Source organism: Argopecten irradians, unplaced genomic scaffold (genome assembly GCF_041381155.1).
Source record: "Argopecten irradians isolate NY unplaced genomic scaffold, Ai_NY scaffold_0329, whole genome shotgun sequence".
Lineage (NCBI taxonomy): Eukaryota > Metazoa > Mollusca > Bivalvia > Pectinida > Pectinidae > Argopecten > Argopecten irradians.
In genome coordinates this window covers 1-62295 of record NW_027187796.1, presented here as the reverse complement: position 1 = coordinate 62295, position 62295 = coordinate 1, and the positions used below count along the sequence as shown (strand labels likewise).

At 35.1% G+C, this 62295-nt stretch overlaps 2 protein-coding genes across 2 annotated transcripts; both read right to left on the bottom strand.

The window, feature by feature from the left end:
• Window positions 1-26765: 26765 nt before the first annotated feature.
• On the bottom strand, window positions 26766-36306 carry LOC138312466 (uncharacterized). Its single transcript, XM_069253329.1, has 8 exons — window positions 36179-36306; window positions 35407-35557; window positions 34976-35118; window positions 28635-28770; window positions 28119-28220; window positions 27519-27649; window positions 26939-27024; window positions 26766-26805 (listed from the first exon to the last, which is right to left on the bottom strand). The coding sequence occupies exons 4-8, from the start codon at window positions 28714-28716 to the stop codon at window positions 26766-26768; spliced, it is 441 nt and encodes a 146-aa protein (XP_069109430.1). The 5' UTR covers window positions 28717-28770; window positions 34976-35118; window positions 35407-35557; window positions 36179-36306.
• A 7080-nt stretch (window positions 36307-43386) lies between these two features.
• On the bottom strand, window positions 43387-45683 carry LOC138312467 (probable basic-leucine zipper transcription factor E). The gene has a single exon (XM_069253330.1). The coding sequence runs from the start codon at window positions 44782-44784 to the stop codon at window positions 43387-43389; it is 1398 nt and encodes a 465-aa protein (XP_069109431.1). The 5' UTR covers window positions 44785-45683.
• Window positions 45684-62295: the final 16612 nt, after the last annotated feature.

The window sequence follows — 62295 nt, the reverse complement described above, 5'->3', positions numbered from 1 at the left end:
GATGGGGCAAATCGTATGGTTCCACCTCAGTGACAATGATCTTGTTAGATATCCATGCTCCATTGGATTCAATAGAGCTTTGTCATTACACGAGAATAACGCGTTGCCTGTGTCCCGCACACAGTCGCTAACGACTCTAGAGTAACTTTTGATGACGAAGCGGACACGTTTTAAGTGAATTTCCTTCCGGTTTAAAGTGACCTCGGCGATAGAGATATCTGGTATTATTTACATTTTGCTTTAAAATACATTTTCTTACACCTGTCAACGTGCAGACATGGTACACATGTTCACGTTAGGTTAGATATAACTTCACAGCAATTTTTGTTTTGTTCACAAGGTAAAGCGAAGCTTACAGACACGGCACTAAATGTTAACACATGTAGCAGCATTAATTATCAGTAAAATATACACATATAGTCCATCCCCAAAAACTGTCCTCAGGTATTTTACAACTTACACAATCAAAACACCTATTGAAATCTTCACGGCGGCGACCTACTACGGCAGTACTAGCACTGACAGGCATGCATTGCGCTTTCACATTGTGGCCAGGCTTGTCACAAGCTGAATCGTCTGAGAACGTCTCTCATTGGTCGATAGGTCGGTTTTGGCACCTGCCGCTTCTTACATCCGTAGGTTCTGTTATTGACTAAATGGATGGTCCTCTGAGACCCCGTGACCCTCTGAGGGGATGGATTTCGTCGATAGCACATCTATTTTGAATACCAAAGTGTAGTATTAAATTTTCTCGTCCTATTGTTTCGAAGCCTCTTGCTTCCATCGATTGTTCTCAAACATTCTCGGTCATGCTCTCTATAATAGCGAGTCTGTAACAGTATAAGAGTATGTAGTCTATCGGTGGAGTACATTGACTATAGTGTTACAAACAATACACTGTATTCTTGGCATTAACGATCAGATACAATCAGTTGTTAGATTGCTGTGCAGTGTTTGAAATCGTTAATGTCAATACAAGTGTAGTATGTAAGTAATAACTACCAGATCTCAGCGCATTTCTTTACAATCTGAGAGGTACTACTGGTTAATCATTTTTTGATTATCTAAATGCTTTACCATAAGCATATAACAACCGGTCATCCTAATACAAGTGTTTGGGAAATAAACAACTCGGGTTAGTCCGGTAACTACCGGCCATACTTATACAAGGGTCTGGGTTATAGATAACTCGACTTAGTCAGGTAACTACACGGTGCTAACGTGATATTGTACATTCCGCATTTTTACATATCCGCGAAGATATACCCATATGGTAGCTTATATACAAAGTGAAATGGCTCCTTGAATATGTTTAAATCCATACTTTTGGTATTCCAATTTCAACCCATAGAGCATTAATTATATATTGTCACATCGCGCCAAACTCAAATTTGAAGCAAATCAAATTAATGTCTTCTATTTTTTATTACGCACATTTTCTTGCGCTCTGTTTGCATTGACTCTTAGCGCTAAATTTTCGTTGAATAGGGGATATTTATTAAGGACAATTAACCCATCCGTCTTACCGCTGTTTAATATTTCTGCGCGATTTAGTTCTAGGAAAAATTTACTATTTTGTTGCCTCTTACACTTGCGAACCTGAAAATTTGGAAACTGTCGCATTAAGCACTATTACGTTCGGAACTACTCTAATTTTACTCTCGCCTGGTAGGTAAACTTATCCGATCGCAATAACATGTTCTACATCTATGTGAGAAGATATGAATAATGTTATTCCTCAAACAATGGGACTCACACCAATCCACAATAAATTATGATAGATTCGCACCAAATGACAGTTTTTTTCTCTAGGCCGACTCTATGGTCGACTTTTAATACTTGTATTTCCATAAAAATGTAAGTAAAAACGGACTCTCTTTTTTAAAAAATAGGATTAGGTAATAATTATAAGGGTCGTTAATAACTTCACGGAGAGATAAATATTCCGATCTATCAATCTAATTAACGCTGTTCGATTTGTCCGATTATTTAAAGAAAGTAAACATTCACATTAATTCCAATATATGAAAAATAGTCGGCTACCGTCAAAGTATTGTTAGACCTGAATTGAGTTCAACTCAATTCATACAAACGATAATGTAAATAAGCGAAACTATCAGATAATTATACGAGTTCTTACAACATATGTTGGGGCTTTCTAGTTTCTTAATTTTTTTCTTTTATTATATTAATTATTATCTTGTTCACATGTTTTGAGTCTAAATTACGAAATTTTAAAATCGTTATTACGATTGTTGTCACCATCGTTTAGACTAACTCGCTGCTCTGTTACGAATTTTGAATAACATATCATCATTTTGTTCCATCTATATAACGAATAAATCATACTCGAAGTTTTTAAATGAGTTCTTGTGTAGTGTTTTTATATATAATTAAGTCGTCTTACATCTGTAAAGAAAATCATGGTTAACCGCCAATCACAATGTTAATATCAAAACAACTAAAAGCAATTTCAGTCACTCTAAGAAAAAACTCATTTTTATTTATTCATTTTATTGTATTTTTGTAGATAAGGACTAAAGGTTCCATTGAAATGTCATTATACCGGAGAAAAAAAAATCCCAACATGTACAGATTCATATATAGTGAAATATTGAAACAGCTTTAAATCAGTAACAAGCGATGGGAGAGCAATAGTGTCATATATCCCTGATCTGTAGACAACCACAAAAGGACACTTGATGTATAATCCCCCTTCCAGCTTCCCCGTCCACGAGTATACCACTGAACTGTTTATTTCGTAATGGTGGTCCTAGTGGTAAAACATCCTACATATTATTACTGAATTCACCTTAACTCCTTTGGGCTGCGACTTACACACTCCACTTAAAACCCAAGTTAACTCAGGTACTGAAAGCAAGTCAATTTGTTTCTCCTGGGTTCTTCGACTTACCGCTTCATCTTGCCATCTGCATAAAAGGTCGATCAATTCTTGTATTGACCCTGTGTTGTTACTAAAATAACGTTAACAAATAAAGAAAGAAGAATTAAATGTGTTCAGATTCCTTAATAACAAGACATGGAGGATCACCTAATTCGATCGTAGGTAAATTATAATACTTAAGCAATTATCACTATGATTCATCGTTTGATAAAATAAAAAAAAAACACTATGGTAGCTGTTTCCGTTCCTTGTCTCATAAACTAAAATGAACAAACCCAGCTGTGAATGGCGGGTCATGATGCTATGTTACGAGGGGAAACATGTGTAGGTGGTAGTAGAAGTTATAGTTGTCCTTTGTAGAGTCTAACACTACGCGTTTGCTGTCACTCTATCTCTATGCCTTTGAGAAAAGTTCCGTATTATTGTTGGCAAGTTACGACAATGGAATGGTCTGCATCGGAACGAAGTTGAATTGAAATGTATGGAGACTATTCTCTGGTAATTGTTTTTTCAGAATGGTTGTGCATCTGAGGGAAGCGGTCAGTGGTGAAGTTGAATGTATGGGAACTAAATTACTATATTTATTTAGTTTAGTATTGATCTTTTAAAGGATTTTCGAGTCGAATATGCCATGACGGGTCGGTTGTTACATAGGACATCTTTTCTATCATTATTTAATTTAGCATTGACATGATAAGCAAAGGTTTTGTGGGGTTTGCAAAAAATCCGCATCTCAATTCCATTTTTCCAAATTATCGCAGTTAGGTTAAAGGTCTAGGTACATAATACTACTTTTATATCTATTTTTGTATTTTTTTAAAGGCATAAAATGGACTCCATAAAATTTCATTTTTTTTTCCATATAAATATCTTTGGGTACAAACCCCGTGTGTCCACCTTTTCATTTTTATTTGTTTGTTTTTTTTGTTTTTTTTTTTTTCCTGGTTATTTTTTTTAGTTGTATGGAATAAAAATGTCCATTTCTTTATTTTATATCCATTTATAATAGATAATTTACTAATTATTTTAATACAATGATTTTTTTTTCGAGCAAAAAAAAAACACCTCAATTTTATTTGTCAGGTATAAATAAACTTGGAGGATATTGGTTTTGTTCGAATCTATTTCGGCATGGTTATCGCAATTTTGCTCCACACTTTTGAACTATTTTAACAACACGCTATTGGTATATAATCTTATAACAGATGCCGTTTTCAAAAAAAAAAATTTAGCAATTCATTGGCTAATGAAAATGTACCCAGGAGAAATATTTGCCTAAAATGACTGTAAATTCAAAAATGATCATAGACATATAATAAAACAAATCAAACTGCTTAGGGAAGTAATTTTTTGTAAAGACTAACATATGTACTCTGAAAACTAGTGCGTTTTTAGGTCCTATTTCTAATAGCCTTTTGTTCGTCGCTGTACGCTGTACGTGCGTTCGTCCGTTGTGGTGTTACTCCGTTTAAACCAGTTTACATTTTCGACTTCTGAAGCAAGTTCAATAAATTTTGCACAAACATTATAAGCCATAGGGCCAATCAAAATTGTGAACTTATATAGCCAACCTCACCACCCAGAAGGCTCAGAGGAGCGGGGGTCAAAGAGAGACAAAAAATGGCTAAAATTTCAAAAATGCTTCTTCTCCACTCACAGATGTTAGGTAGAATCAAATACTGCTTCAATCTGATTGAATCCATAAAGACCCATAAATAGATACCAATTTTCACACATATCTAATATATCTAAATGAAATTCAACCAATCAAAAAAACCTCTAATTTTTGCTCCATATTCAATTAATATTTTTTGAAAGTAAAACGTGATAAACCCTGTTATTCGGCACACCTCATAAAAAACCTTATATATGCCAATTTCCACATAATTCTGACTCATCAATTTAAGCAGATTAAGAATTTCAGAGTGCCAACCTAGAGTCTTATTTGCCCTGCGTTTTAGTAAAATACCATGGCAACCAATATTTTCGAAGGATACTGTGGGCCTTTTTAAAATAACAAAAGGAAAAAATAGTAATGTCTATTTTTAAAGGGACAACAAGTTGTAACTTCCAATATGCAAAGTTTTCAAAGGAAAATTGAGCTGAAATATGGCAATTTTCAATGGGATTTTGAACATTCGCTTGAATACAGCTTTAAACCTATGAAGATAAAAGGGTATCCCGTTGTGTTTAAACTATCGGAAGTATTTGTCAACATTGCCAGTCATTTTCTTCAAGTACTACAGACTTGGAGGTTCAATTCCTGTTAAGATACTGTCATTTTCAGAACAGTCGGTAATTAATGCCAAAAAAGATTCTACAAGAAACCAAAGATCCTACGCAAAAAGTTTCGATACTATTGTACAAATGCCGGTGTAGGAAAGATGCGCTCGTCTGCCCAATACCAAAGTAGAGGACATTTTTTAGCCTATATTGCGTTTTGGATTAGAAACCTCTTACAAGTAAAATGGTCTGGGGGCCCTGAAAGTCAATGTTAAGATACCACTGTGTATGTATAACACAACTTTCTAGGAGCGGTAGTGTTGGTTACTGGGCCAACCAGCCTGTTTTGGTCTCAGGGACGACCATAAGTCCTTCACACTTCAAAGACAACGGATCCCTATCAACGCAAAAAGTACATACAAACTGTTAAAGTATTTTCTGCTTTATAAAAAGTCGTCTCCCATCGATTACATCACATGGTGAACCGCATAACCGTATAAAAACGGGAAATATGTCCTACAGAATAAAGCTACTATAGACGAAGACAACAATATGAAACTTTAAAAAAAAAACCATTGATATTAGTTTTTTTTATATAGCTTAAAAAGTAGATGTTATTAATTTTTGCAAAATTGAAAAAAAAAACATATTATAATCGGTTATAAAATGTATATTTTTCATTCATTACTTCACAAATCAAGTCTTCGCGATCATTTTTATGTCCCGTGAAATCGTGAAGATAGCATTCTCTCAATAATAAATAGCATTACAAATGTAACCTGACATTCTTCCCCGTTCTACTTACTATGAGAATTTTCGCGACAATATTCAGTCTGTGTTTCAGATGAATTTCGCGACTATAGTCAGTTTTTGTACGATGAATTTCGCGACTATAGTCAGTCTGTACACGATGAAATTCGCGACTATAGTCATTCTGTACACGATGAATTTCGCGACTAATAGTCAGTCTGTGTACGATTAATTTCGCGACTATATCCAGTCAGTCTGTGTACGATGTTTTTCGCGACTATAGTCAGTCTGTGTACGATGAATTTCGTGACTATATTCAGTCTGTGTACGATGAATTTCGTGACTATAGTTAGTCTATGTACGATCAATTTCGCGACTATCGTCAGTTTGTGTATGATGAATTTCGCGACTATAGTCAGTGTGTGTACGATGAATTTCGCGACTATAGTCAGTCTGTGAACGATAAATTTCGCGACTATAGTCAGTCTGTGTACGATAATTTCGTGGCCATAGTCAGTCAGTGTACGATGAATTTCGAAACAGTTGTCAGTATATGTATGATGAATTTCGCGACTAGAGTCAGTCGGTGAAATCGCGACTATCGAAGGTTTGTGTTTGATGAATTTCGCGACTGTAGTCAGTCTGTGTGTGATGAATTTCGCGGCTATCGTCAGTTTGTGTACGATGAATTTCGCGACTATATTTATTCTATGTACGATAATTTCGTGGCTATAGTCAGTCTATGTACGATGAATTTCGCGACTGTAGTCAGTATTTGTATGTTGAATTTCGCGACTATAGTCAGTCGGTGTTCGATGAATTCGCGACTATCGTCAGTTTGTGTACGATGTATTTCGCGACTATAGTCAGTCTGTGTACGATGAATTTCGCGACTATCGTCAATTTGTGTACGATGAATTTCGCGACTATATTCAGTCTGTGAACGATAAATAATTTTCGCGACTATAGTTAGTCTGTGTAAGCGATGAATTTCGTATAGTTAGTCTGTAGTTTCAGTCTGTAGTATCTGATGAATTTCGGGACTATAGTCAGTCTGTACGATGAATTTACGCGAATTTCGCGGCTATAGTTAGTCTGTGTACGATGAATTTTCGTGATAGTTAGTCTGTAGTCAGTCTGTGTACGATGAATGATTTCGGGACTATAGTCAGTCTGTGTACGATGAATTTCGTGAATCAGTGTCTATCTCTCATAAATCGAAAACAAATTTATTTAAGTTTAATTATGAAGGATGAAGTTCATGCGACATAAAAAGCCTAATACAATTGGTATTTTCAATGAAGCTGTCAAAGTATAATCCTTTAGTTTAAACATATTTTATTGACATAAAATGACAAAAAGGATAAGTCATTAAGTTTTTCCAACTTATAAGTGACTTCTCCTGAAATACAGAAAATATAAACATACATAAATGAATAGTCACGTGATTACATGGAAAAAATATAGTTTACATAAAACACATAAAGAGGTAGGGAGAAAGATAGAGATTGATCCCTTTCATTGGGTTAAGAAATTGATGTGTACTATTAGTAGTCGTGTGGTACTATTATAATATATAAAACAAGCGATGAAAAATGGAAAAAAATCTTGACAACTTGTAATGATATAGGAAATAAGTAAGAGAGCGAAAGAGAGAGGGGGAGAGAGAGTCTGACAGAGAGATAGATAGAAAGAGAGAAAAGAGAGAGAGAGAGAGAGAGAGAGAGAGTCGATCAATCTTACCAGGAATTGCTGTATAGCTTTTGCAATTTTCATGTTATTAATAATTGATGCGAGTATATCCTTTCATCGCTGGCATTAATGAAGAATATCATTAAAACTTAAAAACAATTGTTGTTGGGTTTTTGATGGCTACAACTTAACTACGTATAAATTATCGACGGTTTTAATATTCCTTGAATTAACTCACAACAATTACGAAAACGAAAGAACGACGCGTCGAAATTGTGTTTGAAAATATTTAATGTGGCGGTCACACAATTAGTTGACGGCCTTCTCTCATGACTTACAATGTGATGCCTGAAGTGGTCGCCATGTAACTAGTTGGCGACCGCCAGGTATTACAAGTAGCAGTCGGTATATAGAAAATGTTTACTGATGGTACTATAAGATTTCTGTGCACAACACCTACCACGCTTTCCCGGGACTTTCCTAGTAGTACGACTTGGATAGACTTATATAATGCAGTGCTGGACCGCAAACAAAACCGATAGTTTTAAGTTATTTATGCATGCGCAGTAACTGAGCTAAAATCTTGACATTTCAATTTTTCTTCATTAACCTATTACAAACTGTAAGATTGAATGAGTTCAGCTGTGAAAATCATTCAAATGGTCAGACAAACGTATATGTTGCCTTATAAGCAACACACACTTGATGCACTGTAAAATTCTTGTTTGCATGTCTTATGTATGTTTAGATGGAAACATACATGCAGAAATTACTTTACATTTACTTATACACTGTAGAAATGTTTAAAGAAATTGTAAACCACAAGTTGGCTTTACAGCCAACATCATTTTCAGCTCACATTTACACTGGTGAAATTAAGACCTATACATTGAAATAATTGTAATTCTCAAAACATTTGGTGGTGAACAATAGATTAACAGCTCTTCTTGATTCGTGAGTATGAAAATTACGGCACATAAAACTTTAAAAGTCTAACAGAACATGTTATTGGCGTGTAAAGATATTCTATAGATCCTCGTTTTGTATCTAAAAGACGTTTATGTAAATGATGTATTAAAATTCCTCAGTTTCATGATAGCCAATATTTGTATGCCGAGTGTATATATGAACTATATTTGAATGGTAGGAGTGGTTGTGACCTATATTTGTATGTAAGGTATAGGTATGACCAAGATCTATATTTACCGACAGGTGTCGTCGTGACCTACTTTTGGTGGATGTTGTGACCTAGTTCTGTATAGCGGTTGATGTTCTGGTTTACATGTCCTTGTTTCACTACTTAATTAAAGATAGACAAGAGTTTCGGTAATTAACCCACTGTAGAAATTATCCAGTATAGAGTGACTGTGCGTTTGCCAGTAGTGCAATCCCACATTTTTTCTCGAGAGATTTAACAAGAAACTCGTAGGTGGCGCATGCATTAACATGTTATTGGTTGGCAATAAAACATCAACGGGAGTCTCTGTTTACATTATAACAAGCAGTTGTTGTTAACTCGTTCGGATGGCAAAGAAACATAAGATTGTAAATTGATGACGTCTGTCATAACAGAAACGAAATGCAAAATATTTTATATAGAGTTACGAGCAGTCGTCATTACTAAAACGTGGACCTTATTTCCAACTATATCAACATTATATATTGCGTCGAGAGCATTAATGAAATACGTTCGTTTGAATAAAATCGTTTTTTCTGCACGTTCATTGTATTTATTATTATTTACGGGCTGATATGTTAAATAAATCATTTTATATCACATTACCCTTACTAAGTACAATAATATTATTATTTATAAGCAAAATGTTATTTACCTAACGAAACAACTCGTTATTTTACTCAAGCGTAAAGATGACCTCCTTGTGCTGTTCAAATATGCTAACTGTATTTAAAATTTTTATGAATTTCTATATGAAGGTTTCATCCAAATTAAACAATATTATAAAGTTCCGATAGATTAAAGCAGTTATTGAATACAATAGCGATAGATTTATAATAAAGAGGTTTCACGTAAAGTTTAATGTGATATTTAGAGAGAAATCAAGGTGGTTTCTCTAAATCAGAATACAGGTTGCATACAGGATTTATCCAGATATAAATACTAAATGGACTTAAAAAAATTGAAAGATTTGAAGTACTACATGACACGATAAGAAAGAATAAAAACGAATAATTTCATATGCTATAGTTATTTAGCCGACAATTACGATATTTTGTAATGATATAATCTATTTGTTTTTCGCAATTAATTACCATATATAAGAAACAATAATTGATAAAAATGTTAGTTAATCAACTTAATCGGAATTAGATAAATACATACAAGATGTATCATGTTTTGTTGTGGATTTCACTTCCGCTTATTATAAGTATATGCAGATAGAACTGATGAGCGATTTGATGTTTTTATATATGGCCCAATTTTGATGGATACCTGCCAACTAAATAAAATCCCTAGTGTCGTAAGTAGAATTGCATTGTCTTAATGTTTTAAAGTTGGTGGTGCAAAAATATATTGTTTTCACTGTTTACTTCAACGAGCACCCGTCACGTCCCTCCAAACCATGGATATTCCATTAACCCAGATCTTATAATCACAATATCAAAGGAAGACGAAGTGCACGCTTTTTAAGTTTAATATATGAAGATTGTTTAAAAATCATGATGATAGATCAGAGAACCACTGGCATATTACCTACAGGATGTATATTTAACTATTTATACCAAAGTGTATGGATAATTATCAGTAACTACATTGACAGTCAAATGCACTGGCTTAGTAATACCTATCTCAGGAGTTCAAGATGTCAACGAAAATATTGTGGTTACACACCATTGTGAGGAAAATGAACTGAAAGAATATAATAATATACATATAAGAATATCCTTAAAGGCCCTTTCGGTAGGAGCAAAATATAAAAGGTTACTAAAAAAACAATAAAAACTTCAGAAAATGGCAATACCGATGTACCTAAAATAAGGTTACGACACCAAAACATCTGGCAAGAGAGTACCTGCTACATATAATAAACCAGTGGAGAGTCAAATTCGCTGATATTTGCCGTTCTGCTGGCACAGTGATATACAACTATGTGCGCGGTATTTAAGGACGAACTGGCGGGAAACATAATACGACCCGCCGTTTAAGAAAAATAAACATTTTATATGTTTTAATTAAATCGTATCAGAAGGAGATGATAAATTGTAGAAATTAACGGTAAGTTAATAATTTATAAGACTCTAACAAAATTATCGAACTAGTTATTACTTATAATCAATTTTAAAGATATACAAGCCGATATCGGAAAAGGTATTGGGGCCTTATAAAATAGTTTAACGACAGATCGAATCATTGAAGATCCCAGTTCAATTAAAATAGTTCGAAATGGATTATGAGTTGTATAAAATTATCTTTGTAAACTATCCCGGTTAATCTAGTAGGACTATTCAATTAACTGTTTATTGTTTATAGTTCTGGATGTCCATTGACCCAACCAAAAGCAGCCAGTACCTACTGGAAGTTCCGCCAAATCATCGGCTGTTCCATCAAATGATAGAGTTCTCTATACAGACGTAATTTAGTTTTATTTTCATACCTCGAATTTGAATCCATTTATTTCTTCTTACACTGTATGCAACTGTTTACTTGCAACTCATGACCAAATTTGACGGCAACCCCGGATCACAGCTGTACGTCATTTAATAGTATCATCTTTTATGATTATCTAGTTCAGATCCATTAAGTTTCGAAAGAATATTAATTTTTATTACTTTCTCACGAACTTGATAGTATGTACACATTTCGTGTAGATCTTATAGCGATGAAATATCCGGTTTGGTTTGAACCACATATACCTTTATTCTCACGCTGCTACAATTGCGTTATTCATCCTCATACAACACTATCACACGAAACAACATACACTTAAGATTCTGTGGTCAATACAACTTCAAACAAAAATATCTTCACATTGTCTTCGTAACGGAGAGTAAATAAGAATCTGTATTTTTATCATATTACATGTATCGGTCTGTATGAACCAATTAATGATCAATGTGTTCGTGTAAAATATTTGAAAACCAGAAATTTAAGATGAAAAAACATCGCCCTACGACCACTTGCCTTGTATGTTCACCAAATGACTTGACAGGTAATTCTGTTTAGTAAGCAGAGGACAGATCACACTTGGTAAACAGTCATGTGATGTCATCACTAAATGTGCAGTACATTTTCAATGGCGTAATCAGTTTCTGCGACGATTGCTGGATGAAAATGCTTTCTGAATAAAATGAATATTGTGCCATCATTTAAGTATCGCAATCTGCGTGTTGATAAACAAAAATTCCACACTTGGGTTAAGCATTAAAGTTGTATGGTCTGTGACTTGTTGTATTTTTGGCATAGAAAAATATTTAGAATGTTTTCTACATATCTTTTTTTATCTGCCTCTCTAAGTATTAAACTTTCGATATTGACCGACTTTTGTAAAGTCCGTTTTTCGCAAAGTTTTATAGGCAATCAAATTAGAATATTGATTTTACCGTGTAATGCCGTTTTAAAATAGATAGGAGTATCCAAACTGTTCCGATCTGTACAGGTATTGCCGATATTGACGACGTGATATACGGATCATGTGATGCAACTTCGGTTTTCCGATATTATCCAGAAAAGCTTGAAACAATGGCTTGACACTGTGGGCGATTCTTTTTAAAATGTGGTGATATTTCATGCGACATATACCGCTATGTCAATAGTATATTGGCGCTCTCCATGGATCTGAACCATCATATACATGTGTATAATCATCCATTATTCACATATTGTATGTTTTTATGACAGTCTGTGATGTTTGAAATTACAAGAAAGAGACAACTTTAATAGAATCTTCTACTCCCGCCGTTTAGGGGTGAACAGGAGAATTTCTACCCGATGGGTAAGAATCTTATCCCGAAAGATTGAGACGATCTCCTGTCTCACCCCTAAGAGGATGAATGACTTACCCGCTTTTGTCTCACGTTGTAAGCTCTGTAATTTACAATGGGAAGATGACGAAAATACAAACCTGGTACAGATTGTATTAATAAGTAGGAGTTACTGTTTATAAATCTGGGATCAATAACATCAATGTAAGGACAAGTGTTTTCAGATTTTTCTATAGAGAACAACGACAACTTAATAAGTTTAACATAGACCACAGTGTTAAACTTTGTTAAAGTTTTGTACTGTATTATTAAAACAAAGTAATATTAGTTAGCTCTTGTGTTCTATAAGTAAAATCTAGGTTCTTATATGACACTATGACACTAAAGTCCTGAAATTCTAATATTTTTACCTATTCAATATCAAAATTGAAATTTTGAACTTAAATCTCAATATGAATTTCCGAATTCATATCATGGTTATATAGGAATAATTACCTGACAGAAAACATTTTACTTTTGAAATCCATAATTAGCCAGCCAATCAGCGACCGGGTTAAAATTCTATCCTCAATCTTGTATACACAGGGGCCATTTCGAAGGTCTTGTTTTATTTAGTTGGTTGTTCCCTATAGAAGACACAAAATTAACCATTATACTATAAGCACTTTTTTCATCTTGCTCACTTCGGCCTCAAATTGCGATGCCCTTTCAATGATCAATTACCGATCATTTATGAGGTGGCAAAGATGTGGGATCCCTAGATGTGGTATTATGGCAAGCCAACATGACATTTATTCAAAGGGCAATGTCGATCCTTAATTTCACTACATATATATAAGATATCTTGATTGAGATATAAGATATCTCATGTGGTATATATGAGATATCTCATATTAATATGTAAGGTATCTTATTTATTATATCAGATATCTTATATAATATATATATAGAATATCTTATTATACTATATGAGATATCTCATATATATTTTTAATTAATCATTTATAAGATATCTCATTTCAACAAAAGCCTAGAAATGAAGTCTCCCTACCCGGAAGTCATAGAGAGCTGTACAGTATATTACTACTCGTTCAGTCAGACTCTTGTTGGCTCGCATGCTACGTCAGTATCAAGCGTTTGGTTGAACGAGACAAAATTAAGTATGCATGTATAGATAGGTCACTATTATAGCTAATATATTTATTGTCGCCATGTTCGAATTGACAACTAGAGTGATGGGGGATTAACTGCTTCTGTGTTTTCAATACATCGTTGAATGCAACCAAACAGCGGTTGATTCTACCTTTCAGTGCCATCTCTGTCATTGCGTACGATTCTTAGATGTGTTCCGAAGTGCTCCGAATATGAGATGTCTTAAATAGAAAATTATATACTTTATAAGATATCTTATTTAATTATATAAGATATCTAATAAAATATATGAGATATCGTATATACTTTTATGAGATATCGTAAATACTTTATGAGATATCTTATATACTTTATGAGATATCTTATATGTTATTTAAGATATCTTATGTAATTTATAAGATAGCTTATATATATACAAGATATCTTATAAAAATATAAGATTCTCATATATATAAGATATCTCATATATATATATATGAGATATCTTATATAATTATATAAAATATCGTTTATAATTCGATTAGATACGGGATATACCTTGCTCCTTCAATAAATGTTAAATTGGCTTGCCATATGGGATCCCTAGATGTAGGATCCCTAGATGTGGTATCCCTAGTTGTTGGATCCCTAGATGTGGGATTCCTAGATGTTGGATCCTAAAATGTGGGGATCCCTAGATGTGGGATCCCTAGATGTGGGATCCCTGGATGTGGTATCCCTAGATATTGGATCCCTAGATGTGGGATCCCTGGATGTGGTATCCCTAGATGTTGGATCCTAAATTGTAGGAATAATTACCTGTCAGAAAACAGATGTGGTATCCCTAGATGTGGTATCCCTAGATATTGGATCCCTAGATGTGGGATTCCTAGATGTTGGATCCTAAGATGTGGGATCTCTAGATGTGGGATCCCTAGATGTGAACCTTTTGTGCACTGAATTTTCTTTCGGTTCTTCAAAACTTATATATGAAAGTCGGTCGTACATTTAGAATTTAAATGAAGTAGCATCTACAGTGGACGTTACTGAGATTACTATCATAATATACAATGATATGGTTTAAACTGCATTTCACAGAGTGGCTCCCAAACATTTCGACATCGAAAAATATCATTGTTTCTGGGGCGAACCCATTTGCAACAAACGAGTAAATTCAGTAAATTGTTTATTACAAAGAATATAAACCATGTCTTCTATACAAGATTCTTTGCTTGAAATAGTCAAGTCCTCAATTTTTTTCGGACAGAATGTCTTTAAATTCATCTTTTTAATTCTTATTGTAAGTAAAATCCTTTATTATTCTGTAATGTATAATCGGCCTTGACCCCCTATATCGGTCGGTGTTCATTTGTCAAGCATTGCCACCTTATGTGACATTATCTCCGGTGTGGGCACAGCGTACTGTATATTGTACCTGCTTAATGGTATTGCTGTACCATTTTTACTTCGTGGTTAAATACCTTTAATGTATATATATCGGCGTAGTTGTATTATTTTATAAACAACCCAAACAAACAGTAACCTTGTGTGCCATTTTTGTTTTCAAGTAATTAAATAGTTTCGTAAGGTGCAAATTATTTTGCTATATTAAAAAAAGGAAATTCAAAGACATTATTTTTTTCATTCTGTGTAATCCTTTCGTCCTCTCGAACTACCAGTACAACAAAATAATTTATGAGAATAATCGAATATATTTTAAAACTCTTTTGCTGTCAACTAACTGCCACGGCTTTTTAGTATAAACGTTTGATGTATATAAGTGCAGTAAGAAAACACTATTGCTGATTTATTGAACGTTTTACTGTGAGAGTGGTGATATACGGTTGTGTACTAAGAACGTCAGTCAGAGCTGATTCATTGATGGTATATATCCCGAAACTTGGAGGGTGCTTTACTTTTCCAATGATGTAAGATAATCATCAATACTCTTGGTTGTAAATAAATATCATGCTCATTGTGCACTGTAAAACTGAATAAATCAAATGGAAATCCCGATACCTTTTACAGCCTGTCATAAACACGGGAGTGAAAGGAGACATAAGTCATCCAGCACTAAACCTGTATGATCTACCTCATAGATCTCCGATCATAACTCGTCTGATTTAGGTTAGTTTACTGTCGTAATTATTATTCTTTTTTTTAACAAAATAAATGTAATGACCCTAAGTCATTATCTCAAACTAAAACCCATTTACTTCTAGGGAACTCCACACATTAAAACCCACTTGGATGAAAATGGTTAATGTTTCCAACGACTTCGAGAACACAAAGCTCAAATTATAGTGTAAGGTATCGCATTCAATATTTATATTAAAATTAGGGATTTCACCAGATACAAGCATGAGCTTTGCTGCACATGAGCTATAATATTTATTATATCTGAAACCCAAACGTATTTTTAATCTGTATAAGTAATATAAAGAAAATTTTGGAGTGATGGTTATATATTTTCATTATAGTATCATTATGATACAGTTCATAAATGCTGTATTTAGTAGATAACGAATTACAATTTTTTGGCAGTGTACCACCTTCAATCACTCATTTGTCAAACTGTTTACCTTGCTCTAGTTATATGACTGATTTAGTAGAAATACAGTATTTTTGGTATACTGTACATAACAAACGCATTATGCATTGTCAAAGAATATCAATGTTAAGCATAAAATTATTATTTTAAAATTTAAAAAAGAGTGCTTCCTCCTTTTGCACTTCTAAGTGACGAAACGATACATTGTTCACCCTCAGAACATTGCTCACCGATTTTAGATATAATTTCTTTTAGAAAACAAAGGCCAAGTTTTGCATCATAGCCAATGTGAGCTTTGCCATTCCATAACAAAACAAAGACTTGAACGCCAACACTATCGAAAGAGTTATATAGATCTCTGAAATAAAATGCAGAATACCGAACGTTATATTATTTGAATATATTATGTCACACATTCATGATATCGGGTTTACAGGAGTATTATCAACTCACCGATAAAACTGTGCACGACCATTAAGATAACGCTTTCACGGCAGTACGCTAAAATAATACCACTCTAAAATAACTTCTTTGACAGTAACTAGTGTGTATAGAGAAGAGATAGCTTGATATTTTTGCGTTGAGATCAGCATTTCATTACGCTGCTAGCGAGATTGATTTATTTTATCGATGACGTATTGCCTATAACTGTACTAGAATTCTTATACGATAAACCTTTAAATGAAAGGCAGATGTCGGTGTTTTCTGTATCATAACAGACTTTCGTTGTAAGAATAACAAGCCAATATTTGTAAATAGCCTTTACCTGATCAATTAATAAGCTGAGTCGACATCTAATAAGCTGAGACTGTCAACTGGCGGTGAACGACTGCCTGGTTATCACCATGTAAGTTACTATAACATGAAATCTGTCTGATCTGAGTCTGGGATGTATCACAGCCATGTACAACTAACAGACATCGGACGTGCCTTGAAGTTACTGTCAAATAACGGCTTACGGAATCGATCTACGAAAACGCTAGACCAAATTTCCGTTTCTGAATTTTTAGGAACGTCTATCATGATACTTTGTTCTTTCTTATTTATATTCGTTCCACACCTATCGTATTTCGACAATGAGCGAGGTTGAAAATCTATCTACTAATAATCATGTTCTATTCATAAACTATAAGAAGCCTGAAAGTTTGAACTGTGGACTAGGTAATATATCGGTATGAAATACTGTTTTCATCACAATATTATGCGAAAAATAAAAAAAAACATAATTCCAAGTCAATTAAATCAAGCCACACTTTATAGATATATGTACTATAACTGGGCGAACTTTTGACATGGTAATTTTTCTACAGTAAGGTAGTCAAATTCATCAGGTATTATTAATTAAGCTGTGAAAATCATAGTTGGACAGACAGACAGACATGATAAATGTCTTATTGACATTGATTACAACACAGAATATCTGCGATGTAAAATGTAAAATTGTAGATCACATCTTGGCTTCTCGGTCTGGCCATATGTACCCATTTCTCTGCACTGTAGATATAAATATTATGATTTTGGCAGTACTGCCAAAAATCATTGTAAGCTCTTATTGGTATTTGTAAAATTTACTCTATACATGTAAGTATTGTAATTCTCAAAATGGTGGTAATTGTTGGTGATAAATAGAATATTAAACGCTCTTTTTGATTAGTGAGTATGACCATTACGGCAGATATAACTTTACCAAAAAATACAGATTTTGTCCCAGGGATGACAAAAAAAAGAACCATAGATCCAGATGATTCTGCCTTTCTCTCCCTCATTGATCACACTAATCGTACAATTTTAAGTTACAGGGACACTCGCGAACCAAATTTAGGCCACAGCGACATCCGTTATACTAATCTAGGTCACAGTGACAACCTCCTTACTTATGAAGGTCACAACAACGCCCGTGCAAAAAAAGGTTCCATTAGAACTCGAGTGGTATGAATGGAGGGAATGAAACAGCCTGATGTCGTCAAGCTAAAAGGAGTCTAATGAGATCATCGTTAACTTTTATTTAGGTTGGTACATGATTTGTATAAATTAGATAATTTGTTTCACAATTAATGTAAAGTAGATATAGTATAATATTTTTATTAATTTATTTTTTGGTTGCAAACAACCGGAACCCTCAATTTTCTGGTTGCTGTATATTTATATGAGACTTCCCAGTTACGTTTGTGACGGCGTAGGGAAGAGGACATATATAATACATATACAAAACTAATCTTGGTTTAATATTTAAATGCTTCATTCTTATATTTTGTTTCAATGGTTACTATATGGTTGATAGGATATGAAATAACTTGCAGGAATTGTGATATCAAGTGTTCATTTTATCAAATTTTATATAATGAATGAATGCCACATTCGTTCTTTGTTTGAATTACGATCATTTCTTATACTTAAGTTTGATAAAAGACAAAAAAACTCTTTATTTCAGTAAAATTAGCAGCGAGCGGCTATTAACTGTACGTTGCTATGGGTTTTTTTCAACAAATATCCTGACATACCTGTAAATACTCTTGTTTTACAACTGTTCTTTTTAATTCATAGATTTCCTACTTTTCCTAAACAAAATATAACACTTCTTAACAACAATAATAACTTAAGAAAATATATATTGATAACCTAAGATGAGGTTACAACACCAAAAAAATGCAAGCTTCCCGTTGTAATGTGCCTTAACAGTAACGATCCATTTCGCTGTTTTGCAGTATGACGAAGTAATTGTCAACTAACGCGCGGTAATGAGGACGACGGCGGGAACATAATTCGACCTGCGTTATGAGAATGAACATATGTATTTTATAAATAAGATGTTGCTACAATACGAACGATAGTGTAAAAATTTAGTAAATGTAATAAAATCATATACATTAGATGTATTTACATGGAACTGATCTTTTTCGAATTATCATATTAGATGTATTATATAGTTCCTTGATTTTGTGTTTGCATACCTTTTTCTATTATTGATATAGTTTATGTCACTATTAACAAACATGTTTTTTTTGTGTTGTTTTTTCTTTGTGTTTTTTTAATTATTAATTAATATTATTGATAATATCATCTAATTTATTGAGGATGGAATTATCTTATTCTCAGTAAATGCCATGTAATTTGTACCTGTATTTTGCTACTTAAATGTATTATGTTGTATTATTATATAATCTTCATTATGGAGGCAAATAAAGAAATAATAATGATGTATTTTTATCAAATAGTTAAGAAGGCGATGCTTAATGTAGTATTAACGGTAAGCTGATAACTTTTGCGGCTCTGCAAAATTATCAATCTCGTTTTCCATTCCCATTTTTAAAATCAAAAGTCGTTTTGGAGAGGTGGAAAGGCCTTTAATGAAGTCATAAAGAAAAATGATAAATAAATACTTACCCACGTATCCCCACCCCAAACACTAATTGCAATACACATCATCCCCACTTAAACGCCCAGATTGTAGTTTATACATAGTTAATTGGTTGGGGTTACTAAAAATCTGTCTATGTTTGCTTTGGTATATTATATTTACGTCCTATTAACAGTCAGAGTTCTTTAAGGAAGGCCCGTGTATATGGTGTCTTCATCCCCCCTTATGCCTGTAACACGAATACATATATGTACTTCTACCACACATGTTGTCCTCGAACGAGATTAGGTTTGTGGATTATAATGCCCCGTCATTAAGTCTGTACATTAACATAAATGGAACTAATAGAGGTGTGTGAGTGTAGTCATGAAGACGAACTTTGTTTCAATACCATCAATATCATTACAATTGTATCCTAAAGAATGAAATAAAGTATTTATATATCATTATTAGTCGAATGGTTTCAGCGAACTAAACGATGAAATGGAATATACACCAAAATGTGTTCATTTACAATAAGCTTGTAGGCTATAAATACACTACAATCTGTATAAGTTGTAATCTATTCACATTCACGTAACAATGGTAAACCACTTTTCATAATGAGTTCAGTTCAACAAGAATACACATATCATCTCACAGATGCATAATTCGAGTGAATTAAATTAAACTTGTCATAAACCAGTTTCTTTTTCATCTCTTCACCTTATCAAATATAATAATTTGGAAATTGATATATTAGATATTGTGAAGCCTTTCGTACAGAAACGTCAACTATCATTGTTAATAATGGCTTGATCTGGCGCATGTACTTGACTATATGTATTTATGAACGCCCTTCATATGGGCACGTGTGATTAGCTATTATTGATTTCTGTCTTGAAAAGTTGTTGCAATTTGGCGTTAATATTTTACAGGTATTGATTAAAATCATTATTTTTTGTTTGGTGAATAGCGGTTAACACCAATATATACACACGATAAAGAAATAAAAACTGAATATGAATAAAAAAAGCTGTTTATAGATTATATAAGTCTTACACTAAGATAGCTTAGCACATGTACAGAGACAAACTCATGACCAAAGGGAGTGTACTCGTCTGAATCCATCAAAGGACAACAACACTGGGAACTACTGTTTTATCAATATTATAACATAAATTGGTAATTATTGTTCTTTTCAATGTCATTTATCATGATTTGTCATATTACTTGTCATTTGTCATAAATTCAAACTTTAAGAACCTGAAATAAGCTGTCTGTAAATTATTCTTTCTACTACCAAGAACAGGAATCATAAATATTTAAGGTAATAACAGTTGCGGCCCTTGGATATTTAAACAGAACGTGATTTAGAACCGTTTTAATTTCAATTTCATTTTCAAATAATCTTATTGATAAAAGTCAATGTGATTAAACAGCAAGCATTTTCTACATAGGTCTTCTCCCTACAAAACATAAGAGTGGAACAAGTTATAAATTTTCATGAACAGTAACTATAAAAATAGCTAATTTCAAATGAAGGCAGATATATATAGCATAATTATAATTTAATAAATCATTTTTAAGTATTAGACAACAAAAATATAACTATTCTTTTTAAAATTTATATCATGAACGTAGTAGCTAAATTAAAATGTTTTTTTTTGGTAAATCTAATATGCAAATGTTCACATTAATATATAGACCGTGATGAGGAAAGAGACTCAGTTGCACAAAACAGTTTACTTGGAAATTATGTTTTATTAATATTTACATGTCAAAGGTATTGGTATGTTATAAACTGAAATTCACATTGGGGTTTTACTTCATGGGGAGAATGTAAACGATTAAAGATAAACGCCTAAATAATACGTTGGAATGATCATAGTCATACAATATGCATTAGAAACTTCGCAGTATATTAAAGAAATATAAAAATATTTAGAATACAGAAAGTATCCATCGGAAATCTCGAAATGATTACGATTGTATCCATTTGAATGTTTTTAATTAACATATTTGCTTGCCAGTTACAATTCCTCCTACAAATCAATCTCTTGGCAAGCATTCTCTATCGTTCTGTAAAAAGGGAGTCATTTTTGCTTTACTGTTAGTAGATGATATGCCAGATTGATGGCGATTGTAGTATTTGTGGGGTCTTTTTCCAATAATAGAAAGTGCTATGCTTTTAAAAGTTCTAGTTCAATTTCATAACTTGCTCTGGAAACCAATTGTAAGAACGTCTGCTCATTATTTCTCTTTTCTCTCCGCTGCATACATTTTAAAGAAATCCATTGTACATCGTCGTCCTTGCTGAAATGATAAAATGCCAAACATTATTTTTGACACTAACTGTACTACCGGACATAACTAAGCCATACCGAAGCTACACTTGTAATCATATCAGGTTAGTAATCGGACTAACGAAGAATAACACCAAATCTGCATACAGAGTAATATGTGGACATTTTGACATAAAACTGAAAATACAAATGAGTTTTTTATGATGATTTTTCGATTGAACAATGTTACAATTAAATCGACAGTAGCAATGTCTACAACTTATTACAAACGGTTGTACAAAAAAGCAGTATATTGACACCTTGCAGGCTAAGGCCCGGTCATACTGGCACTACAAACGTACCCGAGCGTATTTAAGAAGTGATTGAGTAGAGGTGCGTCTAGGTACATTGTGATACATTATGATAAGTTGTAATACGCTAAATTAGGCTTAATGATGTGGGCATTAGGGATACTTACAATAAGCGGTATACATGACCATTATTTATAAAACATTCCATGTTTTCTATTTTGCGTCTATTTTATTCATATGTTATTTAACACATTGTAATTCTTACCTCTTCTGATCTCATAAATTAATAAATCGTTGTACAATGAAACAAACTATAACGTTAACAGTATAATCCTACCCGTTACCCAGTTAAATCACACAGAATACACGGCAGTCACACAATGATCGTGGGTATTCGATTAAGCGGTTAGCCTTCCAGAGATCATGATATGTTTATTGACACCCTAAAGAGTATTGTACTTCTAGCATGCAAATAACGATAGTGTGACTTTATTTTAAATTCAGTATTCAAAACACGAAAATAGAAAATATAAATTTTTTTATGAATAATGGTCGCTCCCCTTCCAATACGTACACATCGGTATGCGTATCCCTAATACTAGGTAGAAATACGCTAATGTAGGTTCGAATTCGCTGTCATAGCTTTAATACGCTTATTTTAGGAGTTAGGTAATTAGTGGTAGAAGTAAATTGATCATGAGGTACCCTTTAACACGCAGTGACACACTACATTGTACATTGATCTAGGTTGTCATACGTTGTGATACGCTAGTGCATGTTCCGGTACCTTTTTTGAGACTAGAACGGGTATGTCTACATGGATTCACTTGCAATACGCTCGACATTTATTTTCGCCAGCTTGAGAAGCCAACTTTCAAAAATGTTACATTTATTTTTTTTCTGATACGGAAAACGGAAAGAAATAAAATCGTTTTGAATAGGGAAAATAACTTTGATTTTCAGTGTGGTTTGTTTTAAATCGACATATCGATAAATTCATTAAAGGCTATTTGTGAAAATGATGAAATGGTAAGTTTATTTTGTAAAATTAAAAATTGAAAATAAAATAAGAAAAAATTATTGATTAATATAATAAAAAATTCGGTCTTTTTTAAAGGGTGTGGTATGAGGCTTATTGGGAACTTAAAATTGGTTCTTAAATCCAATGAAGTGCGTTTTTATAATCTTAAGAACAAAAACCCTGCAGTAAGAACAATTTCTAAATTGATTTTTACATAGCACAATATACCCCAACCTAGATTTACGACGAATAACACCCATCAATTTACAAAATGTATAACGTAGCGTAACCTAGCGTACACCAAGTTACCGTAACCTATCTCAGTCTAGGAGCTAGCGCGGCAAAGCGTATCTAATTAGCGTATCACATCCTACATCTATGTGTATTTACGGATGTAGCATGTAGCTAACACAACGTGACTCATCGTATTATAATGTACCTTAGCGTATTTTAACGTATCGTTGATGTGGGTTGAGGCCGACGACGATGCTACGTTATCGATACGTTACGGCACCCTTATCAATACGTTCAGGTACTCAAAGGTACATTATCAAAGGTACATTATTTCACGTTAGGTACAAGACGCTAAGCTTATATCAAATGATTAGCGTACCACAATTTTTTGCATGTTAAAATTTTAAAATCACGCTAGGTAAAATCGTGGGTTAAATTAGGGCAGAGGTGTGTTAGTCTATACGCTCAGATAAGTAAAAGTCCGTTAATGTATGTTTTGTAGGCTATGCTACGCTGGGGTACGTTAGCATCCCAGTACGTTATGGTAAGCTATTCGCGCAAGTATGACCAAGCCTTTAGGTATGTCCAACTACGTATATCGTGTCAGTCATGTATCTAAATGTATAAACATTTGCTTTGAATGGTACTGAGACACAATACCTCCACCAGAAAATTTACGTCTTCTTCTGAAAGGTCAAAATCTGTAGTTTCAATATGTCCTGTATTTATACCAACAGTTCGTTCAAGGTCAGCCGCCTGTAAAACATCGTAAATGGAAAGGCTTTTAAGATGATATTATGGTAAATTGATGATGAAGTATGAACAATTGTATTTGCTAAGACAATATGCAAAGATAAATATTTCTAAAGCTATTGAGATCGATGGCCAAATTGTACCGAAAGAATTTAAATTTTCTTCTGCAGCCATTAGATGTTTATGTAACGTTTCGAATTCTGGCATTGGACCTAAATAATGACCCAATGGTTACATGCAGCAGTGGTAATATATTAGTACATATATAGTAACATGTCACTACTTATTGGTTGTGTAACCAACATTTTCACATCAATTCATACTTATAAACGGACGAAGTAACAAGAAAATTACTCAAATTAAAGACTCATGCTGCCTATTTCATTCTTCTCTCCTGTATAATTATGCTTCAAATTAATTTGAAATGCAATTTTTATGATGCCTTCAAAAATTACTATTCAGATGGCCAGTTTTAGAAATTAGTATCATACAATCACTCTTTGACCACATTCGAGAACATCTAAAATTGTTCACATACATGTATTAATTATATTTTGATCTCAACTAATCCTTATTTCCTCAGGAAATCAAAGCCTAAATCGTTTGTTGAAGAAATAGGCAGAAGAAGAATATTCAAGTTTTAAATAATGTCGTTAATGATTTGTCAGTACCTGCATGTATAACTGTTTCATATTAAGCATTATGGCGTTGAATACTGAGGAGAGGTATGACACGAATCCATTCACCTCCTGACGCCTGTGTCCCAGGAATATCTGATTGGCCGACAGACCTTTCTGTTCTATGTATCGTACAATTTCTGCAAATGTCACCTAGTGAGGAAACAAATACTAATACAATAAGCAACCATAAAACAACTACAAAATCACTCGTATTCAGGCAAGATTTCTTCATTTGAATTTCATGTATACCACGTGAAATCCTCATGTAGAAATATTGTCTATGTATTAAGAAAATTACAAAGATCAAGTGTTCAAAGACCTGAGCGTCTTCTGTTTTTTCGATAACATCACAAAGTTGGGAGTTCAACTAACATACCATTTAAGAATTTGCGAAGAACATACAAAACCTTAAGAAAATTTTTTTGCACATTTATTTTGCCATGCTAGTAAATTGTACTTCTATGGCTCGTAAATTATATATGCTAATGTCAAAACAAGTTCTTCTTAGTCCCATAAGTGATGTCAGTGACACTGGCTAATTAAAATTCAACTACATGATTACGGTGTTTGGTCATTTTGGACTGACTCAGTGATTATAAGGCTACTCAATATTGGAAATAGAAGAATGAATAGATTCAACAGACCCGACAGTTCAAATTATATGTAAACAAATAATGTTGAAATAACCAAAAAATGAGAATATTCAAGACGACAACCGTTTTTTGACGATGACATTTTTAACTGTTACAACGTCTTAATCTACCAGATTGGGATTTATCAAATTTTGGAGAGAGTTCACGTGAGAACTTTTGTAGTACGATTTGACAATATTGTGTGTAGATTCTGGGGCATTACACTATGACTCTGTAAGAGTCGTGAAACCGACGATAAATATAAAACCTACGTTTTTGTCCATCGCCGTTTTCGTCCAGACTTGTAAATACTGCCTTCGAGGTGGATTGAACAGTTTCCCAAACAAGATCTGTTTGTCCTCGTCAGAAAATTGATCCTTTCCAAGAAAAATTGTTTCATATCTTAGAAAATTGCACTTTCATGAAAACAAATCGCAACGTTATCTTTGATGTGTTTTAATGGAAATGAATAAATTTCTATAAATATGCTTACAACAATGCTTTCATGAATAACATTTTAGTAAGTAATTGTATACTTAGTGACTATGTTTAAGAAAGTACACAACAAAGGTATTTCTAGATGTGCCATTTCCCCTTTCATATACGGAAACCAACCAATCGGAATTAACGTATACATTATTTATATAAACTCAAATTAATCTTTATTGTTTATACTTAAAAATTGTACTAAATGCTTCATTGATACATGCATGCAATGCATTATCTTGATATTGACAGGAGATATAATGATCATGAAAATATGTTTTATCATCCTTACTTGCATATATTTTTTTCAAATTCCGTTTCGGAGATTTGTCCATCCATATTTGCATCATACTTTTCTAAAATCTAAAATAGTGAATTGGTTATATAATATCCAAACATACAATCATAAGGCGAGTGATGAGAACGGTTTTTAATAGTATAGACTCATACTGATAAATAAAACAATGTACAACTCAACCACGGGAATGTCTTAATCTCACGTTTTTATCAATGTTTGTTTCATGATTTACATTTTACAATAGATTTTGTTTCCTCTAAAATGTGTGTCTTAATTCAAATGAAATCCATCCTCTTACCGGAAAGAAACGTTTGGCCGCGGCTGCTACACGCTTCCGTTCCCTTGTCTTAGCCTGCTTTTCCGCTCTCCGTTTCCTAAAAACGTAATATACTCAGTAGAATTAAACCTTAATTTAAAAACCAGCCAAAATACTACTGAGATATTCCGCATACTGATATAATTACTACGAGTCCATATCATTAATTATATTATATAATCAAGGTAGGTGATGAAAACGGTATTCAATAGTGCAGACTCATATTGACACTTTCTCATGGAAATCATCATATTCCCGTCTTCAAAAGCGACAATATATTAAAAAAAACCACTATTAACTGCAGACAGTAAAAGTCATACTATTGAAACTATTTCGAGATGTCTTAATCAAAACAGTGAATACATTGGGTACTGTAAACATATTTAACTTGCCTGCTTAATGCGGAGTCTGGTTTTACATGTAAAGGTGCACGTTTCTCTAGGTAGAATCTATAGGTATCGGTTTCGGTCTCGGAGTACTGAAATATTTTAATGTTAATTTCAGGGTTAATAATTCCAAGTAATCCTTGTATCTCAGAGAATTCGATTATACAAATATAACGAAGAGTTACGGTTCAATAAAACCTGTGCCATTGTAACTAGATAAATCATACGTTTTTCCCCAGACTTGTTAGGAAAGTAATGATACAGATCGAGTTTCTTTGTTGATAAATGAATCTTGTGGTCACTATTATGATTTACCACTGATCAAAGTACGTCAACTTTCCGCTACCATAATTATCAAACCACAAACGCGCTCGCTTTACAGGAGACGCTCTCTGGACCCCAGCTGTAGATTGCACTCTCATCAAGATACAATCAAATTGGAATATCAACAGGACAATTTCTCTACTCTCTCACCCCTGAAATTTCGTAATGAAATGGTCCAGTCTTTGATTTTGAAGAGTCCAAATGCGTCGGCAGGGGTGAATGCCTAAATAAATTAGGATACACAGCCGTCTTTCGTACTCACCACCTGAATCCCTAAGGTTTTGTCAGAACGCCTTCCAAACCTATTCTCATTACTCAGTGTTATAGGGAGTTGATCAAGGTCTTTCATGCGCCGAATAAAAGCGTCTTCCGGTTTCATAGACAACCACCAACCTCAGAAAGTAAAAGTGATAAAATTATCTCATTCTATTGTCTTAATTAAGACCTTTATAACAATAATAATTAAACGGCAGACTTATGCGGGCGAGAATTTTACTAAGATTAGCCAAAGTGTTATAAAGGGCACACATAGCAGATATTAAAGCTGTATTTTTGACAAAATCACCAATTTCCAACCAACACCATTCTAGATTACAGTAGACGTACCTTTTTAGGGGTCATTTTTAAGCGTGAATATTTGTAGCCAGCGTCACATTGTATAATAGGTTGTTTCCGGTATTGTTCCTTCGCATTGAGCGAACTTATGTCTGTGCTAATAAAGCATAAATTTTTACATTTTTCGCATTTGCACTAAAATTTGACTGCGTTAAAATATTCACCATATTTTACAGTAGGCTGCTTACCATAAGTAAGGTTTTGTTTGTATAAGTGTTCTATTCTCTTTATTGGTCACCAAACTTACCATCGAAACAGTGTATGGGATAGTTACAAAGTGTTCCTCCGTCAATGTAAATATCCTGGGATAAATGAAAGGCCGGTCTGTGTGTCACTATCTGGAACAAGCCTGTTATAAAAATAGTCCGAGTGAAATAGTCCGAATAACATAGTCATTAATGTCATATAATGAAATAAAATTCCTCATTTTCTCATTTTAATTTCATGGGTTTTAACTTAATTTCGGAAATACATATCTGTGTGTTTTAGTTCTCTTTTCTCACATTTAGTATATATAACAATAATAATTTGCAAACTTAATTACTGAAATCAAACGTCAATTCAAAAATGCTTCTATTATTGTCCTCAAACACAACTTTGATTATAATACTTCAGAACTAATTGGATGATAGTTCTTTTTTAAACTGTTTCTGTTATTTCATCTAACAATAAAACTTAAAAAGTCTTTCATTACTTTCTACTTATCACCAGGAAATTTATCTAATGAAACAATATCTACTTGGCATGCAAAGTGATTCTGTACCTGGAATTGCCATTGACATGCGCACTGCAAGTCTAACAGGCATATCCGGTGTGGTTTTCGGGTGACAGTATTCTTCGACCATGTTGTTGACATTGGTAACCACAATTTAGAGTTCTTTTCCGCTGATTTTGTAAAGCTGTTTCAAATCATGAACATGTAAAACTTTATACAGCGTCGTTGTTAGAACCACTAACAAACATTTTCTAGGTTTTTATCATTAATGTTATTTAAGGACGTTCCGAACAGGGATCGAATGCGCTGTTCGTTCGGACCTCCTCGGGTCAATGACTGCATATGAAAACTCCTTTGCACTACTAATATGAAGAAAAGCATCTTTGTAATCCGTCTAACGATATCTTACCTTTTAAAGTTAAAATCAGGATAATATAGTCGATAAACGGTGTATTTGTCGATATTGTTCTTAGTTCGGTTTGCCGAAAGCTTGATACCGGGTGAAAATCAAAGTTTGTACGGTAGGTGTAGGACCTAGTTTCGACAAACTAGAAAAACTTATATTGTCAGATCTTTGAATTTGGCTAGGCTAGTATAACAATGAGACTTTTGAGAAACAAATTACATAACTCATACAAAAAATTTTCTGTTCAACTCCGGTTAACTGTGAATATGTGACACTTATATTAATATACATGTGTTTAAGGGAGATGCATAATTAAATCAAGATATTCCAATTTTGCCGAGTAATTTTATAGTATAAAACTACAGATACAGAAATATTTTCATCTCTCCATCGCCTCACCCCTGCTTTTCGTTAAATTTGTACAAGCCAGTATATTTCATGAATATTGCGTATGTAGATATCTACATGTATCATGTTTAGCTAATATGATCTTCAATAAGCACTAACATGTTCGGGACACAAGCCTTTATTTACTTTATTACATGTACGATAAGACATACCTACTGTAATTACACTGTAGGTGATGCATGTATTTCCGGTTTTGAGAAAATGCATGGAAGTACTCTGATTCAGTTGATCAAATACTATCTTACGAAAAAGCACATGTAAGCTAGTGTCAACAAAAGTATTATATCTGTGATATAGAAACTAAACATGTACATGTAGGCCTAGACTAAATATTTTCCTGCCTACAGTAATCAGCTGAACCTAGATCGAAAATTCAGAATAAGAAATGTTTTTCTTAGGCGTACACTTGCAGTACAGGTAATCTTGAGGATCTAAAAATCTGTTTTAGTTTACTTCGGATAATAAATATATATCTATATTTATTAGATATGCAGATATCTCCTCAAAAAACAAACAAAGACATACACTTGTGTATGATTACATCGATTTTATCGACATTTTTGTGATCAAGTTGAAGTTAACAATTTCGATTTCGATCGTTGTCACGTAGACGCTTTTCATGACTACAATTTTGACGCCAAATTCAAATTTATGCTTGAATATTTTACTCAAACGACTATTGAAGCTATAGTGGGGAGGAGAAATAGGTTCCCATGTACCACTCTGGCAATTTTTCTAAACATGATTTTTTAGGACCGGTATGATGTCTAGTCTCATTTTATGCTTGTTGCCGTTGACAACTAAAGTCCCATGGGGGTCACATGGTGGCCATCTTGGATTTCAGTTATGAAAAATGGCCAAAATGACACATTGGCATATATATGCATAGATAGAGAACCAGAAAACAATCAGATGCAAATAAACACATTTTTTGATATGATTGAAACATGCTGAATACGCAAATAAACACATTTTTTTTATATGATTGAAACATGCTGAATACGCAAATAAACACATTTTTTTATATGATTGAAACATGCTGAATACGATTAAATGATGTTACGTCTTCTCATTTTTTTGAAATGACAGGAAAACAATGAAATTTTCAGTTTTTTTTTCCCTAAAAATTCGATAAATGTCATAATTTTTATCACAAGTAAAAAAAAAGATGGACAAATCAGTTTGTAACAGTCATTTCGAATTGCACTAACCCTTGTGTAAACATATGTGTTCTATAAAAAGATAGATTGCATCAATGAGGTCGGAAAAAGAGAGGGCATCCCCCCCCCGAACAATTTATCAAATTTATTCATTGCACTAACCCTTATTACATGAGTGAGTTGGGGAAAAAGAGAGGGACACCCCCCTCTCCACCGAAAAGAAAATGCAGAAGAAAAAAAATGAAAAACAAAATCAATGAATTAAATCTCCAAATATTCTGTCAAACACATTTGCGTTATAAAAGGATAGATTTATGGTTTTTAGCAGAAGAAGCGAGATGACCCCCAACCCTCTCCCCAATAATTTCAACAACAAAAAACTTATTCCCGGATCCAGTAAACATCCAAAGGCTAGCTCACATGTTTTATCCATAATTCAGGCAGTTCCCAATAACCATAATAATTTATTTCTTATTAGTGAAAATAACTGGGTTCGAATTATTCTCCTCTAATTTTGGATATACCTCCCCAGAAAAAGTTTGTACCGTTGCGATGCCTGCTCGCAAAAGTTAAAAACTACAAATACATATAATATCTTCTGAGGAGGAACAGTCACAGACTGGGCCGCAACAACGGGATCCTAGGAAAACAATCCATTAGAATGAAAGGACAGGGACCGGAGGTAGAAACAGTGAAAGTAGTCTGACCAAGCGAGAAAAGGCAGCTGACATGATGTCCTGGAACAATGACCCATTATGGATAGCCAAAGAAGCCGCAAGGGCTCTAACCTCATGGGCGATATCCTTGCATTTCGCCCAAGATTGATAATTAGACTGCTCAGAAGCAATCCTGATCGCCTGACATATCCATCTGAAGATGTACTGGGAGGAGAAATCCTGCTGACCCTGTTTAATGGGCAAGAATAGTACATCGCCCCCTTGTTTTATCAAGGGAAAACCTAAGCATCCGATTGTGACAAAGCAGCTGATCATTCTCCTTCGACTTGATAGAGATTGTGAATCTTTACCAAAAAGGCAGGATCAGTTAGTAGGGTAACAGAGCTATATCTGGCCCAATGAAGCACGAAAAGTGAATAGATGGATATCACTCATTCCACGGCCTGAGGCAAGAGCAAACAGGAAGTCAAAAGTAAAAACCTTAATGAAGACCGACAACAAAGGCTCATAAGGAACCCCTTTCAGTAACACAAGTGCTAGACTCCACTGTGGAGCTAACTGCCGGACCCTAGGCCTGTCCAGACTGAACCCCCTAATCAAGGCAGACAAAGAGTTGGAAGACCCTAACTCTGGTGTACCATGAAAATACAGTACACTGGAAATAGCCATGCGATAGCCTGTAATAGTACCAGAGGCAAGTTTTGCGTTCCCTAAACAAATAGAGAAGGGAATCTACAATCAGCTGGACAGAGGCCTTGATCTGATCAATCTTCCTGTCGATACATCAATTACAGACGATCTTCCATGATTGGTAGTCGGCAGGTGAGGAAGACCTTATTGATCGGGCGGTGCGAGCTGACACGTCTTATGAAAAGCCTGACTGAGCGAGGCCTCCTGAGATAGCTTCCACGCTCGTAAATGGATCTTCCGGGACCGAGGCTGGCGCAGGAGATTGGTTCTGAGTGGGAAAACCAGAGGAATATCCACCAACAGAAACGACAAGAGCACCGGAAACCAGTATTGTCTCGGTCACAGGGACGCTATCAGAAGGAGGGGAAAATGATGCTCCCGACAATTCTATTAGAACCCTGCCCACCCGGTTGACTGGAGGGAATGCATAAGCACGTATCCCCTCCCAATCCAGATACAGAGCGTCCACAGCCCAAGTCATTTGTTCTGGCACCGGAGAGACAAAAGTGGACAACGAAGATCGGGGGATTTAGCTGCCTTTCTGTCACAACCGACTTGCGGCGCCTGGAAAGAGTATCCGCCAGAACATTCAACCTGTCTGGAAGATGCTTGACTGAGAGAGTTAACCGCATTTCCTGACAAAAGAGAAGAACACGAATGGCGAGGGCACAAAGGGCGTGTGACTTTGCCCCCACCCTTTCTCTTCAGATACGCGACAACTGTAGAGTTATCCGTAGTTTCACAAACCACCTTGGAATGTAAAATCTTCTGAAAAGCCTGCAGAGCCAACCGAATAACCCTTATCTACTGCACGTTGATGTGCTGGGAGACCTGATCCCCAGACCAATCTCCCGACTTGCAATGGCAGTCGACGAAAGACCAGTCAAAAGTAGGTCAGAGCAAGATATCTGGCCTTCTCGGAACTTCTCCAAAGATGGAAGGGCCCCAAACGGTGTTGAAACGGTTTCCCAGGAACACAAAGTCCTGAGAAGAAAACCTAGGACTTCTCTCTGGACGGAATGAAATCGACTCTGAACAAACGTTTCAGGACCAGACGTGCGTTTCGCTCCAACGATTCCTAGACTAGGTGGAGCATGAGGGCATCGTCGAAATAGACGTGGACATTTATTTTCCTGGAGTGCTGAAATCCTACGCCAACCTGCAGCAGCTTGATGAAAACCAAAGGAACAGCCGCGAGACCGAAAGTTTTGTGGTAATGAGCTGTGCTATACCATCGTGTCTTCAGGACAAAAAAAAATCAAGGATGATAATTCGAACACAGTACTACGTTTCGTTCTGGCACGAGCCGATAATTTGTAAAAAAAAATATGTTTTCCAGTTGTTCACTATAAGAGAGTGGATTATTACTATTATTGCTAACCACGTTCTAGTTGTAATTGGGCCGCGATGGCCGATTGGTATAATGTCTCGACATATTACCACAAGCCCTCCACCTCCGGGTCGCATGTGCGAATCCCATGTGGGGCAGTTGCCAGGTATTGACTGTTGGCGATGTTTTTTACTCCGGGAACTCCGCCTTTCCTTCACCAATAAACCTGGCACATTCTTACATGACCCTGGTTGTTAAAAAAATGTAATTGTAATCAATATTTTACTTGTGATAAAAATTATGATATTTATCGATTTTTTAAGGGAAAAAAAGCTGGAAAATTCATTGTTTTCCCGTCATTTCACAAAAATGAAAAGACGTAACGTCATAATTATGATTTAATCGTATTCAGCATGTTTCAATCATATTAAAAATATGTGTTTATTTGCCTCTGATTGTTGTCTGGTTCTCTATCTATGTGCATATATGCCAATGTGTCATTTTGGCCATTTTTGATAACTGAAATCCAAGATGGCCGCCATATGACCCCCATAGGACATTAGTTGTCAATGGCAACAAGCATAAAATAAAACTAGACATCATACCGGTCCTAAAAAACATGTTTCGGAAAACTTCCAGAGAAGTACATGGGAACCTATTTCTCCTCCCCCACTACTAAGATATTTAGACGATGGAAAGATAGATTTTGATAAAATGTTTTTACGCTAGAATATAAAATCATGGATTGTCTAAAAGGTAATTGAAGTGGAATCCTTACACGGAATTTTTCATAATTATTTTTCAGATGTTATATCCAAGCAAAATAATGGCTTATTTGTGCCATTTCTTAGCTTTGTATGGCATCAAATCGGTGGCATCGTGACGTAAAATTAACAGTTATAACAATTCATATTATCAGACTATTACACTTTATAATGTTTAATATATAAGTTGCACTTTATAGAAATATTACCCCTCGATTTCGGTCTAATAACATAATTGTGAAGAAAGTAATATTTTGGGGGAAGGGGTATAGAAAGGCTAATTACTCCAAAATTCCGCGGTCATTTTTTTTATAAATTCTTTTATCGTAACCCAACCAACTGTCTAATTATGTTGACAAAAAATAAAGAAAATTATACAAAACAATTTTTTGAAATTATGTATTGAAGCTGAAATTCAAATGCAAAAATTTCAAAATGGCACTTTTTAGGTCTCATTTTTACGCATTCGCGTAAAAAATTCACAATTATTGTATTTTTAAGAGTGGAGACGACATTGATAGCCATATAAACTTACATATTAAAGATAAAAAAATTGTTGTTTGTAATATTTCAGTCAATACCAAGCTTTGGAAATATGTGTGTAAAATTGTATTTTGAGAAAAACAGACGGTAAAGTAGGGTTTTTGAGAGTACAATATTTCCAAAACCGCTCAGTCTAATTTCAAATAAAAGCCTTAATAAACAGTTTATCAACCAATCTTTCAGTGAGTAAATTTTAAAGAAAATTAAATGAGGGGAAATGTGTTTAGCCTAACTGTATCGAACCACCGTAACACAGGATGAATACCGTATCTACCTTCAATGCTAAACGATTAATGCCTGGTTTGTAAAATAAGGCGCCGTATAGCTATCAAAAAATATATTATAACAACAACATATAGCCCCATATAGTCTTGTAATTATTTTATAAACATTTCCATGTATATCACTCACTTGCTCAAATGTTACATCGGCACTGCCTGCTTTTTCTCGGAGCTTCTCGCCCAACCATTTGTTAAACTGTGACGCACCACTGAGGCCGTACCCACTGATGAGTCGAGGTATATATGTGGCCATTCTCCAAGCAAATGATCCGTCTGAGGAGAATATATATGTCATTAGTTATGATCCTTTCTGTATTCAGTGAGAAGACTGTAAGGGAAACATTTAACTTTACAGAAAATGAATTAAAGAACAAAACACACACAAAAAATCATATTTCATTTAACCGGACAAATTCAATTAAACACAAAACAAATATTAAAAAATCCAAATGCATTTGTTCAAAAGAAAAAACATTTAAATATCAACATGATATTAAATCCTTATGTCCTTTTATCAGAGTGTAGGTATCATTGTCTAAATTACCACAAGATGATACAGACCTAACATTAAATTCATGGAGATGTCATTCTTCATGAATTTCTCAATCTCATATGAATTATAACCCGCGGCAAGCAATGCAGCAGTAATTGCCCCGGCACTGGTTCCTGAGAAACGTTTGATTTGGGGATATAAGCCAATCTCTTCCAAAACCTATGAAATAAATGATAATTATTAAATACATAATTATCATTCAGTTTATGTTAGGTGATTTGTTCTGATCTTCTTAGAAAATTTCAACCTCAGTTTAAAAAACTGAAGAAAAAAACGATTACATTTTATTTCAAATTGGAGCCCACTGATAGCAAAAACACAATTTATAAAACATATCTAACAAGCTTAAATAATCCATTGTCGTTTTCCTGAAATTATGAAGAATAGATACGCAAAAAATATTTTTATTCGACAGTAAAGACCGACTGAACAGAATGTATTCAGTATTAGATATAAAAATGTTTTTCCTAATAACCGGAATTTAAAGATACATTACAAGGGGTACGTGGGCCTTAATGGTCACCTGATCTTTGAGTTGCCTTTGAATGTTTGTAAAGTATTTCATTGAATTTGCATGCGCTGTTTTGGATAAGAAGTCGCAAAGGTAAATTGTTTATGGACGCACGGCACAAACTGATGGCGATTATAATAGGTCGCTTGAGACTTAGTCTTCATCAAGATCCAATAGAATACACATGAATATTTTGAACCAATCAAAGAATGAAAACATATTACAATACACCTCAGGGTCTGAGATAAATCGCCAGATGGGTTACTCACACGAATTACCCCACAATATGCACCGCCCTTGCTACCACCGCCTTCAAGTACGATGTTTTCAAATGGGTAGTGTTGTTTCGCTGGATTGATTTGTCTGGCTCGCAGTTCCAGCTCACTTGGAGGTGAAACCTCCACTAGAAATGGGAGAATGAAACGTTTTACCACACTGTGTCTTTGTATATAAGTATTGCTGCGTAATAGGGGTCTAAAAAGACCTATTGAGGCGCCGCAGACAATAATAAGAGTTCGAATAAGATATGTCGTTCTGGGAGGAGGAAAGTAAACATTCGGTTTGTAAACAAAGTAGTTTCCTCGTCCCAGGTAGACGGATCCCGCAAATGAACAACAAAGAGTTGTAATAAATTTAACCTCACATTTATTAAATCATATATAAAATTAATACAAATATGATAAGTTAATGATTTTACAAACAATCATCACTAACCTCACTGGTCGGGGCTTTCCCCAAGAATGTTTGGGGCTACGTCACCCCAATTCGGGGCACCTGATTGGGGCAGAGCTCGGGGCTCTCCTCGGGGCTACTCGGGGCAACCCCTAGCAGACGCACTAATAATATTTTATAACTTAATAATAAAAACGTTTCCGATATAAATCATCGGTTTTATTAACGTGCCTGGTGCCGTTGAATAATAAATAAACAATTAAATAAATAAATTTGGAGTTTCCAGTATGGTAAAGTTACCTTGGATCTGGAGCTACGGAAATACCAGCTTCACAGATGGATGGATGGAGGAAAACTCGAACTCGCTGGAGCCTCGATACACACATGCGCATCGAGGATCCAGCGTAGCGACGGACCGACCAATGACGTAACGCGACATAAAAACTGACGGAGACAAATAACCAATGAGGGCCTACGTATCTATCTATATATATATTGTATTACAAAATGATAAACAAAGATGTCAGCGCCCAGGAGAGGACGTATTAAATTACTACTGACAGCATTACTGGATACATAGATGTAAATATGTGTTAACGACTATTACGATTATAAGATAAAGTTATCTCAGGTATATTATTCTACTAAATAGAGCTAAAGATTTATAAATAATACATTTAAACGGCAATCGTAACTGACACAGCTGATTGCAATAATCTGACCTAGATAACGCAGATACATATTTTCGTAACACTGCCCTCCTCCTAGTCAATATTTGGTCTCCAAATAAAAATGATAAATTACAACAATGGAGAAAATATGCCGTAGCATTTACATTTAAAATGACAACATGTTAGATGTACATCAGATAAGTCTATGGTAAAACTTGATTACATTACAATACCTTTCAAACACATAACATTAAATGCTTGAAAATTGACAGAGAATATTAATAGTATTACATCAACAATATAATTATGAATGTCAAATAATGATGGACATAAAGAAATTGAAGTTATTTAATTTATGCAAAGAAATTATTACTTTGACCACTTCAATTCTCATTCAACAATAACATTGGCATACATTTCAAATATGTATGAGTATCAATAAAAACATTGATTCTTAAGATATTATTTAGCAACAATAAGTAACAATGACAACTATATTATAAACTGAATAACAATGACAATAATACAGTTTATAGGATCTGTCTATTCCTGATAGTAATTATGAAAAACATGAAAAATCAATAATTTATTTAGTAACAGGTATTGTAAGTTGATTAGAATAATTAAGTACTTTACAATGTGGTTTAAACCTGTTCCATATACTATAAGATCCCCCGACCATCCCAGATATTACTGCCTAACTCCTAACTCTAAAATTCCCAAAAAATATGGACAACATGTACCTATTGTATCTAATGTAACATTTCTAGCTTCTCCCTGATCCTAACCCCCAAGTTGTACAATCTATAATATTCTGATTCTATCTCTAATTCTACTAACTCCTTAACTGTGTCAGGGAGAAGTACAGGCCTGATATTCCCTCCATACCGTAGAAAATTCAAAATTGTTCTAAAATGTAAAGGGTCCCTATCAACAAAATAATTGGTAATACTTGGTAACAACATATCGGTGAAAAAACATCCGCTTACCATATTCAGGGTAGCCCTGGAGGTTGTGAATTTAGTACCACCTATATCTAATATAATACGGCCATCATCACCGGTGACATCAGTGGTCTTCAATGTTGCTGCCTCACAGGTTCTAGGGCTCTCTGGCACTGATACATACTGCGATACCGCTTCGGTGTCCCCATTAACCAGGAAGGCTAGCTCATCTGGAAGGTCCTCAAGGATGTCCTGGAGGTCATCATGTCTGGCCCGCTTCGCTGATGGTGCACCCTGCATAGGTCCTCTGGATGGCTGATGTGGTGGAAGTTCCTCGTTCACTTTCTCCACCAGAGAAGGTATCCTCCTCCTAAAATCATCCAGTAAGGCAGTCGCCTCCATCCCTTGTTTTCCCGTCTGGCGGCAATAAAGAATTAAATTATTTGGCTTAACACCATTACGGCAACCCTCATGGCTGGCATTGGGTCTGTTGAATGTGCGCTGGCAGACCGGACACATGTATCCGAGCATGGAATGTTGTTCTAGGAGATGTCGCCTGGCATGGTCCATCTTTGTAAACGTCTTTAATGGGCACAATGTGCATTTGAGTTTCATCTGGAAGATGATGAAGATGAACTCAATATTCCTTAAGACATAGGAATTTTCTTACATTGTAAGGAGTACATACTTTTTATTCATGTACTTTATTTAAATGGATATCATTTCCATATTATAGCTTTCGACAAAATCAAGTTTTGTCAATTATCATTTTAATACAACAACATATTAGTATCTGTAACACAAGTACAATATTGTGTTAACAATTCAGCATATAATTTGCATGAGAATTGATACTTTGTCAATTAACTGTGAAGTAATTCCTTCACATAATATTTCAAATCAAATTCATTTGAACTTCAATAGCATGTATTCAACACCTGCTTCAGGTAATTGTAATTATATTAAGTTGTAATTACTGTTTTATATAACAACATGTTTATTCATACAAAACTTCAAACACAACCAAGAACATGAACATTGTTCAACTCAACATTTTTTTTTTTTTTCAACCAGTGTTTTGCTGTGTTACCTTGGTAGGGTTTTAAATGATCATGATGGACTACCTTAGGCTTTGACCGAGGTGTCTCTTGAATACGGTATATGACATCATTTAGAACTTCAGTCACGGTATATGGTCCATGCCATAAATTTTGTAATTTCTGGCATTTACCTACATGCCTAGCTGGATTATATAACCAGACTAAGTCACCTCTACAATGTGTAGATTGTTTACTTTTACTGTCATACTGTTTCTTCATTCTGGTGTGGGACAAATTCAAGTTTTGTCTAGCCACTTCATGTACTTTTAGTAAGTGATTTAACAGATTCCTAGTGTACTCTGATGTATGATTTGTATAATTCTCTTTCATAGGACTGCCATAACACAGATCTACTGGAAGACTTATCTCCCTTCCCAGCATCAGTGTACAAGGACTAAATCCTGTGGCTTCATGCTCAGAGGACCTGTATGCCATCATCAGCATAGGAATATACTCATCCCAATCGGTTTGATTATTTGAAACAAAGTTTCTTAGCATGTTTTCAATTGTTTGATTGGCTCTTTCTATCATTCCGTCAGATTGGGGACGATAAGCTGTAGTTCTAGTCTTATCTATACCCATAATCTGACACATTTCCTTAAATAAATGTGACTCAAAATTAGTTCCCCTATCTGTGTGGAGTTGCATTGGCACTCCAAATACACTAAATACTCTCTCTACAAGCTTTTTAGCTATTGTAATGAGCTTCTTCATTGGGAACTGGAAAAGCATCAACCCACTTGGTGAAATAATCACCTACAACAAGAAGGTATTTGTTACCCTTCTTACTGCGGGGTAGTGGACCTAATATATCCACAGCTATCCTTTCCATCGGTGCACCAGCACCATATTTCTGCAAGGTGGGCATGTGGCACTTTGCCTCGCCTTTTACCTGCAGCACAAGAGTCGCACATTCGACACCATAAGGTGACATCTCTACGTAAACCACACCAGAAAAATCTCTGTCTTACTTTAGACACAGTTTTCTTAATTCCTAAATGGCCACCTGTACAACTGTCATGCAGTTGTTTTAGTACAAAAGGTCTGTGTTTTAGTGGTAAAACCACTTGCCAAATACATGATTTACCATCATCTGTTTCCCATTTCCTGTACAATATTTCATCTCTAAGATGAAGGGAATCCCATCTTGACCAGTAAAATTTCACTGCCTCACTATATGAGTATATAGAGGACCATGGTGGTCTTTCATTTTCCTTTTTCCATTGATACACAATACTAATATCTGGGTCACTCAGTTGTGATTCTCGCAGATCTTCAGGACAACTTCCTGTAGTATCAGTGACCATGCTCTGTGTAGTTAGTTTTGATGAACCAGGGGTTTGGTCATCTTTTATGTCTACTTTTTGAAGCTTAGAGCTTTGCCTAGTACAAGCATGTACATCACACAGATCATTATGAAATGGAGCTATTTCATGCGTGGAATCTAATAACATATCTGGAGGTATGTGAAGTGAATCAGGACAACTTCCTGTGCAACATAAATTTGGTTCTTGCGATATAACATCGCCCGAATTCTGTTGACTTATCTCACCACTCACTGCCTCTCTAGGATGAGTATCACTGCTAATAGAACCCTCAAAGTCAGAGGTTACAAATTCTACTAGACTAGGATTAATCATGCTATCATGAGAGGTCAACATAGTAAGTATTTTTGGTGAACTTTCACCTACATGAGCCTTATTTTCATTACTTTCCAACTCTACCTCCTTAATAGGAGTATCTGACTGTGACACTTCAACAGTATTACATTTCTGTGTTTGAGTTGTCTCCCCTCTTTGTAATTGTTCTTTGGTTTCGGCACGAATACAATGTCCACAGTTTTTGTCATGACATGGTCTCCTAGATAATGCATCGGCATTAGAATGTAATCGACCAGCTCGATGTTCTATGCTGAAGTCATAGGTTGCAAGAACCTCAAACCATCGAGCGATCTGACCCTCAGGGTTCTTAAAATTTAACAACCATCTCAAGGCACCATGATCACTGCGTACGAGAAATCGTCTACCATATAAGTAATGGTGAAAATGTTTAATTGAAGCTACAACAGCCAACAATTCTCGTCTAGTCACACAGTATTTCTTTTCGGGCTTAGAGAATGTTTTACTAAAGTAACTTATTACTTTTTCAGTATCACCCTGAACTTGAGACAGGACTGCGCCCATGCCTTCATTGCTTGCATCGGTATCAACTATGAAAGAACCTTCAGCTGTTGGGTAACCTAGTATAGGAGCAGTTGTTAAAGCAGTTTTAAGTGTTTCGAATGCTTTCTGACATGACTCTGTCCATGTAAATGAACAACCTTTCTCTGTTTGCTTATGTAGTGGTTTAGCTATGTCTGCAAAGTTTCGTACAAAGCGCCTATAATAGGAGCATATACCCAAGAAACTTCTGACATCCTTTACATTTTTAGGTACTGGCCACTCTTTTACTGCGGCCACCTTCTTAGGATCTGTAGAAATACCATTTCTACTAACATTGTGGCCTAGGAAGTCTACATCCTCTTGAAATAGTGTACATTTCTTAGGACTCAATTTGAGGCCAGCTTCATGAAGTCTAGTAAAAACTTCATCTAGTCTTTCTAGTTGTTCCTCAAATGACTTTGCGAAAACAATTATGTCATCCAGGTATACTAGACATGTTTTCCATGATAACCCACTTAACACACGTTCCATTAAACGTTCAAAAGTGGCTGGGGCATTACAAAGTCCAAAACTCATGACATTAAACTGCCAGAAACCACCACCCTGTATAGAAAATGCTGTTTTTGGTTTATCTTTTTCAGCCATTTTCACCTGCCAGTAACCACTTTTCAAATCAAGTGTACTGAACCACTGTGAACCAGAGAGGGCATCAAGTGTATCGTCGATCCTCGGAAGAGGATGAGAGTCTTTAATGGTTATGTCATTCAATTTTCTGTAATCTACACAGAATCTAATACTGTTATCCTTTTTACGGACTAAAACAGTGGGAGAGCACCAAGGACCAGAACAAGGTTCAATGATGTTTCTCTCAGCCATATCTTTTATTTCAGCCTCAGCCTCTTTCATTTTTGCAAGAGGAACCCTTCTGGGCCTCTGTTTAATAGGAGGAACATTTCCTGTATTGATAGTATGCTCTACAAGACTAGTACAGCCAATGTCAGTTGATGACTTGGAAAATGAATGTTGATGTTTTTCTAACAACAATTTAAGTTTCTCTGTTTGTTCAATATCTAAATTTTCACTGCTTTTGTTGAACAAATTTACCAAATGGTCTGGTAATTTATTATCACACTTTTGATGACTTTTGGTCTCACTAATAGTGATGTTTCTAACATTTTCAGGTTCAAAAACCATATCTTCATCTATTGGTTCGCTGACTGCAGCTACAGTGTGTTTATGGATAATTTGAGGTTGTTCGGATAAATTAATTACCCGTATAGGTACAAGTCCTTTACAAGGATCTACTAAGGCCTTTGCCACAAGCAATCCACTTTTCTCATTGAAGGAAGGAGCTGTCTCCAACACACAATTCTTTCCCTTGGACAAGGTATCAATAGGTCTACCTTGAACAATCATCTCAGACTCAGGAGGTACTGTCACCTGCTGGTCTATTGCTATTCTACAACATGTAGGAACGTTCAAATCTGATATTTGAAAACATTGTACCTTATGACCATTGATTGACAAGCAATTCTTGCTTAACAATACATCACATTTGTGTTTCTCCATAAAATCTACACCCAAAATGACATCATTTTTAATATCTGCTAATAACACAGAATGTTGCATTTTATGGTTTCCTATTTCTATCAACAGGTCTGCCTTTCCATAAAATGGAGAAGACTCACCAGTAGCAGTTACAAGGGTTGAATTTACTTCTGTCACTTCTATTTCAGAAATATTAGATATTTTCTTGAAAACCTCTGTTTTCATAATTGTGACATTCGAACCTGTGTCCACAAGCATGCGAACAGGATATGACTGCATAGATCCAGCCACAAATAAACCCTTGTCAACACTACTGACCATCACTATTGTAGGACCTTGGTTAAAGTTTGCTGTTGTGTGGTCCACCACTTCAGCAGAATTTAGTTTCCCGAATTAGATTGCTGATTTTTGTGGTGGTTATTGTACTTGTTACCAGAGTTATTGTGGTAATTATTGTTACCACTATTGCGGTTCCAGTTATGGCGCTGCTGATTACCATTGTTATTTGTGTACTGTTTTTGTTTGTTTTGATTATTTTGAGAACTAGATTTAGTAGTCTTGACCAAATCTTTAATCTCTTTGGTAAGAGACTTGAGTTCATTTTTCAAACTATCTATCTCAGAGGAGTTAGATGGTGTTTTAGAGCTTACTTCATTATTCTCGGCTGATGTTTTGCTCGACACATTTGAAGTCTCAGTTGCTCTTACATCTACAGAACGAGTTTGACGTCCCCTATGATTGTCAGCGAGACGATAAGTTTCGAGACGTACAGCCAAAGTTTCAGCTTCATTAATAGATCTAGGACAAGCTTCCCTCAATCTTAATCTAATGTCTGAATCATTGATTGCATCAATGAAATGATCTAATGACAAAACCTCAATGACAGATGGTGGTGCCAATGGATATGCCTGCCTTGTCAGTTTCTTTATAGATTGAGCTAAATCTGGGATTGTCTCATTCTTTCCTTTTGTTCTGTTTTGTAATTGTGCTCTAAACACTTCTGCCTTATTGACAGAGCCATAACGACTGTTGAGTGCGCGCACTAAGCAATCATAGTCCCGTTGCTGAGCTGGAGATAACTCGCTAAGCAAAGCACGAGCAGCACCTTTCAGACTACCTGCTAGATAGAGTGACTTAACTGAATAACTCCAGTTATTTATTTCAGATAGTATTTGAAATTGTGTGAGATAATCTTCAAGATCATCACTACCATCATAAGATTGTGGTTTTAGTTGTACGCTTTTCACAGTTGTGTTTTGTCTACCTGTTGAATGATTAGTATGCGAACCAAAATTTACTTCAGGTTCATAATTCTGTACTCGGGCACAATGTGGTGAGCTATTTAACGTCTCATGTGTACGGTACCGGTTTGTATTTTGATCAACACCATGATCAACAACAAAACTACTGTTTGACTCAGAAAAATTCAACTGTGGTGAGTGCCGATGAGACTGATGAGCAAGACTTTGCGTATTCAAATCACTGTTATCATAGAAAACAGAAGTATGCTTTCTTCGGATATTGTTCATATCCTTTTCAAATTCAGATAACTGATTTTTCATCATTTCTGACATATTGGACTGAATTTCACGAAACTGAGTTTTGGCATCATTAACAAATGATTTCATTTGATTCATGAGTTCCATATTAGCTCCATTAGAATTGGAGACATCAGTTTGGTAACTATGATCAATATGCAAAGAATCTGCCTCATCAACAGTCTCATAGAACTCTTCACTGTGTAAATTTGGGAAACTTACAGTCCCGGAATCATCCATTGTTATAATGGATCACAGTGTAATAAAAGTAAAAAAATAACACAAGAATTTAAACAACAAAACAAGTTGTTTTTATATGTAAACACACGTGTAAACACACATGTAAACAAACATGTAAACAAACATGTAAACAAGTATTATAACACCTAGCACCAGGCTTCGTTCTGAGTATAATCACGTAAGTGTAAATAAATATGTAGGTAAATTAGCGGGATCCCACCGCTGCCACCAATTGCTGCGTAATAGGGGTCTAAAAAGACCTATTGAGGCGCCGCAGACAATAATAAGAGTTCGAATAAGATATGTCGTTCTGGGAGGAGGAAAGTAAACATTCGGTTTGTAAACAAAGTAGTTTCCTCGTCCCAGGTAGACGGATCCCGCAAATGAACAACAAAGAGTTGTAATAAATTTAACCTCACATTTATTAAATCATATATAAAATTAATACAAATATGATAAGTTAATGATTTTACAAACAATCATCACTAACCTCACTGGTCGGGGCTTTCCCCAAGAATGTTTGGGGCTACGTCACCCCAATTCGGGGCACCTGATTGGGGCAGAGCTCGGGGCTCTCCTCGGGGCTACTCGGGGCAACCCCTAGCAGACGCACTAATAATATTTTATAACTTAATAATAAAAACGTTTCCGATATAAATCATCGGTTTTATTAACGTGCCTGGTGCCGTTGAATAATAAATAAACAATTAAATAAATAAATTTGGAGTTTCCAGTATGGTAAAGTTACCTTGGATCTGGAGCTACGGAAATACCAGCTTCACAGATGGATGGATGGAGGAAAACTCGCTGGAGCCTCGATACACACATGCGCATCGAGGATCCAGCGTAGCGACGGACCGACCAATGACGTAACGCGACATAAAAACTGACGGAGACAATAACCAAAGAGGGCCTACGTATTTATATATATATATATATATATATATTGTATAAACAAAGATGTCAGCGCCCAGGAGAGGACGTATTAAATTACTACTGACAGCATTACTGGATACATAGATGTAAATATGTGTTAACGACTATTACGATTATAAGATAAAGTTATCTCAGGTATATTATTCTACTAAATAGAGCTAAAGATTTATAAATAATACATTTAAACGGCAATCGTAACTGACACAGCTGATTGCAATAATCTGACCTAGATAACGCAGATACATATTTTTCGTAACAATATTAATGCTACTAAATGCATTAAATAAAGAATATATTTTAACATAACATTATTACATATTTTGACATGTATTGTTATGGAATCTGATTAAAGTACCAAATTATGTACAAAAATATGATCGTAGCATTTTCAATGCAAATGAATGTATACGTAATAACTATAAGAAGTAAGACTGAGGCGAAACAGTGGGGAACCTATCTTCTACACTATTGTTAAATTTTGATTGTTTAGCAGAGAGATCCAAAACTACAACAATGTTGAAATTTGATGTTGTGGAGGGGGTTCTATAATAATGTTGAAATGGTGAACTACTAAGATAATAAAAATGAAACTGTTGATACATAGATATCTCGAACACACACACACACACACACACACACACACACACACACACACACACACACACACACACACACACACACACACACACACCACACACACACACACACACACACATTTCTTATATCTACATTTGAAGATATGAATATGATAAAGGATTCTCCACCGAAGTAATAATCTTACTCGATTTTGTTGAGATGATATTTATTTCCAAATGACGTCATTAGCAGACATTACCCCGCCAGACCCCCAGCCGAGTCTCTCCATGTGTCGACCAGACGTTTGGTAGAGGTAATAAATCGTATCCTATGATTCCCTTGTATTTACACACCATATCAAAGTCAAGCATCACGCTGACATCTCTGATACCCGAGTCTTAATTATATACAGGGAAGTTCGAATTCTTTCTTATCATTAGAACCTTGTTTCTGTTCCAAGCTGCCTGTGCATAATGAAATAATTACAATGTTACTAATGGAATATAAATGAATACTAATGAATACAAATGGATTATGATGATCGGGTAGAGACGGAGAACATGTTTAGGACACTGGAATAATTGGGTGCCTGACATCTTAAAGACCATTGATAGATCCGACCTATTCTGACGTTCTATCGCCTTATATTCGGAATAATGTTGCATCTAATAAAGACGGTATGCCGAAATATTTTGTTAAATCAGGAAAACGAGACAACTACAATTTTTGTAAGATATACACACAGAGGTAGACCAGCCATCATCACTGTAGTGCAACTAGTACTGGCAACGATGTTTTTTGATCCGTTTTCGGTATCGCTTCGGCCACATGAAGACCACGGTACTGTGCTTTGTATCACTCATTTGCTGGTGTTACGGATGATACCATGATTCATGGTATGTAGTGATTGCTGAAGAATATGATAAGTTTCAAGCAAAACAATTTTTTTTTCTGTTTTCTTATATTTCAAAAAATGCATTTGAATATCACACATGACAGAAAACACAGCTTAATTTTTCGTTCAGCTTCGATTTGCCGACTTATATTGAGGTATAGTTTTACTGTGATTCATATTGGAAATCTTTAGACTTTCCCGTTTCCATTGGTATGTAATTTGTTTACAATAATATTAAAAAACAATTTGTGTGTCGATCGATATCAGACTAGTGTCGCAACGGTTTTGAATTTCAATAGTGTACGGTTGAGACACAAGTTTTAAACAAAAGTGAGTGTACGGTTTGGATTTCTTTCTTTCAGATAATGACATGAAAATAGACCAATTTGCGTACTATTATTAGAATTAAATTCATTAGACATAATATTTAACTTGTACGCGGTTAGACGACTTAGGAAAGCTTTCAAGTAAAGTAAGTAATGCTATCTCTTAATTTTGTAGTAGACTAGAAATGGGTATACTAATTTATCCCGTAATGCGCTTGAATACAGTTACCTTGTTCATGTCATATTTTTGCATACATCGGCTATTGTAACTTTAAAAAAAAAGCATATCAAATAGCACGCACAAGTACTTAAATAAGCATACCATAATAGAAAATATATACATCCGCACCATGATAGATATGCGAGAACAACCAATTTATGTCACACATCAATACATGTCAAAATATGACAACGAATGCTTAATTACACTAATGATACATGCAAAAATATTACACGGGCAAAATCACTAGGCGTTCCAGTTATAAAGAAAAAAAGCTAAAGTTTAATAATTAAACGCATTCATATACGTCTGTATAGAGTTAGAATATTATTTGATAAACAGTTGATGATTTTTGGGGAAACTTAGTTTCGATTTCTTCTGTTGTGTTGTCATGAGCAACCGATTAAACAATGACAGTATCTGAATACCGATAAACCAAAAATACAAAGATATAATGTACTTCTTCAATTTTAAGAATACTTTTAACGTTATTCAACGAATTCTCACATTGACTTAAACTCAGTGTTTTTTGTGACCTCTTGAACTCTGAAGAAATTAGTACAACAAAAATCTACATGTAACTGCCAATGTTAATATTGAGAATCATCATACATTGGGTTTAATAGCCAGGACATAGGTACTGTACATGTGTACAGTAACAAATATAAATATCGGTTATTAACGGGCACGAAATTCAATTTGACGTAATTTCAAAAACGATAAAGGGACATCAAGAAACATAAAATGTTATGCCAACAAAAGTCTGATAATTAGATAAAGTTTGTATCAATGTCCACCCAGCACAGTGCCCATGGACCATTTTATACGATTTTAAAAGGAAAAAGTATCGCTCTTTCCAACGGTAGCAATATGTTTCTTTAGACGTCCTAGAAGTATTATTTTTGGCCGCTAAAGCGCAGGCGTGGTAGATTTTTCTTTGGTTTTTGTTTTTGTGTCGGGGATCCGGAGCGTTCCACCTTTCGCAATATATACGTACTTTGTAGAATGTGAGTTAACCGGTATTTTATCTAGACCCCTCAAACATGTAAACATGGTCTGTTGGTCCATATTGAAATGAACTGTAGCTTATTCTCAGATCCTGTGGTTACGCTAGGATTCCAAGACGGCGGGACAAGATGTCCCGACTCTAATGGCATATTTACAGCAAATTTTGCCGTTAAAATTCTCCCCAAATAGCTTTTTTAGGTATACGATAAAAGGTTTCATCAATTCAAAAGTTTAAAAAAAAATAAAAACTCTTTAATACCACATCAAAGGATTGGAGAGACCTATAGGCATTGTAAGTATGGGCATACAAACAGTATAAGAAATCATGTATATATCAGATGGAGGTACACACATCTCACTCGTATAATGAAAATGTGCCTAATTAGTGATAGTAATATATGCATTGGTCAGTGTGACCGAGTGGACAGTGGCAAACTATCAATTTAAAGGTGAACTGGAGAAATGTAATTAATGCCACAGCTAGGGATCTATTTTACAGTTTATATTTTTATGTACCATTAATTATAATGTTAATCGTGGACCAACCAGAGTACCCCAAGACCATTTTAGACGTTTTAGGGGTCTAGATAAAAAAAAAATCGGTAAACATCCGATTCTACATTGTACTATGTGTGTTTAATGTGGAATAGGATTTTTACTGTTTTTTTTTTATCTGGGTCCCTAAACGCCTAAAAATAGTCTATGCGCGCACTTTGGTGGGTCCATAATTATATAAAAACTGTAACTAATTCTCAGATCCTTGTTCTTAATACGTTACGGTTGGATTATATTACGCATGGAGATGCCATCATATAAATAATACCAAACCGTTGCAATCTCAAACTCCAAACCGTACACTTTTTCGCAATATCATCGATCAAAATGGTTGCGCAAAGACTGACACAAACGATGTAAACAATTGGGTCAAACACTCTTTATTTTTCATCAAAAATATAGCAAAGCGCCCTATCAGATTCATATCATATGAACCTAATAATTTGTTTTCCTCAGTCATATTTTGTGAATATCTTGGATAATAAGCAAGATTCAGATGAAAACTGTTTTTGCTAGGAAAACTCGCATCAAGCTGTATGTAAGTTTCACAATTGTATGATAAATAGGAGTACTTTGCGTGAAATCACGATCTTAATACAAAAAGTAGGATATCTAATTAACACTTGAGCTGAATATCGATCTGTATCACCATGCGCAACATGTATTTAAACTCTACAAGTTGGAACATACCTGCTCGGTACTCGTTTATCGAAGCGATACCGGAAAACGGATCAAAACATCGTTGCCGTACTAGTTGCACAACAGTGTGATCATAAGGTTGTCTAGAAATACTTTGATACCAATGTTTATATTTAGAATCTGATAATAATAAGGATCTATGAATGTTTGGTTCTCATAGATATTAATTTCCGGAGATCATGACATCCTGGGTGAAATTATTTTTGTCTAATTTTCTGAAAGAACATGTAATCCCACCAACATAACACAGGAACACAATGCGATCTCGTCACAGTGTATCGAGATGAAATTGTTTTTATTGGGATATTAGTAGCGAACTCCCTATCGTAATGCTGAACTTTAGAAAGTCAATTACGTCAGAGAAAGCATGTGTCACCCCATAAAACGTGGATGGTTTAAGTGGTAGTATATTTACACATTCAGGTAAACAAATGTGGCTGATTTAAGTTTTAACAGACGTTTTGCTTCCACTATGATGTTCCCTGTATACATTTATCATCTGGAAGTGCACGATTTAAAAGTTTACATATTGTGCGTACGTCTAACACTGGTTACATTCCAACAAGGTGATTTCAATCAGTGTGCAGCAGTTTATGCATTTTCTAATTGTGTTTTTTGGCAATCATTTCTACCCCAAACACACATTAACATACCTTAGTGTAATAAAGAATGTGGCCAGGTTGGGATCAGTAAATCGAACACCTATAACTATGCTATCTTCTACGATTGTAGTTAAGATGTACATACATTTGTATGTAACGAGGGCAGGCTTTATACAGGCATCTATTTCATCTTTAATTTTTTATGTTAAAACAAAGAATAACAAGTGGCTATTTGCTGTAACAATAATAGAACATGTATATTTACAGGATAACTGGCGAACAATGATACATGTATATTTACAGGATAACTGGCGTAAAATAATACATGTATATTTACAGTGAAAACTGGCGAACAATAATACATGTATATTTTACAGGATAACTGGCGAACAATAATACATGTATATTTTACAGGATAACTGGCGAACAATAATACATTGTATATCTACAGGATAACTGGCGAACAATAAAACATGTATATTTACAGGATAACTGGCGAACAATAAAACATGTATATTTACAGGATAACTGGCGAACAATAATACATGTATATTTTTAACAGGATAACTGGCGAACAATAAGAAATGTATATTTACAGGATAACTGGCGAACAATTAGTACATGTTATTATTTTTACAGGATAACTGGCGAACAATAATAATGTATATTTACAGGATAACTGGCGAACAATAAAACATGTATATATTTACAGGATAACTGGCGAACTAATAAAACATCTAAAATTTACAGTATAAGTATATTTACTGGATAACTGGCGAACAATAATAACATGCTCATATTTAACAGGCATAACTGGCGAACCTTAATGATACAACGTATAATTTACAGTATGGAACCCCTGGCGAACTAATAAAACGGGGGGGGGGGGGGGATAACTGGTGAACAATGATACATGTATTATACAGTTGAACTGGCGAACAATGTTTTAACATTTATAAACAAGTATAATTAGCAACAATGAGAACCATGTATAATTACCGGAATACCTGGGAAACCATGATACATGTATCATTTCGTATGGACTGGGAGCCCATAACATCACAAGTATATTTACTCACGGATAAACTGGGCGAATCCTATAAAACATTATATTTTACACCGTCGGATAAACTGGGCGAAACAATAAACAAAACCTGTATATTTACAGGATGAACTGTGTCGAACAATCAAACATGTATATTTACAGGATTAACTGGGAACACTTAGAACATGAGTATTTATAGGAAAATGGCGTGGCGAGCAATATAAACAGTAATATTTAAAGGGATAACTGGCCGAAACCACTACAACATGGTCAATTTAACAGCTTATCTCGACGCAACAATTAAACATGTCAATTTAAGCAGGATCCACTGCGAGCCACCTAATTAGTAGATATCTTATTTACAGGCTAGCACTGGCGCACAATCTATAAAGAGTAAAAGTTACAGGACTAAACTGGGGGATAACACATTACACTGTATATTTACAGGCTAACTGGCGACACTACTACCTGTACTCATTCACCGGCTCAACTCAGGTGCACAAGTTACATTACATGTATAATTTACATGGATAACAGGCGAACAATCATACATGGTATATTTATCTCAATAGTTCTTAATATTGATTATATTATGTAGACCTACATTTCGAATATTGTGAAACAAACTCACTAACTACACCAGAGTAGATATGACTTTTTTACATCACACACAACCGTCAGGTCTTTTGCTTAATTAACTAGCCCTGGTTAAAGACGACACTCATATTTCATCCAGCACTAGTATTGTCGAGGGATCAGGAATAGTGCGCCCAATTTCCGATCACACCCCATCCTTTTATTACTCTGTTTGTTAATAGGACAGTACCACTTTCCCGCGTGTGCGTTTCAGTTGCATTGAATTTCAAACTCTTTTGAGAATATAACGACAATCTACCAACAAAACCCGAAGACATGGTTGGATGACGACTCTAATGGAGTATGATTATGACTACAATGCTATAGAAGCAAGTGAACCTTTCTGATGCATTTGCAGTTGGTGTTGTGTGCTGTGATTCTTTATATCAGTCTATACACACATAGCCTGCGAATTTCATTTAACTTTCAGTTGCATTGGACGCGACGTAAGAACTCAGAAAAACGAAGCAAGATTTCGGGTTAGGGTTCTTGTCGACTGTTTCTGTTAATATAATTTTACGATAGGGTTCTCTTGTTCTCCCGTCAATGCATCTAATTATAACTGTGATAGTTCTAATTCTTCAACGAAGGTTATTTTATTTAATCAACACACCCACGACTAGTTATCTGTATATGGTCAGTTTAGTCAAGTACATCTGAATGTCCATAAATGAAGTTTCATAATGTTCTTCCAGCTACATTAAACATTGGTTATATTATTTTTTGCAACATCTTATGCTCATAATTACTAATTTTGCATATCGTGGATTCTTTTATTTTTATAAACCACCACTCTCTAGTGGTGTTTACAATTCATCAGTTGGGAGGAAATAGCACTCATTATCGACGATCTCCATGCTGGACTGGACCTTCTCGTTGGCCCATAGAAAGCTTTCTTATGTAACACAGAGACACGAAATCTTCCATGAACTATGTATTATTCAAATTCGGGAGGCTCCGATAACTTTATCGGTGTAAGATTGCCCTTCCTCATGACGTACCAGAGGATGCACTCGGTAGATTACTAAATGGCCTGGGGGGTATTTTGGAAGCACCGACCGGCTTATGGGGTCAACATAACTTCATTCTCAGCAGGGTTTATAACAGAACACACCTAATGCTACGACCCATTGTACCCGCGGCGGGCGTCCTTCACGGTGCACCCCAGTGCGCTCCTCCCATGATATTTTACACACCACCCAACATAATCTCATAATGCCCATTATAGGAGTCTGAGGCCACTCCAACCTAAGAACCATCCTCTCCCCCAAGCGCGAGCGCTCTATTCCTGCTGTTGTTATAATATCTGTTCTGACATCTTGTTCTCTTTCGGTTCACCTCTTTACTGTCCTTTCTCATACAGGCTCACCCCAGGCCACCACCCCATCTGTTCAAACAGTACATGGGATATTCCACTTTAAAGAACGTACTCTTACCTGTAACGAATTATACGCCTTATAACGCATTGAAAATATTAGGTGACTGGACCTGTAACTAGAAGATTTGAGCTATCCAAAAAGTAGTATATGTGACCTATTAGCGAGCCGAAATTCAAAGGTATTATAAATGCCCTGGTTTTGAAATACCACGCCTTCAATCACCGCGTATGGGTCAGTACCTTCGGTTTTTTGTCGGACTTTTGACTCGACACACCATAGCACGTGACCTGACTCCCACACGACCTAGCACTTGGTGTGATCCAGGTAAGCTAGCGGTCCGCGCGCCAGTAGTATGCCATATCGTTTTCCCTATTCAGGTGATATAAGCACATTCATGCTGGTTTAGTGCGAAACAAATAAAGATACATGAGCGAGCAATCTATATATTTGTAGACCCAGACCTGCTGAGGCTCGACCACATGTTTGTTTTAACCTTTACCTTGGTTTCACAACACTCGTGTTACTTCAAGCTTGTTCGGGAAAAAGAAAAGAACGAAGTTCCGGAAATGAATCGGCACCTATTTTAGACCTATTTTTCAACGAGTACACGATACTCCAGCTTATTAATAACAATTTTTTTATGAATACAAACAACTTCCAAGGCTGCAACTTTACTCATAACCGTGTGTACCCGTAGCATGTTTTACACATTGAAAAACCGCGCAAGAAGCGGGAAAAATGTTTTAAACACTTTAACCCGTATTCCCACCATCATGAACAAAAAGCGCCCGTGATAGTTCATCACCAATTTAAAGTAAACATCAATTTTTAAGCTTATTGATTCTGTATTACAAGGAGGAGAAAGCCCACCAAGTGATCAGTCGTCTTTGGTATTAACGAGTTTGTGGATTTTTAAGCTCATAAACATTTGTTTAAAACACAACAATTCTCTCGGTGATGCGCATACATCAAAATTAGGCGCGCCCAATTCACGTCTAATCAGCAACGTGACGGCCCATGAGCAGCCGTTCGTAAGAGTGTGGCCTGGCGCACCTTTAGAGGTGATTGTGTTGATATAAAACATTACCAAAGCGGGCTTCCCTTTAGTGTCACCGTCTACTTAAGGTAGGAAATTGTTTTACTTTCTAGATTTAGCCTTTATCTTACACATTACGCTGGCCGAAACCTAATGCGCCCAAAGCGTTATTGCATATTTTAGTTATCTGGGAGTCCTATTTCAAGGTCTTGATGGATATTACTGCCTCGGTGTTTTGTGGTTTGTCAGTGAGTGTGGCAAGGACAGTGGTCGTCGTAGGTAAACGTTGACATTAGCTATGGTATTACAGTTTTGAGCTTGATCAGTTCAGCCCATTCTCAAGCACGTGCCGAGTAAGGTCCTCGTTGTCTTTCTCGGTAGGGTTATACAACGTATGAGATTGATAGTTTCAGAACATTCTTCTACAGTGGGTCGTATAGGTACTAAGTTGTTTTTTTAGCTAGGGATTTTTCCAGTATGAGCATTTGAATGATTATCAGACCCATTCATTCTAGCAGTGGCCGTTTGTGGGTGACGGTCATAGTTGTATTAGATAAGGGATTTCCAACAGATTTGAGATTGGGTTTGCACAGAACATTCATCCGCAGTAGGAGTGTCAGGTCCTAGTTTGTATTTAGATAGGGATTTATACACGTTTGCGCTTGCTTAGAGACAGAAAATTCTTCAGCCGTGTCCGTGTAGGTAATTAGTTGAATTTCGATAGAGGTTTTCCCCGATTGAGATTGACAGTTCAGAACATTCTTCAGGCAGATGGTCGTGTAGGTACTAGATGTACTTTCGATAGGGTTTTACAGTTTGCCGATTGATAGTCCACCACCCATATTCAGCAGTGATATCGTGTAGGTCATCGTTGTATATGTAGATATGGTTTTACAGTTTGAGAATGATAGCACAGAAAATTCCTTCCACAGTGGTCGTGTAATTTAAATGTAAATGGAAGTCGATAGTGAATACCGCAATAATCAATTTTACTGAAAACCGCGGCCTATGAATGTCCGCAATGAACAAATTGATGTTCAGATTTAAGAGATGTTTCGGCTGTGTCATTCATCCTACAAACCGTCCGCATGTTGCAAGCAGCAACATCCCTTATTGGATGTTCAGGTAATTTAAATCCTTGTGTTCCATTGTTGACATATCAACCACCCATGATACTATAGTCCTGTGTTTTGTGCCTTCAGCACTTCCACGACGCCATAGTTCATTTCTGGCTAACTGTGATCATTCCAGAGCTCTCCGCGACAGGTTTCTGCAGGAAACCATGACTGAGAATTTGGGCCAGTTTCCTTCCACCACTATCATAATGTGGCCGTGACATTTTCTTTTGCTTGGAACACTAGGATAGGGCAAAACGGCAGGAGATTGATATATCAGGATGCTGCTGATAGAAAGACATACCTGGTAGGAAAACGCTCGTTCATCTTGACGCATAGCGTTTAATCAGTCCGATAAAGTGACATTTGATAAAAATTCTTTTAAAAGAGTGGCCGGCTATGGCTATTACTCTTTTATTTGATACTTATTGAACTTTTCTTTTTAGTTCTCTTTTTTATGTCCGATTTAATATTGTTTCTCCACCTGGAGGAAATAAAGTTTGATGATGATGATAAACATTCTACAGCAGTGATCGTGAAGGTAATAGTTTATAAAGATATTTAAATAGCGTTACAGGTTTGAGATTGATAAATCAGAACTCTTCTACACAGTGGCCGTGTAGTATGATAATAGTTGTTATTATAGATATGGTTTTTACAGTTTTTGAGATGTGATAGTACAAATAACAATTTTATTCAGCAGTGGCCGAGTATGTAAATAATTGTATATTTAGGATATGAGTTTTTACAGTTTGAGATTGACATTACAGTGAAGCATTCTACAGAAATAAGCCGTGTAGGTAAGTAGTTTGAATTTAAATTAAGGTTTTACATTTTGAGAATGGATATAACAAGAACATTCTTCCATCAGTGACAGTGTAGGAATATATAGTTGTATTTATATATGGTTTATTCCAGTATGAGATTGATATTCCAGAAACATGTCGTCGAGCAGTGGACGTGTTAGGTATATAAATTGTATACAGATATGGTTTTTTAAGTTTGAAATTTACATTACATAAACATATCTTCCAGAAGTAGCCGAGTAGTTGATAGTTTGTAATTAGATAAGGTTTTACAGGTTAGAGATTTGAATAGTCTACCGATCATTCCTTCAGCAATGTCAGTGTAGGTAAATGTTTGTATTTTAAATGGGTTTTAACAGTTTGAGATTGACATTAACAGAACATTCTTCATGCTGTGGTCCGTGTAGGTCATAGTTTGTATATATTATAGCGTTTATTACAGTATTTGAAGATTGACAATAGCAAAAAATTCATCAGCCGTGGTCGTGTAGGTAATCAGTTGTATTGAAGATGGGTTTTACAAACACAGTTTGAGATTTGATAATAACAGATCATTCTTCAGCAATGACAGGTGGAAGGTAAAATATTGTATTATCAGCTAGGATAGATATTACAGATAGAAGTATTGATAAGGTAACAGATCAATCCTTCAAGCAGTGAAAGTGTAGGTGTAATAGATAGTTATACAGCTAGGGTTTATTACAGTGTGAGATTATTAGTACCAGAACATTCTACAGCAGATGGTCGTGTAGGTTTATCAGATGTGAATACCAGTCCTAGTTTTAACAGTTTGAAATTTATAGTACCAAGAACATTCTATCAGCAGTTGCCGTTGAAGTTGAAAAGTTGTAATTTAAAAAGGGATTTATACAGTTATCGAGAGGATAGACACTTACAGAACAATCTTCAGAAGAAGCCGTGAAGGTAATAGTTTGTAAAAAGATAAGGTTTTACAGTTTAGATGATTAGATCATAACATTCATTCAGCAGTGCCGAGTATATGGGGGTAACATGAACATTCTTCAGCAGTGAGCGTTGTGGGTAGTAGTTTGTTTTTTAGATGGGGTTTTTACAGTTCGAGATTGACAGTACAGAACAATCTTCATCAGTGGGTCGTGTAGGTAATAGTTTGTATATGAGATATGGTATTACAGGATTTAGAATGAGTAGTTACAGATCATTCTTATCCAGCAATGGTCAGTGTAGGTAGTAGTTGTATTTAGCTAGGGTATACAGTTGTGAGATTAATTAGAAACAGAACATTCTTCAGGCAGTAGCAGTGTAGTTATAGTTGTAATACAGATATGGATATACAGTTTGGAAATTTATAGAACAGATCTTTCATCAGCAATGACCGTGTAGTTGATAGTTGTTTTTAGCTAGGGCTTAACCATTTGAGATTTGATAAAACATAACATTCTTCAGCAGTGGCCGTGTAGGTTATAGTAGTATACAGATAGGTTATACAGTTTGAGATTTGATAGTACAGAGCATTCTTCAGCATTATTCAGTAGTAAGGTTTATAGTTGTATACAGGATAAGGTTATACAGTTTTGAAATGTATAAAGTACATAACAATCTTCAGCAGTGCCGTGTAGTTGATAGATTGTGATTTAAGATAAGGCTTTACAGTATTGAGTTTGATTATGTACAGAAATATTTTTCAGACAAGTGGCTTGAAGGAAATAGTCTTATACAGATAGGGTATTTTTTACAGTTTGAGATTGTATAAGTACTGAGCATTCATTACAGCAGTGATCCTGTAGGTACATAGTTTGTATTAATATAAGGGTTTTACAGTTTGAGATTTGATATTACAGAACATTCGTCTGCATGGCCCGTGAAGGTATATAATAGTATTGTTATTAGATATATGGTTTTAGCAGTGTTGAGATTGACATTACAGAACAATCGTACAAGAAAAATAAGAGCCGTGTAGGAGTAATAATTGTATTTAGATAATGGTTTTACAGTTCGGAGATTGACACTTACAGAACATTCCTCATCAGTAGCCGAGTAGAAAAGTGTATATTAGATAGTACAGAACATTCTTCACAGTTGTCGTGTAGGACAGTAATATAGTAATATAGATAAAGGTTATACAGATTGAGATTGATAGAACAGAACATTCTTCATCATTGGGTCGTGGTAGGAAAAAAGTTGTATATTTAGATAGGATTTTTACAGTATGTAGATTGATAGAATACTAGAACATTCCTACAGCAGTGGACAGTGTAGGCAAATAGTTTTGTATTGAGAATAGGGTTTTACAGTATTTGAGATAGATATACTGATCATTCATTCAGCATTTTACAGTGTAAGGTAATAGATGAAATACAAGATAGGGTTATACAGCTTTGAAATTAATGGTACAGAACAATCTACAGTAGTGGTCGTGAAGGTACAGAAATAGTTGTAATAACGATACGGTTTAACAGTTTGAGAATTAATAGTACAGAACATGTCTTCAGCAGTGGTCCGTGTAGGTAATAGTTGTATTAATATAGGGATTATACAGTTTGAGATTAAAATTACAGAACATTCTTCAACAGCAGTTTAGTGTAAAGTATAAAAGTTGTATTACATAATATGGGTTATAAAGTATTGAGTAATGATTACTACAGGAACATTCTTCCGCAGTGACCGTGTAAGGTATAGTTGAATTTAGATGGGGAATTTTTAACAGTGTATGAGATTGATATTACAGATCATTCTTCCTAGGCAATGACAGTGTAGGAAAAAGATTGATATTCTAGATGGGTGTGGTCTGTCAGGTTTTATCTACAGTTTGAGATGATATACAGAAACATTACTTTCAGACAATGACCGTGGTAGGATAATACATAATGTAGGTGAATTTAGATTCGGTTTTTAACAGTATTTTAGATTAAATTAGATCATAAACAATCTTCTGCAGTGACCGGTAGGTAAAATCAATTTATGATTTAATTACTAGAATAGGTTTGTTAACAGTTAGTAGATTTGCATATTTCAGAACATATCTTCAGCATGGTCCGAGTTAGTGTAATATTGTATACAATGGGGTATTTACAGTTTGAGATTCAGCTAATACAGAACATTCTACAGTAGTGGCCGTTGTAGGTAATATTTTGTTATGTCAAGATGGGGGTTTAACCGTTTTGAGAATTGATATTACAGAACATTCTACAGCAGTGGCCGTTTACGTAAAACATTTATTTAGATAGGGTATAACATTTTGAGATTGATAAGAACAGAACATTCTTCATAAGTTGCCGTGTAGCAATCGTTTGTATTTATAATATGGGTAAAGTTTGAGATTGAATTACAGAAACAATCCCTCAGTCGAGTGGCCGTGTACGTCAAGGTTGTAATTTGGATAGAGTTTAACAGTTTGAAGATTGACTTATTACAGAACATTTCTTTCAGCAGTGACCGTGGGGGGTGTTTAGGAACAGTAATAGTATGTGGAAAATATGGTTTTAACCGCGTTTAGATTGGCATAGATCAGAACATTACCTCACAGCATTGCGTGTAGGAAATAGTTGTAATTGAATCATGATTTACATTTGAGATGCTAGTACAGACACAGATTCAGCATGGTGCGTGGAGGGTATAGTTGCATTTAGATATGTTTTACACTTTGAGGATTGATAGTGCCGAACAATATTCAGTCAAGTGGTTCTTGTAGTTAACAGTTGTAATTTAGATAAGGTTTTACAGTTTGAGACTGACGTATTACAGCAACATCATACATCAGCGAGTGGTCGTGTAGTAAAGTAGTTGAAATTTAGATAAGTTTTTTACAGTCTCTGAGCATGACACATAAGCGAAGCATTCTTCAGCATGTCGTGTAGCTGTACAATAGTTGTATTAACAGATAAGAGGTTAGATACAGGCTTTCTGAGAAAGATATTACAGACACATACTTTCAGCAGTGGTCTGACGTAAGGTAATAGTCTGACATTTAGATAGGAGGTTTTACAGTTTTGGGATTTGTTAGTACACAGAACATTTCTTCAGCAGTGGCCGTGAGTAGGTAATAGTTTGGACATTTACAGATAGGGATTAACAGTATTGAGATTCTGGATACGTACAGAACATTCTTCAGCAGTGATAGCCGAGTAGGTAAAAAATGTATTTAATGGGATTTTACAGTTTGAAGATTGATATTAAAGAACATTCTACAGTAGTGGCCCGAGTAGGTAAATAGTTGCATTTAGAAATGTTTTTCACACGTTTGAGCATTTGTATATTACAGAACTATTCCTTAACCAGGTGGCCGTGTACGTACTTAGTATGTACTTTAGATAGGCGTTTTTACATTTTTTTGAGATTGACAGGTACAGAACATTATTCATGAAGAGGTCTTGTAGTTAATAGTTGTATTTAGATATGGTATTACAGTTTGACATTCTATTACAGGACAGTCTTCAGCAGTGGACGAGTACAGAAATAGTTGTATATAGATAGGGTTTTACAGTTTGAGATGGCTATTACAGAACAATCTTCATAAGTGTCCGTGTAGGCTAATAGGTTTTTAGAGTTAGATAGGGCATTACAGTTTGAGTGTTTGAATAGTACCGAACATTTTTCAGCAGTGCTCGCGTGAAGGTAAAAAGTTTGTATGTTTGACTAACGGTTTTATCTAGTTTGAGAATTGATAGTACAGACAATCTTCAGCAGTGGTCGTGTAGCGTAATAGTAGCATTTAGATATGGTTTTAACAGTGTGAGATTGAGATTACTACTAACATTCTTCAGCAGTGTCCCGTGTAGGTATAATTGTATATATAGATAGAACAGAACATTCTTCAGCAGTGGTCGTGTAGGTACAGTAATAGATGTATATCTAGGATAAGGTTTTACCATTTTGGACAGATTGATAGACTCAGAACTTTCTTTAGCAGTGAGGTCCGTGTAGAGAAAAAGTTTTTGTATTTAGATAGGGTTTTACAGTTTGAGATTGATTAGTACTAATCATTCTTCAGCAGTGGCCGGTATAGGTTATAGATTGTATACAGATAGGGTTTTAACCAGTTTGACACACACACACACACACACACACACACACACACACACACAGCAGTGGCCGGTGTAGGTATTAGATTTATTTAGATAGCTACAGAACATTCTTCAGCAGTGTCGTCACAGTACAGTAGTAGTTGTATAGATATAGGGTTTTTACAGTTTGCGATTGATGGATCAGAACTTCCTGCAGTAGTGGCCGTGTAGTATAGTAATAGTTGTATATATATCAGGTTATACAGTTTGAAAGATTGATATTACAGAACAGTTTTACAGTATATAGAGTCCGTGTAGGTAACAAGTTGTATTATATGAAGATGGTTATTACACTTTGAGGTTAGATAGTACAGAACATTATTCAGCAGCTGTCCTTGTAAAGTAGAAAGTTGTAACATTGATAAGTGTTTTTACAGTTTGAGATTGATATTACAGAACATTCCTTCAGCAGTGGTCCGTGGAATGTTAATAGTTGTAAATTAGATAAGGTTTTAACATTGTTGAGATTGATTATTACAGAACAATTCTTCAGCAGTTGGATCGTGTAGGTAATATGTGTTATTTAGAATATGGTTTTTACAGTTTGAGAAAAGATATTACAGAACATTCCACAGCAGTGGCCGTGTATGTAAACATAATGTAGTTGTATTTAGATAAGTGTGTTTACAGATTGA

Coding starts and splice junctions, on each gene's coding strand:
- LOC138312466 (XM_069253329.1), bottom strand. CDS start 28,716: ATGGTCGAAGAATACTGTCACCCGAAAACCACACCGGATATGCCTGTT. Junction 28,221..28,634: donor CATGTCAATGGCAATTCCAG/GTACAGAATCAC, acceptor TTTTTATAACAG/GCTTGTTCCAGATAGTGACA. Junction 27,650..28,118: donor TCCCATACACTGTTTCGATG/GTAAGTTTGGTG, acceptor TTACTTTCTGAG/GTTGGTGGTTGTCTATGAAA.
- LOC138312467 (XM_069253330.1), bottom strand. CDS start 44,784: ATGGATGATTCCGGGACTGTAAGTTTCCCAAATTTACACAGTGAAGAG.